Source organism: Miscanthus floridulus, chromosome 18 (genome assembly GCF_019320115.1).
Source record: "Miscanthus floridulus cultivar M001 chromosome 18, ASM1932011v1, whole genome shotgun sequence".
In the NCBI taxonomy this organism is placed as follows: domain Eukaryota; kingdom Viridiplantae; phylum Streptophyta; class Magnoliopsida; order Poales; family Poaceae; genus Miscanthus; species Miscanthus floridulus.
The window spans coordinates 16,156,892-16,228,802 of record NC_089597.1 but is presented as its reverse complement, the minus strand read 5'-3'; the positions used below and the strand labels follow the sequence as shown (position 1 = coordinate 16,228,802).

The 71,911-nt window shown below is 51.7% G+C and overlaps 1 protein-coding gene across 1 annotated transcript; it reads left to right on the top strand.

Moving 5' to 3' along the window:
* The first annotated feature begins 30,588 nt into the window (after positions 1–30,588).
* Positions 30,589–32,463, top strand: LOC136521482 (protein CANDIDATE G-PROTEIN COUPLED RECEPTOR 7-like). The gene has a single exon (XM_066515230.1). The coding sequence runs from the start codon at positions 30,831–30,833 to the stop codon at positions 32,217–32,219; it is 1,389 nt and encodes a 462-aa protein (XP_066371327.1). The 5' UTR covers positions 30,589–30,830; the 3' UTR covers positions 32,220–32,463.
* Positions 32,464–71,911: the final 39,448 nt, after the last annotated feature.

The window sequence follows — 71,911 nt, the reverse complement described above, 5'->3', positions numbered from 1 at the left end:
AGATCAAGTTAGAGCCATCTACACTTATGATTTCTACATCATCTACCCCAAATATGCATTTGAATCCAAGATCACACAATTGTACCACGGATAGCAAATTGAAGTTCAAGCTCTCTACTAGCAATATATTGGATATGCTCATGTCATTGGATATTGCAATCTTACTGTCGGATACCGTGAGAAGGGGTACCCTAAGCAAGAACCAAAAAATGACTGCTTAGACTTCATAAAAGTTGAAACAAGCTAAACACCACTGGCCTCGGCTGATTCTCCGACTCGCCCGAGGCCCCCTCACCGCTGACCTCAGGCGATCCCCCACCAAAGGCCTCGGCTGACCCCCTCTCATCGCAGGCCTCGGCCGGGCCGCCGAACCTCCGTCTCGCGCGAGGCGGGCTCGGCAGCACTCCGCTGCCTCTTCCTTCACCTGTCCCTCTGACAAAACATCGTGTTGCATTAACTCAGCCAACTGCTACCCCTGACATCGGCCGCATGCTCGGCACAGTACAGCGGAATGGCCAACGGGACAGGAGGTAGGACTGGGCAGGGGTTACCCGCCACTTTGCTAACCACTATGCACATGGTTGACGCCCATGCCTCACTGTGCTGCCAACTCCTGCTCCAAGAACAATGTAGCGTGGGGAGCCATGTCTGGGATACTGTGGCCTCAGAATCAGTACCCAGGACCAATAATTCCCTCCAAGGCCTCGGCAGTTTGCTTCAGGGGCTCGGCAGCCTGAGGATCCATGTCCGCCAAGCCCCCCACGATGGCTCGGCCTCGGCATCTGCAGAGCCACAGCTCCCTACGACATCATCGCATGATGACCAGCACGTCGCCCGCCATGTCCTGCATCAAGCTGTACTAGAGCCCCACAACGCACAAGATCAAGTATGACCGGCGCGTCACTTCTGCACGATAAGGACGGGGCCACTCCATCGACCATACCACAACAGTGGCCGGCTACAGGGCTCAGACACACCACCCCCATTTATAGAGCGCTATGTATGGACGTCCCTGGTTCTCCCTTAGAGTATAAAAGGGAGGGACCGGGGCCATTTCTAGAGGGAGGAGAAAAAAGGCGAACACACCGATAGAACTACACACTTCTACGCTGCTTGAGAACAACGCCTCAAGCAGCCCGCACCACCCTCGCTGAGACCTGGGGCTAGCTCCCTCTCTCACCTAGCTTGTAACCCATACTATGAGCACTCCGGTGCAAAGAACAGAAGATCGATCTCTCAGACTAGACGTAGGGCCTCGATTGCCTGAACTAGTATAAACCTTATGTCTCTTTGCATCACCATCCGGGATTAGGGGCACGCAGCATAAATTCACTCATTGGTTGAGGGACCCTCGGTTCCAAAACACCAACAGTTGGCGCGCCAGGTAGGGGACGCTGCATGTTAGCTTCATCGTCCCAGCAGGACCCGGATGGCAGACCCCATACGACCATTGCGTCTCGGCACCGTAGTTTGGTTTGGGAGCCTAGAGTTCATGTCTCTAGGGCATGAGTACAACATGGTGCTCCTCACCCCTCGAGCCCCACTGTTCGACAATGAAGTCATGCCCCGGCAGCCCAGGCGCAGGCGGCGCCCGGGCAGCCGCTCTCGCCGCGCTCGCTAGGCACGACGCGAGGAAGGCCACCCCGACGCTACGTGAACCCGGGGCGGCACGCCACTCCCCACCGATATCCTATGACCAGCTGTTGGTACGGGGTCCCTGGCTGGGGACCTGTCTGGCCTGAGCATGGACAAAGGAAAATCACCGGTGGCTCACGGCGATGCCCAGTCGTCTAGCTCCACTCCACCACTCCCTGAAGAGTCGACCCCGGCGGGGCAGAATATGGAGACGGCACCATCCCCATACCCCTTTAGGTTGAGGAATGCCGCCGCCTCTTATGCCTATGCCTACACTGCCGCTCACGAGCACCCCTCAGAATGCCGCCAGCGCTTCGCTCTCGACCTGAGCACCCACTCCGACTCCTCGGACGAGGACGAGGCATGGCCCGAGGTGGATTTCTCCGAACTCCACAACCCTGGGGCTTTGCGCCAATTCTTGGCCGCAAGCGACTACTGCCTCGGCTATTCCAACTCCGATGACGAAGGGACTTACGATCCATCTCGTGAGTGCTTCCACGTCGGGCTTGGGATGCCAAGGGCGGGCGAAGAAGACGAGAGGATAGGCAACCATTCCCTGCCCCAGGTAAGGGTGGGCGATGCCACACCTCCGCGTCTCGTAGCCCCGGCGGCACGAAACGAGAATCCCGTCTGCGGGGGGCATCGACGCCCAGACCTGGAGTAGCTCCGCGAGCTTCAAGCCAAGGTCGAACAAGACCGACTCCTTCCGCAACAGCTCTGGGACACTCTCGAGCAGGAGCAGCAAGGGCGCGGTGAGGGCGGAGGAGCCCGAGGGAGGGCCCACGACGTCCATCACCGCATCAACGACAACGAGGGGGGAGAGCCACCCCAATCTTTAATTGGGCTAGCCAGAATGTCGCAGCGGCTACGATGCTAGTCCGAGCAATGCCCGAGCCCTCCACCACCGAGGGGCGATGGGTCCGCGAAGAGCTCCGCGACCTCTTCGAGACCGCTGTGGTACAGTAGGCCAAAAGTTCCGCCTCCCGCCAGCGCGGAGGCACTTCGGAGCAACCCACGGCGCGACCTCACCGGGGCCAGGATGCCTCGGTCCGTCCCGAGCCCGCTCGCGCGCCGACGGCCAATGGGGCCCCCTCGGTGCGCGATCGACCTGGAGACCAGCACGAGGCACAAGGCGACCACGAAGTAGTTGGCAGGCGACGGCGCCGCGGCGATGGAGCCGCCCGGGGCTACCACCCACACCGAGGCGGTTGCTACGACAGTGAAGAGGACCGTAGTCCTTCTCCCAAGCCACCTGGCCCTTGGGTCTTTAGTAGAGCCATTCGCAACGCTCACTTCCCAGCCCGGTTCCGGCAACCTGCCAACCTCACAAAGTATAGCGGCGAGACGAACCCCGAGCTATGGCTAGCCGATTATCGCTTGGCTTGTCAGCTAGGCGGTGCGGAAGATGACCTGCTCATCATCCGCAACCTCCCTTTGTTCTTGTCAGACTCAGCGCGAGCCTGGCTCAAACACCTTCCTTCTGCACAGATCCACGACTGGCGCGACTTGGTGAGGGTCTTCGTCGGGAATTTCCAGGGCACCTATGTGCGCCCCGGGAACTCCTGGAACCTCAAAGGTTGCCGCCAGAAGCCGGACGAATCTCTTCGAGATTTCATCTGGCACTTCTCCAAGAAATGCACCGAGTTGCCCCGCGTCGGTGACTCGGAAATTGTCCAAGCATTCCTCTCTGGCACCTCCTGCCGAGACCTGGTCCGAGAATTGGGCCGGAATGTACCAACCACAGCAGCCGCACTCCTCGACATCGCCACCAACTTCGCCTCGGGCGAAGAGGCGGTTGGGGCCATCTTCCCCAACAACGACGCCAAGGGGAAGCAGAAGGACGAGGCCCCCGAGGCCTCACCCACCTGTGTCCCCAAGAGAAAGAAGAAGGGTCGCCCAGGGAAGCAGGAGGTCCTTGAGGCCATCCATGTTGCCACAGCAGATCGCAGGAATCCCCGAGGCCCTTGGGGCCCCGGGCTATTTGACGACATGCTGAAGAAGCCCTGTCCTTACCATCAAGGTCCGGTGAAGCATGCCCTCGAGGAGTGCACCATGCTCCGATGTTACTATGCCAGGCTTGGGCTCCCCGACGATGATGAGGCCAGGAAAAGGGGCGCCGACGAAAGGGACGGCGATAAAGATGATGGGTTCCCCGAGGTACGCAACGCCTTCATGATCTTTGGCGGACCCTCGGCATGCCTCACGGCGCGCTAGCGAAAGAGGGAACGCCGGGAGGTCTTCTCGGTCAAGGTGGCCACCCCCCGGTACCTCGATTGGTCTCGGGAGGCAATCACCTTTGATCGGGATGACCACCCTGATTATGTTCCAAACCCTAGGCAGTACCCGCTTGTCGTCGACCCGATCGTCGGCAACACCCGGCTCACCAAAGTGCTCATGGATGGAGGCAGTGGCCTCAACATCCTCTACATCAACACTCTGGAGCTCCTGGAGCTCGACCAGTCACGGCTCCGAGGTGGTTCCGCACCCTTCCATGGCGTCGTGCCAGGAAAGCGCACACGACCCCTTGGGCGCATCGACTTACCCGTCTGCTTTGGCACTCCCTCCAACTACCGCAAGGAGGTCCTCACCTTCGAGGTGGTTGGATTCAAGGGGGCTTACCACGCCATCTTGGGGCGCCCGTGCTATGCCAAGTTCATGGCGGTCCCCAACTACACCTACCTCAAGCTCAAGATGCCAGGCCCCAACGGCATCATCACCATCGAGTCCACGTACGAACATGCATACGACTGCGACGTCGAGTGCATCGAGTATGCCGAGGCCATCGTGGAGGCTGAGACCCTCATCGCCGATCTCGACCAGCTTGGTAGCGAGGTTCCCGATGCCAAGCGGCGCGCTGGGACCTTCGAGGCCGCGGAGGCCGTCAAGCTCGTCCCCGTCGATCCCGCCGTCCCCGACGGCCGAGGACTGAAGATCAGCGCCACCCTCGACAGCAAATAGGAGGCCGTGCTCGTTGACTTTCTCCGTGCGAACGTCGATATGTTCATGTGGAGTCCCTTGGACATGCCGGGCATACCAAGGGAGGTCGCCGAGCATGCCTTAGATATCTGGGCAGGCTCCAGGCTGGCAAAGCAGCGCCTGCGCCGATTTGACAAGGAGAAGCGCAGGGCCATCGGCGAAGAAGTGCAGAATCTCATGGCAGCCGGGTTCATCAAGGAAGTATTCCATCCAGAGTGGTTGGCTAACCCTGTATTAGTCAGGAAGAAAAGTGGCAAGTGGAGGATGTGCGTGGACTACACTGGTCTAAATAAAGCGTGCCCGAAAGTCCCATTCCCACTACCACGAATTGACCAAATCGTCGACTCCACTACAGGATGCGAAACCCTCTCCTTCCTTGATGCATATTCCGGTTACCACCAAATCAAGATGAAAGAGTTCGACCAGCTCGCAACTTCTTTCATCACTCCATTCGGCATGTACTGCTACATAACCATGTCGTTTGGCCTCAGAAACGCAGGGGCTACTTACCAACGGTGCATGATCCAAGTCTTTGGTGAACACATCGGGCGAACCGTCGAGGCCTACGTGGATGACATTGTAGTCAAGTCTAGGAAGGCCGGTGATCTTGTTGGTGACTTGGAGGTTGCCTTCACATGTCTCAGAGAGAAGGGCATCAAGCTCAACCCCGAGAAGTGTGTCTTCGGGGTTCCCCGAGGCATGCTCTTGGAATTCATAGTCTCGGAACGTGGAATCGAGGCCAACCCGGAGAAGGTCTCGGCCGTGACCAACATGGGCCTGATCCGAGACCTCAAAGGGGTGCAGAGGGTCATGGGATGCCTTGCGGCCCTAAGCCGCTTCATCTCGTGCCTCGGCGAAAAAGGCCTGCCCCTGTACCGCCTCTTGAGAAAGTCCGAGCGCTTTTCTTGGACCACCGAGGCCGAGGAAGCCCTTGCCAGGCTCAAAGCACTGCTCACCAACCCCCCTGTCCTGATTCCGCCCACCGAGGGTGAGCACCTCTTACTCTACGTCACCGCGACGACCCAAGTGGTCAGCGCGGCCGTAGTAGTCGAGAGGCAAGAGAAGGGACATGCTCTACCCGTCCAACGACCTGTTTACTTCATCAGCGAAGTGCTCTCCAAGACTAAGACACGTTACCCCCACATCCAGAAGCTGGTTTACATCGTAGTCTTGGCTCGACGCAAGCTGCGTCACTACTTCGAGTCCCACTCGGTGACTATGGTGTCGTCTTTTCCTCTGGGAGAGATAATCCAAAACCGGGAGGCCTCGGGTAGAATAGCCAAGTGGGCTGTCGAACTCATGGGGGAAACCTTGTCTTTTGCACCTCGGAAAGCGATCAAATCATAGGTCCTGTCCGACTTTGTAGCCGAATGGACCGACACATAGCTGCCACCCGTTCAGATCCAATCAGAATGCTGGACCATGTACTTCGATGGGTCTCTGATGAAGACTAGGGCTAGCGCGGGCCTGCTCCTGGTCTCGCCCCTTAGAGTACACATGCGCTACATGATCCGGCTTCACTTCGCCGCCTCCAACAATGTCGCCGAATACGAGGCCCTCGTCAACGGCCTGCAAATCGCCATCGAACTTGGAGTACGACGTCTCAACGTACGGGGTGATTCCCAGCTCATCGTCGATCAGGTGATGAAAGAGTCAAGCTGCCATGACCCCAAAATGAAGGCGTACTGCACGATAGTACGTTGCCTGGAGAACAAGTTTGACGGTCTCGAACTCAACCACGTTGCGCAAAAGTTCAACGAGGCCACGGACAAACTGGCAAAGATGGCGTCGGCACGGGCCCCGGTCCCCCCGAACATCTTCGCCAGAGACCTCCACAAGCCATCCGTCGACTACGCCTCAGCGACGGAAGAGGGCATATCGGCCAAGCCCAACACAGGGCCCGAGGCCCCCTCTACCACCGAGACCCCACTAGCCGAGCCCAAGGCCATGGCGATTGACGTAGAGCCTCCCAAGGCCGACCAAGGAATAGACTGGCGAGTCCCTTTCCTTGATCGCCTCATTCGAGGAGAGCTTCCTGTGGACAGAACCGAGGCCCGGCGGCTTGCGCGACGAGCCAAGACTTACGTCCTCTGCAACAGCGAGTTGTATAGGCATAGCCCAGCGGGTATTCTCCAACGATGCATCACCACTGAGGCCGGCCACTCCCTACTTTGGGACTTGCACGCAGGAGTCTGCGGGCACCACGCGGTGCCTCGAGCGCTCGTGGGTAACGCCTTCCGCCAAGGTTTCTATTGGCCAACGGCGGTGGCCGACGCCACGAAGCTAGTACGCTCCTACGAGGGATGCCAGTACTACGCTCGATAGACGCACCTCCCGGCCCAAGCCCTCCAAACCATCCCCATCACATGGCCATTCACTGTGTAGGGGCTAGACATGGTTGGGCCTCTGCAGAAGGCACCCAGGGGCTATACCCATCTGCTGGTATCCATCGACAAATTCTCCAAATGGATCGAGACTCGTCCGATCACTCAGATCAAATCCGAGCAAGCGGTGCTGTTCTTTACGGACATCATCCATAGGTTCGGGGTTCCTAACACCATCATCACTGACAATGGGACACAATTCACCGGTTGCAAGTTCCTAACGTTCTGCGACGACCACCACCACATCCAGGTGGCCTGGTCGGCCGTAGGACACCCAAGGATGAACGGCCAAGTAGAGCGTGCCAACGGCATGATCCTACAAGGCCTTAAGTCAAGAATATTCAACCAGTTGAAGAAGTTTGGCAAGAAATGGCTTGACGAACTCCTGTCAGTCATCTGGAGCCTACGAAACACCCCGAGCCGAGCCACGGGATTCACACCGTTCTTCCTAGTCTATGGAGCCGAGGCCATCCTCCCCACTGACTTAGAATACGGTTCCCCGAGGCTACAGGCGTACAACGAGCAAAGCAACCGCACCGCCCGTGAAGACGCCCTCGACCAACTGGAGGAAGCCCGAGACGTCGCGCTGCTACACTCAGCCAGATACCAGCAAGCCCTACGACGCTACCAAGCCCGACGCGTCCAAAGCCGAGACCTGAAGGTGGGCGACCTGGCGCTGAGACTGAGGTAGAGCAACAAGGGCCGCCACAAGCTGACCCCACCCTGGGAAGGGCCGTACATCGTCGCTCAAGTGCTGAAGCCCGGGACCTACAAGTTAGCCAACGAGAAGGGCAAAATCTTCACCAACGCTTGGAACATAGAACAGCTACATCGTTTTTACCCTTAAATTTCCAAACGTCGTTTACATTGTTTCTCAAAATACAATAAAGAAGCGTTCTTAGTTGTTATAATCTTTCGAGGAACCCCCTTATAGACAAGTCGATTGTATAGAACCTAAGGACAGTATGATCGTCTCAAAGGCGAAAAGGCCGGCCAAGCCGTGAGAACGGCCTACGCCTCCGGGCTACGGCAGCTCCCTCACCACCGTTTCACCCAAAGGACAACGTAGGCTCTGAGGAAGTTCTGTACAGAGAGCTTGTCTATCAATAGGGGCTCGACGTCACAATAGCGCTATAAGGGAGACTCGGCTCTGCCTCTGCAAAGCCGAGCCTCCCTCGGGGGCTAAAAAGGGGGAACCCCCTAAGTCCCGAACACCATTTGTTAATGGTCTTTCAAAAAAATTCTACGCCAAACTCTCTCGCGCTCCGATAGGACCTTCACAAGAAACCCAAAGACCAAAAGCTTGTCTCGAGGCCAAAGGGCCGGTCGAGTCGTGAGAACGGCCTACGCCTCTGGGCTACGACAGCTCCCTCACCACCCTTCGCCGAAGGACGGCTTAGGTTCTGAGGGATTTCTTTGTGGGTTCCCAAGATCGAGACAGAGGGCATAGGCTCGGAAGTAGAACAGAAAATGGTTAAAAGACCCACGTACGCAAATACTTTAAAGGCCTCAACGGCCACAAAAACGTCACGATATGGCAACTAACTCAATCCGGTTACATGGCCCCTTTTGGCCTAGGTCAAAGCTCAAGGATCGGCGGTCGGCGCGGGAGGGACCACCTCTTCTTCAAATAGACCAGCCAGCGCTGTGCCAGGTGCCTCGGTCGCCTCCAACAGCTTCACGACCTCTGCATCAGCTTCCTCGTCATCTTCTGGCAACACGTAGCCGTCGCTGACAGCCTCGAGGTTGATAGCATAGTGCGAGGAAACGACGGCCAGGGCGCGCTTGACGCCCGTGTGCAACGCCCCCCGGAGCCTCTCGTGGACGCGGCCGCTCAACGCAATCAGGCGGCTCCCAAGGGAGCTGGCCGATTGGACTCCCTCGACATCTAGGGCCTCGCAGGCGGTACGAACTGCACTGCGCAGCGCCTCGTGCTCCCGGACCTCAACATCCAGCGCCGCTTGCGCTGCGACGGAGGCCTCAGCCGCCTGGGAGGCCTCTTTCTCCAGATCTACGTCGCAACAAGGGGTCAGGAGTCAAATGCGAACTAGAACAAAAAGAACAAGGAGCACGGTTCGGCGGAACTTACCCTCGGCCTTGCTCTTCTAGTCTAAGGCCTCGACCCGAGAGGCCTCGGCCGCCTTGGTAGCCTCAGCCAAGGCGACTTTCGTTAGCTGATGCTCGCTCTGCTCCGCACCCAGCTGCCTGGCTATGGCCTTGGTAGAGGCCGTCGCTTCTTGGGCCTGAGACCTAGAGGCGTCTCGCTCCTCCTCCAGTTCCTTGATCTTCGCTACTAGAGGGGCAGACTGCTCTTTAGTCGTGGCCAACTCGGCCTGAATGTCAGCACAACGAAGGCGGAGATCCTCCACTTCCGCACTCCGTGCCGACAAAAGCCCCTGAGCATCGGCGAGCAGGCCCTTCTGTCGCCGGAGCTGGTCCCAGATATCCCTCTCCCTTCGTAGGAATACCGATTTCCCAAGGGATCGGGTCTCGAGCTCCTAAAGAGGCAAAACAAAAAACGCACGTCAAACATTGCGAGGGGGCTTAGAGAGAAAACAACGCGGCATGGGAGAGGAAAGTACTTACCTGGGTGACACCGGGCAAGTCCCCTCCCATAATAGTCATCGCTGTCTACAGCGACCGCACTGCCAGTTGGCGGTACTGCTCGAGGGTATCCCATCACCCCCCTCTGCGATATCTTTAAGGGCGAACATAGGCTCCCCCTCGGGATCAGCCCGGTTCCGCCAGAAAACACGCGGGAAGTTCCACCCACGGGGCTTGGGCTGTAGTCGGGCAAGGGCCGAACTCCCCTCGGCGGGATCTGGGACTGGCTGCTCCGCGGTACTGGCCGCCTCGACGTCCGCTGCCTCCTTCCCTTGGGAGGAATCATTAGATGAGATTGTCTGAACCAGGGGCGGCGCCAAAACTTGCTCCGTCTCCACCTCCATCGCCTCAGCCTCGATGGATCCAGGGGCTCTGGCCTCCACCATCTCTACCTCGGTGGCCCCGGCGTCCACCGCCCTGACTTCGAAGGTCTTGGGGGCTCTGGCCTCACCCTCAATGGCCTCGGCAATGGTGGACGCCCCAGCCTCCTTTGCCCCAAGACTCACGACATCACAAGGCATGGGCTCCTCCTCCTCCACTCGCTCTGCGGCCGCCTCGGCACCCTTTTCCTGGGCAGTCGCCTCCTCCGAAACAGCCCCGCCCGATGCCGCGCCACGCTGCACGCCAGCCTGCGCCTCCGCTGCCTGATGGGCAGAGGAGCTAACGTTCACCTTGAGCGCCTTACGGGGCGCCAAGGCAGGATCTTCCACTAGATGCTTCTGGCTGGAAGCAAAGACACTCCCAAGGTCAGCATGCGACCAAGGGGCAAACAAGAAGTACTACGGACTCCACCAGAAAAGACGCTTACCGCGAACGGGGATGCAGCCGCTTCGACACCGCCAGCCTCCTCTGCAATGGCGGCGGTGGTGGCAGCAGCACGGCCTCGGTGCCCACTAGTGCCAGCTGGCCTCCGCTGGACCCCGGCACCTCCTCGACTCTTCGCGGAGACAATGGGGTCGCCCCCACCGTCGCTCGCTCCACCTCCACCATCGAACCCATCGGGCTGATGGCACGCTCCTCCGACACCCGTGCCTCGGGCGTGTCGGCCTCGGCCCCGGAACGGGCCGCCACCGGCCCCGGGACACCTCCTCCTCCTAGGAGCGTCAGGCTCCTTGCCGGCGCCCCAGGCACCATCTCCCTAATGTCGGGGAGGTGTTCTAGGCAGGCCGTCCCCACCTCGCACCCGCCGCCGTCACCCGAAGAATCCGACACCGACGACGAGGGAGACGGCTCCAACGGGAGACCGTCGAGCTTCTGACGCCAGCGACGGGCATCCAGCTTTTCGCGTGCGAGGAGCTTCTTCGTGCGCTTTGCCTCCTTGGCATCTTTCTTCTTCTTCTCCTCGGCGCGCGCCCTGTTCATGGCTCGCCACCGGGCGTCCTCGGGAACGGGCGGCGGGGAGTCTCGCACATCTCTTATCCCCTGCGGGAACGACAAAGTAAGACAATAGACAAAAAAGGCGAAAAACAAGAAGGCCGCGAAAGCGTCGGCAACATCCAACTCACCAGTGAAATGTGCCCCCGCGATGGGCGCATCGGGAACGGCATCAAATCGTCGATCTTTGGCTTCCCGTTTACCGCCTCTCTCACCCGATGCAGGGTCTCATCGTCGGTAAGGGCAAAGGCGGACATCTTGATACTGGCAATCGGGTCGCTTGGGGTCATCTCGAACAGCCGCCGCCACCGGGCCATCAGCGGCAACACCCTCTGGCGGTGAAAGGCCGCCACGACCATGGCCGCCGAAAGGCCGCGGTCACGCAGCTTCCCCAAGGCCCGCAAGAGTGGCTCCAGCCTAGGCTGATCAACCTTGATAATGCCGTATCCCCATTTCTCTGGTTGACTCTCTACAACCCGCCCGGTATAAGGAGGAAGTCCTCCGTCATCATTGCGGAGGTAGAACCAGCCGTCGTACCAACGACGGTTGGACGATGACAGCTGGGCCAGGATGTAGAGGGACTGCCGATCTTGGCGCATGTGAAGGGTGCAGCCACCGGCCCTCTGCACCTTCTGAGCCCCCCTCGTTCCCCCCGGCTTGGTGGTGAACGTCGCTCGGAACAAGTGGAGCCACAACTCCTAGTGGGGAGCGATCCCCAAGTACCCCTCACAGACAGCGACGAAGATGGCCGCCTATGCGATGGAGTTGGGGCTAAAATTGTGAAGCTCCACGCCATAGTAGTGCGGGAGCGCCTGCATGAACTTATCCACCGGCGACCCGAGGCCTCGCTCGTGGAAGACGACGAAGCTCACCACGTAGCCGTCGTGCGGCCTCGGCTCCGACTCGTTCCCCGGAGCAATCCACTCCGGCTCGTCAGGGTCGGTGATCGGGCGAAGAAGACCGGCCTCCACGAGCGACTGCAGCTTCTCCTCGGTGACGTCAGACCGCTCCCAGGGATCCACCGGGAGGATGATGGGACCACTAGCCATTGCGCGGTGGAGGTCGCTGCTACGGCGGTAATCTCTCTCTCTCTTTCTTTCAGTCTCTCGCTCTCGCCCTTCTCCTCCTCGGTGCTCTACGCTCTCAGCAACGGCACAGAGGCAGCGAAAGTGAATGCGGAAAAGGTAAGAAGGGGGAGGGCGAGGCTCTTTGCGTATTTATGCAGGGACGAGACGAAACCACCGGGCGACAAAATCAGGGAAGTTTCCCCCAAAAAATCCAGCGCGGTTATCCAGATCCGGTCTTACCGCCCACGCGCCCACTCCCTCCTCATTAATCGCGCGTGCAGATACGTCCCGTCGACTGACGCCATGTTGCGTCCAACCACAGCAGCAGTAGGCACCGTTTCGCCTCCCCAAAAAAGCCGCCTCAAAAGACGCGCCTGCCGTTATTAGCCGTAGGGAGAGAAATAACCCCCCCTGATTCCTTTCAGGCAAAGGAACTGGGCACCGAGCCCGCTACAGTCCAGGGGTTCGAAGGCTGGGCCCTTAGGGGTTTCGACAGCCGCCCTAGGGCAATAGAGTCAGGGGCGACTACGGGCGAGCCTATATGAGGCCGAGGCCTAAGCAAGCGAAACGCTTGGGACGCCCTGTGTCGTGTCCGAGACCGGTAGGGAGGTCTTCGAATGGGATCCCACCGTAGGGAGGCACCGAGCCACCAAGGCCCAGCGAACAGCCTCGGCACCCACTAGAGAAACCCTCCGGTACTCTTGGAGCGCGTCTTTGGACCGCTAGCCGACCCCCAGCGAACGGGGTATGGGCCTCCACTCGGACTTACCCGATAACAGCTCACCGGAAATGCCATCGCTCGCGCCCACCGAGGGTAGCGCGGCACATTCCACCCTCCTTCCGAGCGAAAAGGAAGCACGAGGGTCGAATAAAAAGTCAGGAGAATCCCCGACGGCCCTCTTGCTCCACGCAGAGGCTAAGGGACTCTTCCTGCAAACCATTGCCGAGGCCCAGCGACTTGGGCTCGCACATGAGGGGGCTCGGCAAAAACAAACCCTCCTTCCGAGCGAAAAGGAAGCGTGAGGGTCGTTCAAAAAGCCAGAAGATCTCCTGACGGCCCTCTTGCTCCGTGCAGAGGCTAGGGAGCTCCTTCTGCAAAAGACACCGAGACCCCCGCGACCTAGGCTCGCACCCGAGGGGGGTTCGGCAGACAGACCCTCACACGCGAGGGGCGAACCAAAAGCCAGGGGGACCCTCTGACCGTTCTCTCGCTCCGTGCGAGAGACTCGGGGGCTCCTCCTGCAACTTTGTCGAGACCCAGCGGCTCAGGCTCGCACGCGAGTGGGCTCGGCAAACAGCCCCCTGTCCGAGCGAAAAGGACGTGCGGGGGACGGACAAAAAAGTCGGGAGGACCCCTGACCACCCTCTCGCTCCGTGTGGAGGCTCGGGGGCTCTTCCTACACCCAAGATAAAGACAAGTGACCCGAGCCCGTTACGGTCCAGGGGTTCGAAGGCTGGGCCCCCAGGGGTTTCGACAGCTGCCCCAGGGCAAAAGTGTCAGGGATGACTACGGGTGAGCCTGTACGAGCGCGCCCTGTGTCGTGTCTGAGACCGGCAGGGAGGTCTCCGAATGGGATCCCACCGTAGGGAGGCACCGAGCCACCGAGGCCTAGCGAACGGCCTCGGCACCCACTAGAGAAACCCGCCGATACTCTTGGAGCGCGTCTTCGGACCGCTAGCCGACCCCCAGCGAACGGGGTATGGGCCTCCACTCGGACTTACCCGATAACAGCTCACCAGAAATGCCGTCGCTCGCGCCCACCGAGAGTAGCATGGCATCTTCCACCCCTCCTTCCGAGTGAAAAGGAAGCACGAGGGTCATACAAAAAGCCGGGGGAACCCCTGACGGCCCTCTCGCTCCAGGCGGAGGCTAAGGGGCTCTTTCCGCAGCATCGTCGAGGCCCTGCGATCCGAACTCGCACCCACGGGCCTGGCAAACACAATGAAAACCCCTCACTCGAGAGAGAAAAAAAGCCCCTGAAGAAGTGAAATCACTCCTCTAGGGCCTCGGGGGCTACACCCGGCGGGTGCGCTCGCGTGCACCCACCAAAACCTCGAGTACAAAACACCATCCCAACAGGAACTATCAAGAGCCAATTCTCGTCAGAACCTCAGGGGGAGTGCCTCCACTCCCTCTAAGGCTCGGGGGCTACTGTCGGATACCGTGAGAAGGGGTACCCTAAGCAAGAACCAAAAAACGACTGCTTAGACTTCGTAAAAGTCAAAACCAGCTAAACACCGCTGGCCTCGGCCGATTCTCTGACTCGCCCGAGGCCCCCTCACCGCTGACCTCGGGCGATCCCCCACCAAAGGCCTTGGCCGACCCCCTCTCATCGCAGGCCTCGACCGGGCCGCCGACCCTCCGTCTCGCGCGAGGCGGGCTCGGCAGCACTCCGCTGCCTCTTCCTTCACCCGTCCCTCTGACAAAACGTTGTGTCGCATTAACTCAGCCAACTGCTGCCCCTGACATCGGCCGCATGCTTGGCACAGTACAGCGGAATGGCCAACGGGACAGGAGGCAGGACTAGGCAGGGGTTACCCGCCACTTTGCTAACCACTATGCACATGGTTGACACCCATGCCTCACTGTGCTGCCAACTCCTTCTCCGAGAAACAACGCAGCGTTGGGGAGCCATGTCTGGGATACTGTGGCCTTAGAATCAGTACCCAGGACCAATAATTCCCTCCAAGGCCTCGGCAGTTTGCTTTAGGGGCTCGGCAGCCTGAGGATCCATGTCCGCCGAGCCCCCCACGATGGCTCGGCATCTGCAGAGCCACAGCTCCCTACGACGTCATCGCATGATGACCAACACGTGCCCGCCATGTCCTGCATCAAGCTGTACTAGAGCCCCACGACGCACAAGATCAAGTATGACCGGCGCGTCACTTCTGCACGACAAGGACGGATCCACTCCATCGACCATACCACAACAGTGGCCGGCTACAGGGCTCGGACACACCACCCCCATTTATAGAGCGCTATGTATGGACGTCCCTGGTTCTCCCTTAGAGTATAAAAGGGAGGGACCAGGGCCATTTCTAGAGGGAGGAGAAAAAGACGAAACACACCGATAGAACTACACACTTCTACGCTGCTTGAGAACAACGCCTCAAGCAGCCCGCACCACCCTCGCCGAGACCTGGGGCTAGCTCCCTCTCTCACCTAGCTTGTAACCCCTACTATGAGCACTCCGGTGCAAGGAACAGAAGATTGATCTCTCAGACTGGACGTAGGGCCTCGATTGCCTGAACCAGTATAAACCTTGTGTCTCTTTGCATCACCATCCGGGATTAGGGGCATGCAGCACAAATTCACTCGTTGGTTGAGGGACCCCTGGTTCCAAAACACCGACACTTACCAAGCCCTTTGACCTTGCCTTTGCCATTGTCATCAAATGTGATACTGTCATAACCATCATTGCCGTTGGTGTTGATTGAGTTGAACATTCTTGCATCACCGGTCATGTGTTGAGTGCACCCACTATCAAGAACCCAATGCCTTCCTCCGGCTTTATAATTAACCTACAAAAGAAGATCAATTCTTTTTAGGTCCCCAAACTTGTTTGGGTCCTTGAAGGTTAGTCACTAGGCTCTTTGGTACCCAAATGGCTTTCTTCTTTGAGCCCATCCATAGTTTACCAATGAACTTAGCCTTTACACCATTTGTACCCTTAGTAAGCATATAGCATGAATCAAGCTTAATGGAGGATACATTAGCATTTTTGCTCTTATTTTTGCTTTCTTGCTCTTTGTGACCCACTTGCTTGCAACTAGTGCAAAACCGACCATTGTTCTTCACAAAACTAGTCTTGTGAGGAGCAAAGGCCGCTTTACCTTTCTTGGGGGTATAGCCCAATCCCTCTTTGTAGAGAGAAGCTTTTTAGCTACCCAAGCACATAAGTAAGCGGTCCTCACCATCATAAGCCTTAGCTAAGATGTGAGTGAGCTTAGTGACCTCCTTCTTGAGGTTCTCATTCTCAACCACTAGTGAGGTATCACAAGTGAGACCATCACTACTAGATGAGGTAGAAGTGGAAGTGCTACAAGAAGGGTTAGTAGGAGCAACAATGATAGGCATAGATAGTGATTCATCAATTATATCACAAGTTAAACCTACATTGCAAGTTTCAACATGCTTCTTTTTATTTTGCTCATCAAGCAAAGAGGAATGAGCCTTTTCAAGCTTTTTGTGAGCTTTGCCAAGCTTCTCATTGGTTTCCTCTAGCCTCTCATGAGATGCATTGAGCTCATCAAAGGCTTGCTTAAGGGCTTTTAGTTCCTTACGCAAGCTTTTACATTCCCTTCTCTTGATATCAAAGTGTTCTCTAGCATCTTCTAGCATATCAATTAATTCATCCTTAGTAGGTTCATCATCATCACTATCACCATCATTTTCATTTTCATGTTCATTATCATCAACATGTTCTTCATCACTTTTATCATCACAAGATTGTACCTTAATGGCCTTAGCAATGAAGCATGATGAAGATTCAAAGAGAGAAGGCTTCTTATTGATGGCAATGCTTGTAAGAACCTTCTTCTTGGTGGTCTTGTGATCATCACTATCATCATCATCATCACTTGAGGAAGCATCACTTTCCTAAGTGACTACATATGAACCACCCTTCTTCTTCTTGAAGGCCATCTTGTCCTTCTTCTCTTTCTTTTCCTTCTTGTCCTTCTTCTTGTTCTTCTTGTTGTCATCATTATTGTCACTATTATATGGGCATTGAGCAACAAGGTAATCTTTGCTTCCACACTTGAAGCACCTTCTTGACTCTTCTTTGTTCTTGGATGAAGACTTCTTTCTTCTAGCACGGTAGCACTTCTTCGCCATGAACTTGCCAAATCTCTTGACAAATAGAGCCATCTTCTCATCATCATCATCATCATCATCCCATGATTCATCTTCTTCACTTGATGTTTCTTGCTTTGCTTTGCCCTTGGATGATGTGGCTTTAAATGCCACACTCTTCTTCTTCTCATCCTTCTTCTCATCTTTCTTCTCCTTCTTTTCTTCCTTCTCATCATCATCTCTATAAGTATCATCGGTCATAATATCTCCCAAGATTTGGTTTGGTGTCATTGTGTTCAAACTGGTCCTCACTAGTAAGGTGACCAACATGCCAAATCTTGCGGACAAACATCTCAAGAACTTATTGGAGAAGTCCTTGTCCTCTATTTTCTCACCAAGTGCTTTGAGATCATTGACAATCACTTCCATCTGATGGAACATGTCCGGCACACTCTCATCTTCCTTCATCTTGAAGCTTGCAAATTTCTCTTTAAGAATATATGCCTTTGCACCCTTCACGGCTTGAGTGCCCTCAAATGATTCTTCCAATTTCTTTCAAGCTTCATGAGCCATCTCAATATTCTTTATTTGCTCAAATGTTTTCACATCAATTGCATCATGAATGGCACTTAGAGCAATGTCATTATTTTGGAGAAGTACTTCTTCGGCCACGGTGGGATTTTTTGGAGCCTCGATCTCAATTTTGGTTTCTACCACCTTCCACACCTCTCTATTTATTGACTTGATATGTGTGGTCATCTTTGACTTCCAATAAGAATAATTTGAGCCATTAAATTGGGGTGACTTCTTGGTGTTGTTGATTTGAGCCATTTTAACACCGAAGGTTGTTAAGCCTCAAATAACGGTGACCTCGGCTCCGATACCACTTGAAAGGTCCTAATGGCTAGAGGAGGGGTGAATAGTCTAATAAAAATTTCTACAACAACACTTAACAAAATGGTTAGAGAATTATGAGGCGAAGTAAGTGTTGCGCTAGCCTACTCAAAATGCAAGCCACCTACCATAATTCTAGTTTAGATAGTATCTATTCACACAATAGCTATGGCACTACCCTATGTTAATGTGCTCTCAAAGGCTAACTAAAGAGCCACACCAAGCAAGCAAGCAAGCAAGCTCTCACAACTAGCTACACTAAAGAGCTTGACAACTAGTTTGTGGTAAAGTAAAGAGAGTGATCAAGAAGGTTATACCGCCATGTAGATGAAGAAACTAATCAATCACAAGGACGAATAACAATGAAAACCAATCACCTTGGAATCAATGATGAACACAATGATTTTTTACCGAGGTTCACTTGCTTGCTGATAAGCTAGTCCTCGTTATGGCGATTCACTCACTTAAAGGTTCACGCACTAATTGGCTTCACACGCTAAACCCTCAATAGGGTGCCGTACAACCAACACAAGATGAGGATCACACAAGCCATGAGCAATCCACTAGAGTACCTTTAGACACTCCACCGAGGAAAGGTCAAGAACCCCTCACAATCACCATGATCAGAGTCGGAGACAATCACCACCCTCCGCTCAACGATCCTCGCTGCTCCAAGTCATCTAGGTGGCGGCTACCACTAAGAGTAACAAGCGAAATCCATAGCAAAACACGAACACCAAGTGCCTCTAGATGCAAACACTCAAGCAATGCACTTGGATTCACTCCTAATCTCACTATGATGATGAATCAATGATGGAGATGAGTGGAAGGGCTTTGGCTAAGCTCACAAGGTTGCTATGTCAATGAAAATAGCTAAAGGTTGTGAGCTACAGCTGGCCATAGGGCTTAAATAGAAGCCCCCATGAAATAGAGCCGTTATACCTCTTTACTGGGCATAACACAGGCTGACCGGACGCTCCGGTCCAACTGACTGGACGTAGCACCGGACGCACCGGTCATGAATACCGGATGCGTCCGGTAGCCCCAGACTACCACATGTCCAGTTCAAACCAACATAGCCATTGCTACTTAATCTACTGACGACCGGACGCTCACACCGGACGCTGAATCACAAATGACCAGACGCTAAGCCGTAGCGTCCGGTGAAGTACAGTAAGCATCCTTGCCCGACCGGACGCAGCCAGCGTCCGATCGACTGTCCTGCCATATATTACTTTTTCTGATTCACACCAGACGCGTCCAGTGTGGCGACTAGACGTGTCCAGTCGCTGAGTTCATCGCCAAATACCGGACGTGTCCGGTCACCATACCAGATATGTCCGGTCACTCTGTAACCAGCGTGACTAACTCCTCTTCGACTCTATCTTCTTCACCCTTACTCAAATGTGTCAACCACCAAGTGTATCACCTTGTGCACATGTGTTAGCATATTTTCACAAACATTTTCAAGGGTGTTAGCACTCCACTAGATCCTAAATGCATATGCAATGAGTTAGAGCATCTAGTGGCACTGTGATAACCACATTCCGATACGAGTTTCACCCCTTTTAATAGTACAGCTATCAAACCTAAATGTGATCACACTCTCTAAGTGTCTTGATCACCAAAACAAAATAGCTCCTATGGTTTATACCTTTGCCTTGAGCTTTTTGTTTTTCTCTTTCTTCTTTCCAAGTCTAAGCACTTGATCATCATTATGTTATGATCTTCATTTGCTTCACCACTTGGAATGTGCTACCTATCTCATGATCACTTGATAAACTAGGTTAGCACTTAGGGTTTTATCAATTCACTAAAACCAAACTAGAGCTTTCACTGATGTAACAAGATGTAATAAAATCAACTGCCATTGTGTTCAGGTTTGTATGTAAATCTAGAACATAGAAAAAAACTATCTGACCAAAAGGTTTAGTGTAGGCGTGATTTTATCATGACTGACGATGTGTTCTTTGAATCTGCACATAAGGCTTTACATGGCACTTATTTAGTAATCGATATTAAATCCACTAACAAATCAGTGCTCAAAGCGGATTGAGTAAATATAATTATGAATTGAAGCACTAGACCTAGTTTAAGAAATCATGGGCAGCAAAGTACATGAGAGAGATCAAAAGCACAACAAAATTAGAAGAGGAACAGGAAGCCGAGAGAGGCAGGCTCACCTCAAGATACTTCTAGATCAGGTGAAGACGAGTGCCATGTTCGCTTGGCTTATAAGCCGTACTTTTTCAGCCAATGAATAATATTTTTCTCTTATAACAAATCAGCCAACAGTACTTTCAGCCATGGCTTATTAGTCAAGCGAACAGGACAGAGGTCACCTCAAGATATCTTTGTCCAAGGCCACACGACGAGAAGCACCCTGACACCTCTAGAAAGCTAGACTACTAAAACCCTAGCATGAATCAAGATGGAAAATGCCAAAAGGGGAATGAGAAGGGGAAGTGAAGGTCGATGGGATCATGTTGAAGACCTAGTGAAATAGGGGAGCAAGAAGAGGCACACCTAGATCCATTGGAGAGATTGTGTGCAGCAGCAGCGAAGGCGATGGTGTCAGCTTTCTACGCATACGCAGGAGCTGAGAGCATAGTGCAAATCGGCTGAATGTACCCATACCAACCCGCATATGGAGTAGACCCAACCCACACCGACCTGCAAGCCAATAAAATATGTTCCCACCCATCCAAACTAACCACATTCGAACCCAACCCATAAAACCCACTTTGACCCGTCCCGTTAACAATCCTAAATGAACGAAATTGAATGGTAACTGCCTGAAGTCAGACAAATGTAACAAAGCAATAAAGTTAGAAAATGTGTAGCTTAGATAAGAAAACAAGAAGCAACAACATAAATTCAACTAAAATGTGAAGGAAATCACATGAAGTCAGTGTTATGTTCTTTTTTCTTTTGGGGAGTGTATGGGTGGGTGGGTAGTAGGGGGAGGCTCAGCTTTGCCTTTTCTCAATCATCTTATTGTATCCCCATCATCTCTTATCACCAGATAAACTTGTTCTAATAAGTGGAGCTGCCCTAAGAGAGGAAAGCCAGTATTTTAGTTTGGTATCCATAGCAGACTTGATTGCTCAAAGGCGCTTTTGTCATACATGGTTGGTGATCATTGCCTCGCATTGGAATTTTATTTCTTCATTATTGAGGAGCACTCAGGTAGGAACTTATGAGATGGAACTGACTTGGCATATTAGTCCTACTAACATTAACAAAGGTCTCAGGTTTAGATCCAGCAGCAAGGCAAGGCAAGAACAACCCTAAATCAGGGTAGTGCATCAACAGGACATGCAAAATAGCATGAAAGAACAGAGCACATGAGTGCAAAACAGAATAAAAGTTTAAAGCAATTCAAAGAGCAGATTAGCTGTCGCATTGGCTACAACAGCAGCAAAACCAACCTTCAAAAGTCACCATAGGAATTGTGTGTCTAGGGATGAAAATGGTATGGATATTTTCTGACCATATTCGAAATCGGATCCATATAGAGGGGTTGAGATCTGTCCGTATCCGAGTCTGGATATCCAACATCCGATACCGTATCCGTATCTGAATACTCAAATCGCATATTTATGATGTCGATATCCAATCGTATCCTATCCGACATAGTTGACACTATCTGTATTCGAATCTGAATCTAGATAGAAATATGAAAACAAATGTAATATCGGTGATATCTGTTCGTATCCGATCCGTTTTCATCCCTCACTACTTGGGGGGAGGGGGAGGAGGAGGGTATTCAGGTAGTGCGACTAGGAGAAAAAGGTCACTTGAGTGCCTCAGATTTAACCATTATCAGGATAGCAAGTGCAATTTATAGTGGAATCACAATGTAACATATCTCTCTCTCATGGCCACATAACTGGTTACTTGTTGCTACCACTGCTCCAAAAGAAATGTTTGTCCCGGTGCATAAATAGAATTGCATTCTTGTTAGGACGAAGATAGTAAGGTACAAGCCATCCTAGTTAAGCAACAAATAGAGACACAATCACACTATTTTTTGTATGGTATACCAGCTCAGGAGGTCTTTCATAAAAATAGGTGAAAAAATAAGCACAGCTCCTTCAGAGCACAGAAGCTCTCTAATGGAAATTTGAACCATCAAAGCCACTCAAGTAGTACAAAACAAAAAGGAAAGTCATAAAGCATCATAACATAAACCATAAAAAGGGCTCAACATCACCTTTGCTCAATCATGCAAACTGACTTCTCATTTCTCTTTCAACACAACTTACTCATCCAATGTAAGTAGAACTGCGCTAGTTGTCACATATCCAAATGACCCTCCTAGATGATTAAATATGCTTCAAGGGGGGAGAGGGTCACCTCTAATTAGATACCCATAGCTGCCTCGATCGCTCAATGGCATGCGATTCAGAAAAGGTGGAACATCATTGCCCTTCGTTAGCACTTCATTTGCAGGTTCAGACCCATTTTTCCATGTCCAACACGGTCACCCTAAGTAAAATTCACTTACAATGGCCTACACAAACCATTGAGAAGTAAAAAAACTCCATCGATAATGGCTCCAGCACATTCAGTGCAGAGCCTCTCTTAGGCCTTTCTCATGAAGGATGGAGAACACCAAATCTAGGAACAAGTCCTGATCGATCAGATTCTTTGTCAATATTTAGCTTTATGACGGTGATGTCCCTAACCAAGTGTGTGTCCCCATGGCAAGTCAACTTAGCTGGTAACACACCTTGCACTTCTGTGTAATTGTCGAAGATGGAATTGACTTGATTAGAGCAGGATTTGGAAGTGAAAATGGCACAAACATTGCCAGTTGTGTTGCTAATTCCTTGCTTAACAAGGTTATGTAAGTTGTAAGACCTAGCCTTCATAGCTAGTCAACGAGTCATTACCGTGCTGGAGATAAACCTTCCTACTGTGGGAACAAATCAATTGTCTCTCAACATTAAAAAGCTCCAAGGCTCCAGCTTTTGCAGCAAGTGATTATGTCACCGGCAGAGTACCCAGTTAAGACCTAGCGAAGGGACCAACAAGACCTAAGCACCTGGCATAGGGCGGCAGCGGCCGCCAAGTCATCGCCACGTGAGAGAGCGCAAGCGAGGAGAAGAGGAAGGGGAGAAGAAAAGGTAGGGGTGAAGGAGAGAAGATGGCAAAAAGTTAAATGTCCCAGAGGCAACTGCAGGGGAAGGCCAGCCCTATTCGTTTTGCTGAAAAGCCAGGCCGAAAAGTATTGTTCGTTGATTTGTTGTGAGAGAAAAACACTGTACCATGGCTGATAAGTTCAAGCGAACAGGGCATCAGGAGAAGTATTCATGTTCCATCCATCCATCAATGGCAAAGATATGTAGACAACCGCTACTCCCAATCAAAGCATATCCAATAGTTCCCAAAACCCACTCCCAATCTTGTTTTTTGGCAGGATTGAAAGAAAGTCCTCTCTAACAACTCATCCCAACTCCCAATGTTTTCGCACTTGGGAAAATTGATTGATACGCAAATGAACAACACATAGAACGCATAGAGAAGCTTTCACACACATGACAAAAAATGTATAGCCATGCTCATGTCAATGATTTAACATGTCTAACCTTTTGAATGATCAATCAAGATTCATCAAGGTCATGGCACACTATTAGGACCACTAACACCAATGCTGGCAGCCCAAAGGGACTTCTAAGTCAATGCCTCATGCCAAAGAAGTAAGGACACATTAAGGAACCACTTATAGGTATTGGTGGAAGAATTAAGGGCCTGTTTGGATCACTTCCTCTAAACTTTAGAGCTCTAAAGACTTTAGAGCACTTTAGCTCATTTTTGAGGTCAAAAGCTCTAATGTGAGGTGGGCTAAAGTTTAGAGCTAACTTTAGACCACCTATTTTGAGCTTTAGCTCTAAAGTTTAGAGGAGATGATCCAAACATGCCCTAAAGTAGTTAAATGAGAGTGTGGAAAAGAAATCATTATTTAGAAGAAAATGGGCAATTCACCCAATTAAGCTTGGGCATCCCAACCAAAAACACAAGGAATCTATGCACCAAGTCTACCCAAGTCAAGAATCATACATGACATCAAATCAAAGTTGACATATTGGTCCCATCTGTACCAAGATCCTGGTCCCAAGTTGATATCACTGAAAAAGGTAGGATATATGAATGAAATAGAATCACAAACAAAAGTATATGACGGAACAGAAAGAGTAATGTCACGTTGAATGGCTCAGATTTGTCCCAGTATCAACACAATACTCACAGAAGAAACATATACTCCCTCCATCCCTCTCTAAATGAACTTTTGAGTAGGACTGTTCATTTGGATATATACCACACCACCACCATACCAATTATAATAATTAGTTGCAAAATGGTTGCTTGTATATGGTACATGCCATCCTAGTTTAGCAGCATATTGAGCAAAATACCAAAAGTAACAATTTAGGATGCTAAAAAGTAATAGCTCTATGGGACTAGGGCATTTGACATCACAGCCGTTGAAGAACAGTTCCAAACAAGGAAGGAATATCAATAGACAAGTGACAACAAAATATCTAAAAACAAAGAAATGCATAGGAACTACCATAATGGATCAATGTTGCACCGTGCAAGGTATAATAGTTATGATGGCCCAAAGGAAGTAATTGAGAAAACATAATGCCCTCCTAAGTCCAAACTCACCCAGTTCCAAAAGTAGTGAGACATAACTCATGAAATTACTGCAATAAATTCCCTTTTCTTTGTGTGTACGTGTTGAGGGGGGCTCAGGTTTGCCTTTGCTCAATCATTTAACCATATCCCCATCATATCTTATCACCACATCAACATGTCCTGATATGATAAGTGGAGCTACCCTGATTATCACACATCAAGAGGGCATGACCATCCAAGGACAAAATCCACTATCATTAGAGCATAATTGAAAAGGTTTCCAAGAGAGGAAAGCGAGGATTCCAATTTGGTACCCATAGCAACCTTGATTGCTCAAAGGCGTTTTTGTCAGCCATGGTTGTTGATCATTGCCCCACACTTGAAATTTATTTCTTTGTTCTTGAGGGGCACTTAGGTAAGTGCCTATGAGATGAAAATGGCTTGGCATATTAGTCCCAATAATATTGACCCAGGTCGCAGGTTCAAACCCAGCAAGAAGGCAAGTGAAGAATAGCCTTACATCAGGGTAGAGGTGCACAACATCAATGGGACATGCAAAAGAGCACAAAATAACAAGCAGATAAGAACACAAAAAATATAAATACAAAACAGAATAAAAGTATGAACCAACTCAACAAGCAGATTAAACTGCCATGCGAGTAGTGTGGTGGTGGTGCACAGGGGCATTCATACAATGGTACTAGAAGAAAAATGAATTCACTTGAGTGGCTCAGATTTAACCATTATCAGCATACCAACTACAATTTATAGTGGAAACACAATGTAATCTCTCTCTCTCATCCCATAATTGGTTACTTGTTGCTACCATTTGCCCCAAAAGGAATGCTTGTCCAAATGCATAGACTGAATTGCATTCTTTTTGGGACAGAGGTAGTATTCAGTCTTTTTGGGATGGAGGTAGTAAGTTACAAGCCATCCTAGTTAAGCAACAAACAGAGACATGATCACATTCTTTTTTGGACGGAGGTATTAACTAGTATGCATGGTATTAGCCATCCTAGTTAAGCTGCAAACAGAAGGTACCAGCTCAGAAGATGGTAGAGTGCAGAAGCTCCCTAATGGAAATTTGAACCATCATAGCCACTCAGGAGTAGTACAAAACAAAAACAAAAACGAAAGCCATAAAGAATCATAACATAAACCATATAAAAAAGGGCTCAGCATCGCCTTTGCTCAATCACGCAAACCAGCTTCTCATTTCTCTTGCAGCACAACTTACTCATCCCAATATAAGTGGAACTGTGCTGGCTCTCAGATATCCAAATGACCATCCTAGGCATAGGCAGAACCACAAACAAAAAGGGATGATTAAAATAGGCTTCAAGAGTGAGGAGGGTGAGCTCTAATTAGATATTTGCAGCTGCCTCGATCGCTAAATGGCATACAATTCAGAAAAAGGCTGAACATCATCACCCCACGTCAGCACTCCAGTCATCGGTCTGAGTCCATTTCCATGTCCAGCATGGTTGGCATAAATATTATTTTCACTTGGGTACTTTGCCCAAGTCAGAAAACCAACTCTTTATATTTCAACAAGTGAATAACCAAATGATCAACCAAGCCCAAGCCATCAAGCTCGAGTTCTCCAACCGGTTCAAATTGCAACAGATCATCCATTGGATCAAATAGTTGGTTATATGAGGAGTGGTATGCAAACAAGATCAAGATTGGCATCATTTTAGCATCATGGGAAGGAGATCACCACTGTGGCGCATCAGGGCACCGCATGGGTAGTATCCATGATCCATCCATCCATCAGAAATGGCACAACAGAGCGCCGCAGCCAGCCAAACCCAACTCGAAAGCCACGTCAGGCGTCACCACATGGTTCCCAACCCCTGCTGCCACCGATGCCAGTTGCCAGGCAATGGAACAACGGCGAGGCGGTGCCGTAGTGGTGGCAGTGTGAAGTGACAACAGATTCAGAAATGGTCCGTGCGTAGCCTCGATTCGATCTAGGGTTTGGGTTTAGGGGGTGTGGAAATATACACAAATAAGTACTCCCTCTGTTCCAGAAAGAATGCAATCTAAGCATTCAGGTCAAAGGCATGACGACAATGGCGAGACGAGGCACACAAGGACGAGTAGGAGGAACAGAGCGTATCAAAACAAAATGTTCGCAATTAATTGAAGAAAAGCCCACCAATGGAAGCACAGATATCGCGTTGCCCGAGCACGGGCCCTGACCCCTGACCCTCGAACCCCGCCGCCGCAGCATCGTCGCAGCCCAAGGGCCTGCAATCTAACGCGGCATGGCGAAGAAGGGGGAGGGGTGGCTCGGGGGTCTGGATCTGAGTACGCCCACCGCTCAGAGCTGGCCCAGCGCCAACAGCAGCGCCCTTATCGCGCCACCGTTTTTGTTCCTATGAGCTGTGGGTTTCAGTGGTGTTGTCGCCGGAGCCGCGAGCAGGAGCTAGCGAGAGGAATGGCAGAATCTCCGAGCTAGCTGACGTGGCTTTTCATCCGATGTGGAGATGGAGATATTCTTGACTCTTTCTTTTGTTTCGAGTGACACAGATACCATGTGGCATCTGCAACAAGTCTTTCCTAGAGCAACTCGACCTCGATAAAATTGGCTCTCTATAGTTAGCTAAGTAGAATATCTCCAAGAGTTTGTTTTTTAAGTTTTCTCTCTACGTTTGAAAAGTTATTTAAGTGTAAAAATAATTTTCTACATTTTTATATCCTCCAACAGATTTTGTCATACACACTCTAAAGAGCCATTCTCACACCGCATCTTTGGCTAACGAGAAATCTTATAGAGAACATCCATATTTAAAGATCTGATTAAAAAATATTGGATGATATTTTTTCATCAAAACCTTTATTCCTATAAATTAGAAAAAATATAAAAAATCTCTTGGAATTGCTTTTAGATTCTCAAAATGCTTATCCCCTACAATAGACCCACTATAATTCTGGCTCTTCGTATATTTATAGGGTTGTTCTGACTCAATAAACTTTGAAAGAAAAAAGAAGGTTGAAATCTATTTGCAAATACGTCTTTCTTCTTTGTTGGGTTGATGGCAATGGCTAGCCGTTGGGGTGCTCGGCATGCCGTTTGCCGCTATGAGTCAGTGACAACAATGGCAAAGCGAAACAACATAGTGGCACAACAAGCATTTGCGGCACAACCTTCGCACTCAGAACTCAGACGCTACGCCGGCAGTGCGACTGTATGATTGACTGCCCTCGAGGAATGGGATACCCTTGCAGGGGAGGGGATTTGGTCGCACGCAGAAACACTCGCGGGTCCAAGGTTGGTGAGCAACATCGTCTCTGGAAATATACCGACCGATTTTTACGGGATGGAGTTGAGGGAAAAAAAATGAAGAACAAGAAATATAAGTTGTTGGACGCGATTTGATGCCCAAAATCGCAAAACGGATGTCAATAGTGAGGATGTAGACTCTCTAAATCCTTATTTAGAGAGCCATTTTAATAAAAATTATTCTCTATATTTTTCTATATTCCAACATTTCTCTATGTATCTTGTGCCTATTTAGCTAGCAAAAAATAGGAATTTCTGATGACAATAGTTGCTGGAGTGCCTTTTTCCACCATAATCTCTATCCTATCAACATGAAAAGGATATTAAAAAACTCTTAAGTTACTCCTAACCATTAGCGATGTCTAAAAGGAGTTGTAGAACAGACCTTGAAATAGGGAAGACAGATAGAGTTAATCAAGTTGTTTAATTAACTTGCTAACCGGTAGCCTGTAAACTTGCTAGAACAGACCTAGAATGAGGGAAGGTAGATAGAGTTAGCCCTTGTTTAGTTGGAGAAATTTGGATTTTGGGGCTATTGTAGCATGTTCGTTTTTATTTGGCAAATAGTATTCAAACATGGACTAATTAGGCTCAAAACGTTTGTCTCGCAATTTTCTACCAAACTGTGCAATTAGTTTTTCTTTTCGTCTACATTTAATGCTCTGTGCATGGGCCGCAAATATTCGATGTGACAGGTACTGTAGCATTTTTTTGAAAATTAAGGTGGAACTAAACAAGGGCTTATTCAAGTTGTTGAATCAACTTGCTAATCGGTAGCCTATATAAACTAATCGGTTTGCTTCGAGAAGGAGACTGAAGCACCACTTCCAACAAACCTCTTCATATATAATCTTTTGTAGACCATGTTGATCATGGATCTCAAAGGACGCCGTGCCAAGACCGACAATATGAAACGTCAACCACCATTTTCCATCCATGGGGAAAAATAGAGACAAGACAAAACTACCAGTACTATTTGGCCATTTCTTCCGTGAGCACATATAATATTTGGGGGAAAAGTTGTCTTTGCAGTTGAACTAACTTTATCTATCATAGTAGTTGTAGAAGGAAAATAAAACTATAAGTACCTGGCTAAATTTCAGACCATTTTAGTTTTTAAGGCTAAAAAAAGGTCTAAACTCTAAAACGCTAAGTTAGCAACCTCACAAAAACTCTAGGCCACACAAATGAGCAACTCTAGACCACACGAGTGAACTAAAGGGGTTTAAAATTTTAGTCCTTAACTTTAGCTCACTATAAGCCCTAGCGGACACATGGTCCATGCTATTTATACACCGCACACGCACGTCTTTTTCATCAAGTACCCTCATTTCACGTCTGGCTTCGACAGCGAAATGATGCTTACGCCCCATAGTTGCTGACGGTAGTCCCAACGATCTTCCTCAACTATGCATAAGTGACCCACCTCTGTCGGCTCCGACAACGAAATGTCGCCTCCTCTGCCGTCAGCTCTGATCATAGCATCCATCTTCTCCCTCTCAAGCCAATGCCTTCGTCGTTGGCACCGCTCAACCGGTCTCTCCCATCGCCAACGGACGGCGTTGCGATAACCCGCGCGCTCCATGGATGTCTCGATCGCTACCACTGTTGGTTCGTCGGTCTTCGCCCCCTTTTACAATTGGAGAACACATCATCAACCCAAAACCCTAACCACTAGCATTGCTTGGGGTTATTAGACTTCACTAAATCTACTCAATCCGCACCTTAAGATCGCTGGATTTGCTCGGTTACAACAATAGAGTTGGGAGAAAAAAAGAGCGAATGAGAGGGAGCTAGGAAGGCTAAGGCCTTGTTTAGATGCAAAAAATTTTGCAAAATGGCTACTGTAGCGTTTTCGTTGTTATTTGGCAAATAGTGTCCAATCATAGTCTAATTAGGCTTAAAAGATTCGTCTCGTAGATTTCGTCTAAACTGTGTAATTAGTTTTATTTTTATTTATATTTAATGCTTCATGCATGCGTCCAAAAATTCGATGTGACGAAAAATGTGAAAAATTTTGCAATTTTTTTTGCAAACTAAACTGGACCTAAGAAGACAGGACGAGCGGCTGCGTGCATTAAGATACCGAACCTCGAGATAATGACATAACGGGCTCATGTGTATATGGTGTTTAAGTAGATTTTTTAAAAGAGTGTTATTGAAAGCCATATGTTCTAATCCCTCGTTCCAAAACAAGTGTCATTTTTATTTATCAAGAAGTTAAATATTTTAACCTTGACCAATTATATATAAGAAGATACTAATATTTATGATGCATAATTAGTAACATTAGATGAATTGTGGAATATATTTTTTATAATAAATTTATTTGAAGATATAAATTTTGTTATATTTTTTTATAAATATAGTTGAAGTTGAGAAAGTTTGATCAGCACGCATCAGGGATGGAGTGGGTAGATAATCAGGCAGTGTTCGGCTGCACCTTAAGCCGGTTTGTTCGGCTTATTTTTCAGCTGAAACAGTATTTTTCTCTCACAACATTCCAGCATAAATAGTGTTTTTCAACATGAACAATAAATAATTCAGCTCAGCCGAACCGTAAACGCATCAGGGATGGAGTGAGTAGATAATCAGCCTGTTCGGCTGAGCTTATACGATCGTATACAATCGTGGATTATAAGCTGAAACAATATTTTTTTCTCACACCAAACCAATTAAACCAGCCAGCAATAAATAATGAACAGGCTGAATACCAAACAAATTGGACGAAACTCGTGAGAACCGTGAGAACGAGTTGTTGGGCAATTTGCAGCGGTATTTTTCTACGGATCATTGTGTAATCGTGTTCATTTTCTGAGCAAGCTAAACTAAGCATAATTATTTTCTCTTTTTTCTATATTTTATATTCTAAAAAAAACGTCACGAAATGTAAGGGAGACGTACAAGGCACGACTGCACGAGCCACGAGGCGCGAAGTGCTGCGTCGCCGCGCGTTGTCGCCACTCGGCAGGCGGAGCGGACTGCGGACCCGGAGTTGTCAACCCAGCAGCGCGTCCGTTGCCTTTACCGACCCACCACGCCATCCCCTCCCCACGCGCCGCTCGCTCGCTCACCCTCCAAATCCCAAATCCCACCACCGGCCACCGCACCACCGCCGCCTATCGCCCCAACCCCCGGCCCCCCAGATCGCGGCGGCACCCATAATGGCTGCCTCGCCGTTGCCGCGCGCCGCGGCGCTCCGGAGGCCCTCCCTGACCGCCCTCCTCTTCCTCGTCGCCGCGATGGTGTCGGTTCCGCCCGTGGCGGCCGAGATCCGGGAGACCGGGATCCGGGCCGACCCGCGCAGCATCATCCCGCTGGACGAGTTCGGCTTCTCCCACTCGGGCGTGCTGGAGCTCAACGTCTCCGGCATCGCCTTCGACCCGCAGGCCTCCGCGGAGCTGGACCTCTCCCAGCTCGGCTTCTTCCTCTCCACGCTCGACGCCTGGGTCCACGTCCTCCGCCAGCTCCAGGACCTCGACGTCACCTGCGCGCTCCAGTCCGAGCTCGTCAAGCTCGCCTTCTCCTTCGACCGCCTCCGCCCGCCCTCCAACCCCGCCGGCGTCGAGGTCGCCCGCTCCTCCTCCTTCTCCACCGCCTTCCGCGTCAACGAGCCTGGCCAGTACACGCTCGTCTTCGCCAACTGCCTCGGCGGCGGCCTCAAGGTCGACATGGACGTCCGCTCCGCCATGTACAACGTCGACCCGGCCACCGGGGAGCGCCAGTACCTCTCCGCGGGGGCCTCCGCGCTGCCCTCCTTCTACTTCCTCTTCTGCCTCGCCTACGCCGGCCTCGCCGCCGCCTGGGTCGCCATCCTCCTCCGCAAGCGGGTCGCCGTCTTCCGGATCCACTACTTCATGCTCGCCGTGCTCGTCCTCAAGGCGCTCAACCTCCTCGCCGAGGCCGAGGACAAGTCATGCATCGAGCGCACCGGCACTGCCCACGGATGGGACGTGCTCTTCTACATCTTCAGCTTCCTCAAGGGGATCTCGCTCTTCACGCTCATAGTGCTCATTGGCACCGGCTGGTCCTTCCTCAAGCCCTACCTGGCCGACCGAGAGAAGAAGGTGCTTATGGTGGTTATCCCCCTGCAGGTCGTAGCTAACATCGCGCAGGTGGTGATTGACGAATCTGGACCCTATGCTCGGGACTGGGTCACCTGGAAGCAGATTTTCTTGCTGGTCGATGTGGTCTGCTGCTGTGCCGTGCTCTTCCCGATTGTGTGGTCCATTAAGAACCTCCGGGAGGCTGCTCGCTCGGACGGGAAGGCTGCCGTGAACCTCATGAAGCTCACCCTGTTCCGCCAGTACTATGTGGTCGTCATCTGCTACATTTACTTCACGCGTGTCGTGGTGTATGCGCTACAGACCATCACCTCGTACCGGTACCTGTGGACTAGCGTCGTGGCCGGGGAGCTCGCGACGCTCGCGTTCTATGTCTTTACTGGGTACAAGTTCCGGCCTGAGGTGCATAACCCATACTTTGCCATTGATGATGAGGAAGAGGAGGCTGCAGCTGAGGCGCTAAAGTTGGATGATGAATTTGAGCTATGAGGGGTTAGGGATTGGCATCTCCTCCGTGCCAATGGTGATATTGGTGTTGTATGTCCCACCACAGGACAAGTGGCATAGACTGATATCTTTAGTCCATATCCTTTTGTTTCTTCTTTTGAGTTGGCTACATTTTGTCTTACTGTAATTGGGTATTGACAACAACCCTGTGTGTGTTAAGCAATGCAGCTTGGCTTTGCCTTAAACTTTATACACAATCATTGAGATGAGCTGTTTCAATTCTAGATGTTCAGTTTGTTTTCATTGTTAAAAGTGACCTTATGATACTGAATGTACTTCTGAGTTCTGACTTGCTCAAGATCATCTGTATACTTTCACTATGCTCTTATGCTATAGGAACACCTACTTTTTAAGAGGCAGAAAACATGCTGACTTAATATTCAAGTGTGATGTTTCCTATGTTTGCTACTTCACTCTGGAAAACAAATACTCTGTTGCCACAAAATCACCTAGAGGGAGTTGCAGATGCTGTTTAAGCTGTGTAATTTGCATTAGGGCCTGTTGGAACAATGGGGTTTGCTCTACAAACTTCTAGGATTTACAAGGATTTGGACTTTGGATCTAATTCCCCAATTCCAAACAGAACCTTAGTGTCATGTCACCTAGTCACATGTCTCTTGTTGTGTCCCCTTCTTGTTGCATATGTATGGAATATTATGATGGATGTTTCACATTAAAGGCCGACTTGTGTACTTTGGTGTTGTGAATTGTAATGGTGCTTAATTTATGCAGAGTACGCGACTATGCTATTAAAAGGGGTACCCAGTGCAGAGAGCTCCCGCTCTGTGCGGGGTCTGGGGAAGGGTGTCAGTGGCAAGCCTTACCCTCGCTTGTGCAATGCGAGGAGACCGCGACTCGAACCCGGGACCTTCCGGTCATAGGCGGTAAGACTACCGCTTGCACCAGGCCGACTATGCTATTGTCCTCAAGAAACCTGCCCACTTTCGTCATTTTATATAATTTTATTACATATCTAGGACTGCGATGAGGTCATATCAGAAGTTCAGAGTTTTGACTTGGGCTGAGATATTAGGACATTCCAATTTTTTAGAAACAGGTCCAGGTCCCAGTTTTCTCTTTAGCCTTGTACTAAACACTTATGGTAATTTTGAAATTAGCTGGTACCACTATTTTATTATTATTCCATTTCATTTATTGCTGACTTGAAGTTGATCTGGGCTTTGTATAAAAGTATCTCATATTGTACATCTGATGGGAATTGAATGTTCAAAATCCTTCTCTTCTTGACCCTGTGACCCTGGAATTCTCCTTCATCCTTCTATTAGTCGCCTGGTATCTCTTCAATACCTGATCATTTGACTGGGTGCCTCTTTTACATTGTCTGAGACTGTAAGTCACTACTCTACTCACTTTGTAGTTTGAAGATTCCGTTGAAGTATTGCATATTAGAAGAAAGAGCCCAGTTGCATTAATGTTTGAACTAGGATGTGTTTTCAAATTTTACAACTGTTGAGAGGAGGGAGGGAGAATCAGGAGCACACTTGACAATGGTAGTTTGTTACTAGCAGGGGCGAATCTAGGCCAGATGATCATCGGGGTCTTGTTTGAAAATAGGTGGGGTCATTAGGAACTATTAGCACTATATGCACTAATTTCCCATTGGAATCCTAAAAATCTGTCAGGTTTGACTGACCCCGGTGACAACTGTAGCTCTACCCTGGTTACTAGAACAATGTTCCATGTTGTTTGTCAAGGGCTTCAAGCCCTAGGGTAGCCGGCCCTCGACTACGGAGATCGTAGTCGCGGTCCGTCTAGGGCGAGGTTTTGCCCCTCAGCGACCTAGGCTTGAGAATCGAGAGATAGGAGATGGATTGGTTGATAATTCTTTTCCTCCCCCCAAAGTGCCGGTTACAGGAGGATATATAATCCTTGATGGAATAAAAATAGCAACTAATCCCTCCTTAATCATAGGGATACTAACAACTGTTGCCTAAACTAGCCACTCGATGGCTCAGCCGCCTCCTGGGCCGCGTCCGCGGCGCGCTGGGCGCGCTCTGCCGCGCGTCTGATGTCGCGGGTCCGGCGCCGCCTAGTGTAGGTCCGGCCGTACATGACATCTCTCCCCTCCTCCTGTACCAGCTCGTCCTCGAGCTAGAACGTTGGGAAGCGCGCGCAGAAGGAGTCCCGGTCCTCCCAGGTAGCTGATGACGCCGGCTCGCCCTTCCAGCAGACGAGGACCTGACGCACGCCGCGAGCAAAGCGAGTGCGGGCGACGCTGTCCGGCTCAGGGACTGTGGCGCCATTGTGGATGACCGGGAGTGGCGGGGGAACCGCTGGAGGGGAACCCTCCCATTTCTTCAGTAGCCCGACGTGGAAGATGTCGTGTAGCTGAGCTCGGGGCGGTAGTGCGACACAGACGGCGACGGCGTTGATGATCTCTGTGACCTGGTAGGGGCCGAAGAAACGAGGCTTCAGCTTCCCGGTGGCCGCATCTGGGAGGGAGGCGATGGGGTGGTGACGGAGGCGCAGCAGCACCCAATTGCCCACGGCATAGGCCACCGCGCGATGCTGCTTGTCGTAGTGCCGCTTCTGGACCGCCTGCGCTTGTTCCAGCCGAAAGCGCACGTCGTGGTGGAACCCCTCGCGCTCTGCCATGGTCTTGGCGACCGCAGCAACTCGCGTCTCCCCAGGCTCATAAGAGCGGATGGTCGGAGGATCGCGGCCATAGACGATGCGGAAGGGTGTGTCGCGGAGCGACGTCTGGTACGCCGTGTTGTAGACGAACTCCGCCCACGGAAGCCACCTGAGCCATTGGCGGGGACGATCGCCGGTGAAGCAGCGTAGGTACATGATGATGACACGGTTGGCCGCCTCGGATTGGCCATCCGACTGCGGGTGGAAAGTCGTCGTCATGTGCAGGTTGACCCCCATGAGCCGCATCAACTCGCGCCAAAACGCGGAGGTGAAGATGGGGTCCCGATCGGACACCATGGACTACGGCATCCCGTGGAGGCGGACGATGTCGGAGAAGAAGGCCTGAGCGACGGCCTCTGCAGTGTATGGATGAGCCAGTGGAATAAAATGACAATATTTGCTGAATCGATCCACCACGGTGAGGATGACGGATTTGCCCCGGACTTTGGGCAAAGCTTCCACGAAGTCTAGCCCAATGTCGGACCACACCGCCGTCGGTACGGGCAGCGGCAAGAGGAGTTCGGCGGGGTGGAGGTGCTCCGACTTGTACCGCTGACAAGTGGCGCAGGCACGGATGAAGTCCTGAACGTGCTGGCGCATGCTGGGGAAGTGGAAATCGTGGCGGAGTCGATGGAGCGTGCGCTGGACGCCTCGTGTCCGTCCTCATGGACCGCAGCGACGATCTCCAGGAGCAGTGGCGACGACGGGGCGATGTAGAGGCGGCCGTCGTAGGTCACAAGGCCGTCGTGGACGGCCCAGGGCGCCGCGCGGGTGCCTGCGACAATCTCGTCCCGTAGGGCAACGAGGGCAGGGTCCCCGGCCTGTGCTTGACGCAGGCGGGCGATGAAGTCAAAGCGTGGCGCCGATAGTGCCAGTACTGTGCCTGTGCTGTCCTCGGTGTCGCGGCGAGACAGAGCATCGGCGACCGTGTTCTGGGCGCCCGGCTTGTACTCGACGACGAAGTCAAACCCCAGGAGCTTCCCGACCCAGTGATGCTGTGGGATCGTGGCAAGCCGCTGGTCCGGGAAGTACTTCAAGCTGTAGTGATCGGTCCGCACCGTGAAGCGACGTCCCCAGAGGTAAGGGCGCCAATGGCGGATGGCGTGGACGAGACCGATGAGCTCCCGTTCATAGGCAGCGAGGGAGCGGTGGCGAGGAGCAACCGGTCGGCTGAAGTAGGCGATGGGGTGCTTCTCCTGGATGAGCACCGCCCCGAAGTCGTGGGTCGACGCGTCGCACTCAACGACGAACGGCGGCCTCCTCGGACCAGACGAAGCCCTCCTTCTTCAGGAATGCCGTAAGAGGTGCCGCGATCGTGCCGTAGTTGTGGACGAACTTGCGGTAGTAGCCCGCAAGGCCCAGGAAGCCGCGCACCGCACGCGCCGAGCGGGGCTGGGGCCAGTCATGGACCGCCTGCACCTTAGCAGGATCCATGGCGATGCCGGCGTCGGAGATGATGTGGCCGAGGTAGGCGATGGAGGTGACGCCGAACGCGCACTTTGAGCGCTTGACGACGAGGCTGTGGTGGCGCATGACGGAGAGGACGGCTCGGAGGTGGCGAAGGTGATCCGCCCATGATGCACTGTAGATTAGAATGTCGTCAAAAAAGACGAGAACGAACCGGCGGAGGAAGGCGCGCAGAACGTCGTTCACCAGCGCCTGGAAGGTTGTCGGGGCGTTGCAAAGCCCAAATGGCATCACCAGGAACTCGTACAGCCCGTCGTGTGTACGGAAAGCCGTCTTGGCGATGTCCTCGGCCGCCATCCAGACTTGGTGATAGCCGGAGCGAAGGTCGAGCTTGGTGAAGAACTTGGCGCCGCGCAGTTCGTCGAGCAGCTCATCGACCACCGGGATCGGGAAGGCGTCCTTGACCGTGATGGCGTTTAGGGCGCGGTAGTCGACGCAGAAGCGCCATGAGCCATCTGCCTTCTTGACGAGGAGGACCGGGGACGAGAATGCCGACGAGCTCCGCCGAATGAGCCCTTGCTGCAGCATGGCAGCACACTGCCACTCCAGCTCGTCCTTGTGCGTGGCCGGGTAGCGGTAGGGGCGCACGGCCACCGGCTGCGACCCTGGCTGGAGGACGATGTGGTGATCGCGGCTCCGAGGAGGAGGCAGGTCACTCAGCTCGGCGAAGAGGTCGGAAAAGCCCTCGAGCAGCTCGTCCAGCAGCGACGTCGTGGCCGTGGTCACGTGGGCACTGGCCGCGTGCGGCCCTGCCAGCCCGCGCCAGCGCAGCTTGCTGCCCTCGAGCTGGAAAGAGACGGTGCGGGTGCTGAAATCCCAGACAATGGGTCCCAGCATCGCCAGCCACTGAGTCCCCAAGACCATGTCGAAGCCGGCGAGGGGCATGACGTAGAGGTCGGTGTGGAACGGCGTGCCGTGGATGGAGAACGCCGTGTCACGGGCGACGCCCACGCACGAGACGCGCTCACCGTTCGCCACCGTGGCGGTGAGGCGTGGTCGGAGCTGCAGGGGAAGGCCCGTGAGCTGCGCCGCGTCTTCCGAGATGAAGTTGTGTGTGGACCCCGAGTTCAGAAGCGCGACGAGGCGAGTAGTTCCCAGCTGGACGTGGACCTGCATGGTGTCGCTGAGGCGGACACCGGCGATAGCCTGGAGGGAGAAAGCGGGTGTCTCCTCAACGCCCGTGTCCTCGGTGGCCTCTGTGTCGTCGTCCTCCACCGTGCCATCCAGGAAGAAGAGCCGCTTGCAGACCCGGTTATGACCCCGGGTGAACTTTTCGTCGCAGTTGTAGCAGAGGCCGAGGCGGCGACGTTCCTCTTGTTCCGCTGACGTGAGCCTCTTGATCGGTGGGCGGCCCTCGATGGCAGCTGGCATGGGGGCGGCCCCCTTGTTGGCCGGCGGCGCTGGTAGGAGCAGCCGTGGCGCCGGAGCCGGGAGCAGGGGCCGGGCGCCTGCGCGACCCGCGGCGGCTGGGACCACCGTGTACTGCTCCCGCAGTTCCAGCTGACGGTCCAGGCTCATTGCGGCCGCCAGGGACTGCGGGTTGTGCACTTGCACGTCGAGGCTGAGCGGGGGCAGCAGGCCGCCGGTGAAGAGCTGGACGCGCTGCGCCTCGTCGAGGGGGCCGGCCCGAGGAAGAAGCGCCTGGAACCGGTCCTGGTAGTCGGCGACGGTGGTGGTGCGGCGGCAGTCGGCGAGCTCAAAGAGGGGCGCCGATCGTAGGGGCGGCCCGTAGCGGAGATTGATGAGCTCCTTGAAACGGCGCCACGATGGAGTACCCTCGTCCGTTTGGACTTGGATGTACCACATCTGAGCCCCGTCCTCCAGGTTGTAGGAGGCCATCCAGACTTTCTCCTCCTCCATGATTCGTTGTTGATGGAAATACGATTCGCAACGGTTAAGGAAGATCAGCGGATCGGACTTGCCATCGTACCTCGGGAAATCCAGCTTCTGGAATTTCGGGGGCTGATCGAGGGGGGGGGGGGGGGGGGGTCGCCCTCGGCTTGCTTGGAGCCCGAGGATGACGAGCGATCGGTGGAGAGGGCCATGATCGCCTGCGCGTTGGCCTCTATGGTGGCCTGCAGGCTCTGGACTGCCTTCGCGAGTGACTCAACGGTGGTCTTAAGATCGTCGCCCATGCTGCTGGCGCAGGAGGACGCGGGCGACTGCTGCTGGAGCGGCGGCGCGGCGGCTGGAGGTGGGGTGGGTGGGTCGGCGGCTGTTGGTGGGGGTGGCGAGCTGGCGCGGGAAGAAGAGGATCGCCGGGATCGTGATATCAGGTTGTCAAGGGCTTCAAGCCCTAGGGTAGCCGGCCCTCGACTACGGAGATCGTAGTCGCGGTCCGTCTTCTAGGGCGAGGTTTTGCCCCTCAGCGAGGCTTGAGAATCGAGAGATAGGAGATGGATTGGTTGATAATTCTTTTCCTCCCCCCAAAGTGCCGGTTACAGGAGGATATATAATCCTTGATGGAATAAAAATAGCAACTAATCCCTCCTTAATCATAGGGATACTAACAACTGTTGCCTAAACTAGCCACTCGATGGCTCAGCCGCCTCCTGGGCCGCGTCCGCGGCGCGCTGGGCGCGCTCTGCCGCGCGTCTGATGTCGCGGGTCTGGCGCCGCCTAGTGTAGGTCCGGCCGTACATGACATGTTTCAATTAGTTTATCTTGGTTTACATAATATACAAGGTAGCTCTTCTCATCGCCAAATATGCCATTAAGTTCTGTCAGCTGCCAGCTTACAGCTTCAGAATTCTGGAATGATTACTGAGAACCTTTGAACATCTTCCTAATTTGGTCCTTTATTTTGGATTGGATTTAATTGATAGGTCGCTTCAGTTTTTTTTTTTTTTTTTTTACCAGCAACACTTCATTTTGTTGACTTTCTTTTTTGTATCTGCAAGACCATTTTAGAAGTTTTGCCCTTAAGTATTCATTTGGAAACAAAACTTGGTAGTTACTATTTGGATTTATGAGCTTTTTATCTCCCATTGGTGAAACTGGATTTAGTATTTAACTTGGTGTGGATTGCCAGTAAGTTCATTCCTGCACAGATTCAATGGGCTTATCCACTGGTAGTGCCGTTGGCCTGGCCCAGGCTTGCTTGGGCTCTTGGAAGCTTAATGTTATATCGGACATTAAACCTGTACTGAAGCCTGATTGATAAGATGTTAAGTCACTGCTTTTAGTTACACTAAGTGAACATGGAAGCTTGTATTTTTCTTTTTAATGTGTTCCAGTTCCGTATTGCTTAGTTAGTTGCTGTTTGTGAGCATAATGACCGTAATAGACATCTGCAGCTGTGAGTGCTAATGTTAAAATATTTAATGCTAGCTGGTATTGCTTTGGATGTACAAAAGATGACATAGAAACAAGTGAAGTCAGAGTCATAGAGGTCAACTGAATCGTTCTACGATTCATATTCTATCGTGCAAATTGGAATGCAGAGTTTTCTATTTCAAATGGCCAACAGACAGCTGTTGTAGTAACTCCTCAGGATAGGGAGAAACAGTGTAACTATGACCTGAAAGGGCTCTGGTTTTGAGCCATGGCAATCACCATGGAGATGCAAAGCTTGCTTGTCCATCTCTTCTTGCAGTCAAGTTTGATCACTTCATGGTAAGTTCATTGGGTAAGCACTGTGGTTACTTTATAATGAAACTTGGTGCTTGGTTACAGTGACTGCCATGGTTATAAAGTATTTACATCGATTTCTTCCCTGTAATTTGTAAAAGCAAGTGTGTCTCTATCATGCCTGTTGGCACGAACCTTCCTGAACCTTGATTATAATAAAAGTTCGTTATGGCGTGTAAACAGGTTATAACGGTGGAAGCACTGAGTTTTGATCACTAGCATTGTGGAGCAACTTTGCAAATGGATGGAGCCATGCATGCTAAAAGGACATCCTCTGTCACAGTTTGCCTAGTAAATGATTTCTTTCTTGGTGTTGACATCAAGTCACAAGGGATGTCACTCACTCCCATCCAGGTTAGTGCCTTGAGTTTATTTGGTGTTGAAAATTTGCATGCTTCCTTATCGTGGAGAGCCATGCTGCTAAAATAAACTGAGTTTGTTATTGCTGTGCGGTTGGTTTTGTGGGTGCTCTTCTAGCCGGCTAGCCCCTACATGTTGGCTTGGCCATATATGTGTAACAGGGACAATTGTTAATCCTTGTATGGGTTACTCCTTTACCTTTTCTTTCCCCTGTTGTGCTACTGCTTGGACAGGACAGGATCGCATGCATCTTGGTTCATGAATGGCTCTGGTGACGGGTCGTAATCCGATTCCCAGATTGTGCTGTCTTGATCTGCACTTGTTGGCCGGGCATGCCTGCCTGTTTCCCCATCCTATGCATAGTGCATCTGCACTGGGAGTGGGAGTTGGTCTGAGCCCTGGGCTGCAAGTTGGATGATCTTGAGAGTCTGCACGTAGGCTTCTTCTGATGGAAGCGGCCACTTCGCCTGCTCTGGGTCCCACGCTCGGTAGTGAGCGGCTACACATGCCAAAAGGAGAACTGGAGAAGCCATGCAGTGGGAGCTGTCCGCTTCATGGGAAGAAAGGAAAAGGTGACGCCCATGTTATGACCCTGTAGCTACATTCTTGTAAAGTGCGCTACAGTGCCCCCAGAATCTGATATCTGAAATTCTGAATCCTCGGGCGCTGTCAGCTGCAGCAACTGTAGATTAGCATGCGAGTGTCCGAGTCACTTCAGCATTCAGAAAAGCGAGCTAAGTTTGTTATCAAGGTGGCGTGTGAGAAATTGCTGCAGATCAGTCTCCCTGTGTGGCGTGCCTTTGGCTTTGCTTCTCTGCCAAGCCACATGGTTGTAGAGCTCCAAGACTTAATGCTGTACAGTGTATTGCAGTTAATGAAGGCGCTTAATCCATTGAGCGCAGGCTTTGCATGGAGACACGGCAGTTCAATTGCTACGCCATGAACTGTAACAGGTAACAGCAGGCTACACGTGTTCAGGAGATATACCCAGGCTGCACCTGAAGCTTCAGGTTCAGGCATTGCCTAGATCTGGGGCGACCACTACTGATGACTAGATGGACACCGTTGTGATGGCCCATTATCGTGTAGAGCTAGTATGGAGTATTTGGTATGGTGGCCGTTCGGTGAGATGGGGTTGGAAAGGAAGAAAAGGCACTTGGATATTGGTCAGGCAGGACCAAGGAACGAAGGCTGAGGCTGGTGATCTTTGCCTCTTCGTATATTCAGACAAAGGTACCGAAACTTGTCTTGGTGCTGTTACTTGTTACTGCAGCTGAGCCCCATCTTGAACACATTTTTTTTTCTCTCCCAAGCTCGCAGGAACTGACTTGTTTCCTGTGAACTTTCCCTATAAATTGTACAACTAACTTGTTTCCTGTGAACTTTCCCTGTAAATTGTACAGTTGCAGTGTGTGGGTGTCAAGTGCCGGGCTGAAGCAGCAGGGCAGGGTTGGGAATCAGGTTCGTTCGTTCTGGCACCTTTTTTTCACTTTGGGCGGCATGAAAACAGAAAAAAGAGACCCAAGCACACTACACTAGCGACCCACGCCAAAGCACGGATCAGCAATCATTCCAGGAATATAATGCGAGATCTCGTCCGCTAATGTTCTTGTCCACGACCTACTACCTAGCGGCAGTACTAGTAAGCTGGCGCGTGCGACGCCGCTGGTGCGAGCTCCCGTGGCAACTGCCATGGAGGCAACGGCAGCGCGGCGTCGACGCATGGCGCCGGGTGCTCGCCGCCGTGATGATTGCATGTCGAGAATCCGAGCCCCTTTTCGGCCATGGCCATGCACGAGTTGGGCCGTTAGCGCGCATGGTCGACCAGGTAGGCCACGCACCCGCGCGCATGATGTCATCCTGATGCCAAAGCTTTGTCATAACTCGGAAAGATTATTTACTCTAGTCTAATTAAATAAACTCCCACGGATTAAGCGAACGGATTTAGCTTGTTCGCTTGCTCGTAAACGATCGTAAATTTTCAGCCAGGAACAGTGTTTTTCTCTCACACCAAACCAGCCAACAGTAAATAATCCACGATTGTTTACGGCCTCCCGAACAGGCTGTTGCGTGTTGTTGCTCGTGCGCTTTTGGGGATTTGGGAATGCCTTTGTGTTTTGGCAGAATTAGGGTCTGTTTAGTTCTTAAAAATTTTTGCGCAGTACCCATTACATCGAATCTTGCGGCACATGCATGGAGTACTAAATATAGACGAAAAAAAAACTAATTGCACAGTTGGGTGAGAAATCGCGAGACGAAACTTTCGAACCTAATTAGTCCATAATTAGACACTAATTGCTAAATACAAACGAAACTGCTACAGTATCCAAAACCTAAAAATTTTTGCATCTAAATGCGCCCTTATTAAAATGCTAGTCAAAATGGCAGGTCCAGAAGCAGGGGAATGACACGGTAATCATCGTGGCCATGGAAGATGGAACTGTTCTGAGGGGACACTGATCCATCCATCTTGACTTGGGAACTTGCTGAAAGTACTATTGATCTGATAATCACAAAAAGAAAGTACTATTGATCTGAAACTAAACTATGCGGCTACTCAAATGAAGTGCCCCACAGAATGAGCGGTCTCAACTCTCAAGTGAGCTAATTTGTAAAGGGAGACCAATTACGAATGAGAGCTCGTGCGCATACTGAAAATTGGCACGGTTCTGGAGTACTACTACTTGAGCAGTCAGCCACTTTTCAGCTGGTACCTAATTTTAATTACTCCAATGCACAAAAATCGTCCAATGGAAATCAAGTAGTATAAGACTCGTTGATCGTGTCCGATCTCTGATGGAGTAGCTGAGATCTTTCATGCCCATGTAAAAGTAAATTTCCACGGCTTTGGACAGACAGAGTGTATCAGGGTGTCTAGTGGCGGATGCAGAACATGATTGAAGAAGAGTTGGTCTCTTCCTCCTCTCTTTCTATTTTTCTTCTTTCCTCCACCTCTTCTCTTCCTCACCCTTCACATATTTTTATTGATGCACCAGCTATAGGGGGAGGGCTGGAGCCCCTATAGATCCGCCCCTCGGGGTGCCCCCATCTCCCTTGTAATCTATGATGCCCCTGAAGACCGGAGAACCTGAGTACGTTAGTGAGCGAGTGAGTGAGGCCAGGGCCAGCAGAGCTTTCTTTCTGAAAACGAAAAAGGCAAACCGCCCCTGCCCCCTTTCCTTTGCAATCTAGTAAACTAATCACTGCAGCAGAGTACATGATCATCATCATCATGCATCTAAAGCTACTAGTGAAGTGAACCTACAAACAAAGGTCGTCGTAGAAAAAGGAGAGGGCAGGGAGGGAGGGTAGCGCATCAGTTAATTGCGAACGAAGCAAAGCAAAGCAAGCGTCTGTGTAACCATAACACGACACTAAAGAATACGTCTCTTTCCCGAGCCATTATACGCTAGTGTTAGCTCGTGCAAAGTCAAGATCATCAGAGCTCTCGATATCCCCCTCTCCCACTGCCACTGCCACTGGACCGCTGATTCGGTTATCCAGAAGCACGCTCCCTCCAGTGAACAAAAAGGAACCAAACACACGCACACACTGGTTTTGCTTTCAGCTCAAAAAGAAAAGCATAGGCAGTAGCAGCAGCAGCAACACCTGTAGCAGCGAAGTAGTACGTCGCCGTTGCTTGGCTGCCGACCTGTGGCGTACGCCTTTCAACACGTATCCGGCGTCCAGAGATGGATGGATGCATCTATCAGTGACTGACGGACGGCCCTCTGGGTCACTAACGTTGGTGTCAGATTATTCCCTACGTTAATCCCGAACGACGACGACCCCACCCGCCGAGAGAACGAATTCGCGGACGGGGAGAAGGAGGACAGGTGGCGCGGCGCGGCCGCCAGAAGTAGCCATGCACCTCGCCGCCCCTCTGCTTTTTTTGCCCTGCTGTCACGACGGATGATCGGATCGTCCACCACCCTGCACGATCGGTGATCGCCTCTCACGCACCAGTCGTCGTACGTGCAGTGCAGCTAGGGGACCGACCGGGGTTACTGTGCCTGGGCGTCTCGTGGAGCAACGGAATTCGCCTGCTTGGCACCGGGCCGTCGAAAGCATGCATGACTAACCAATCTCGACGTGGAAATGCCACTCAAGATTACTTCCTCCTTCCAAAATAACCGTACATTTTCTTATTGAGGTGTCAAACCTTTTTAAAATTTTGCTAAATATATAAAAACATTAATATATGGTGTACAATAAGTACATTATTAGGTTCACCAATAGTATATTTTTATAATAAACATATATGGAAATACAAATATTGATATTTTAATATACAGTCATATATTTAGAAAGAAAAAGTTGGACCTCTTGAGAAACATGACCATATTTACTCGCTACAGGAATATCGATCTGAGAACGGGCTTGCTGGTTCTTGGAAGTCCGGCCCTAGGCCCGCGTCCGGACGCAGCTCCCGTGCCCCAGTGCCCGCATCGCATCCAATGCGCTCCATCCCGTTCCTAACCAGCGCCAGCGTCCGAAACCATAGCCCACACTGTAAGAAAAATGGACCCTAGGTCCATTTACTTTGGAATTTAGTGTTTGATGACCAACACAACCAAGTTGAACTAATGAATTTGCAAATGATTATTTTTGTAGTTCAGTAGGGTGCAAGACGTGACTTGGACAAATGCGACGTGGTGATCCGATGATCAACACCATAAGCAAGACCTTAGAAGCACAAGAGAAGACCTAAGATATCAAGCAAAGTCCAAGCACGAAGATAGGAACAAAGCCGCATGCAAGATCGCGAAGAAACGAGCTCACAGAGTTGACCGGACGCTGGAGGAAAGTGACCGGACGCTCCGATCAAGAGGCTCGGCAACAGAAGACGTCAGCAGCAGCGACCGGACGCTGAGTACTGAAATCGACCAGACGCACCGATGGCACTGTTCATCAGTCTAGCAACACAATTCAGCATTGACCGGACGTTGGCGGCAAACCGACCAGACGCAGGGCAGCAGCGTCCGATCGAGTACAGAGAGGTTCCAAAGCGACGAAAATACGACCGGACGCGTCTGGTGGCATGTGACCGGACGCTGGCAGCGTCCGGTCAGGACGTGATCAGCGTCCGGTTAGTAGCAAAAAAGCAGGATTTCATCCCCAACGGCTACTTTCTCAGTGTGGCTTATAAATAGACCCCCCAACCGACCATTTGAGCAGAGTGGAGCTAAGGAAACATATCAAGGGTGTTGATACGCCATTTTGGTGATCTCCACTTGCATAGTACTTAGTGATTCATTAGGTGATTGGCGTAGGTGTTTTACGAAGTTCTTAGGTTGATTAGACCACCGCTTATGTGCTTGCTCTAGGTTTAGGTCTAGTGTTTAGTGAGGTTTGCATACCTCTTACCACTCGGCGCTTGCGTGCACCATTGTTGTACATCAGAGGGGCTTATAGTCTTGCGAGATCACACCAACCGCGGTTATGGTGTGGCCGCCACCGTGTACCTGAAGGAACAAGGTCCGTGGCGTTTTGGCCGAAAGCTTGATAGTGAAGACGGTGGGGAGCATCCGGGAGAGGCTTGCCGGAAGACACGTCGGAGACCCACTTGCACGTGGAGAAGGCCCAAGGCTATCCACTGAGTTACCCGACCGGGAGCTTGGCCCTTACGAGGGATTTCTTGTGAGGGGCTCCAACAAGGACTAGGGGGAAGCTTGCGTGCTTCTTGATACCTTGGTAAAAATACCGGAGTCGTTGATGGAAGTTTGCATATCTCTACCTTGCTCTTTAGCTTTCGCATTTACATTGATTGTATTACTTCTTTTGCGGTAGAGATAGCAACACACTAGCAAAACTGTAGTTGCACATTTAGATAGTTTATCTTTTGCATAGGTTTTGCTAAGGTTAGAAAAAGTGGCCATAGTTTAGAGTTAAAATTTTAAGTTGCCTAATTCACCCCTCCTTTTAGACGTCATGGTCCCCCTACAAGTGGTATCAGAGCCGGTTGGCTCAATTTAGACCTTTGGCTTAACCGTCGTTGAGCCAATGCTATTTAGAGTGGTTGGGATGGATACCTCTAGGCCTCCGCACTTTGACGGCACTAACTTTCCCTATTATAAAGCTAGAATGCCTTGCTACCTTGAGGCGTTTGATTTTGGTGTTTGGAGAGTCATGCGTGATGGGATGAAACCCATTAAGAATCCCGATAAACCCACAAAGAGTGAAGAAAAGGTAATTCATTTCAATGCTAGAGCTAAAAATTGCTTGTTTGAATCATTTAGTATGGATCTGTTTAACCAAGTGTTTACTTTAAATATGGCACATGAAATTTAGTTAAAACTTCAAGAGCTCCATGATGGCACATCTATTGTTCATGAGCAAAAACATTGTCTAGCTAAACAAAATTATGATTCCTTTACAATGAATGATGATGAGCTTGTTCGTGATATGTATTCTTGTTTGAATCTAATTATCGATGAGCTCCATTCAATAGGATTAACAAAGCTAGATGATGCAGACATCGTGAGGAAGATCATCTCCGTGCTACCACAAAAGAAATATACAAGCATCATCACCATCCTTCACAACATGGAAGACTTGAGCACCATAACCCCGGGTATAGTCATTGGCAAGATAGTGGCATTTAAAATGTCACGCAAGATGGGTCAAGAAGAAGCCTCTTCATCAAGCAAAGGCAAAGCTCTCGCATGTAGCGAGAAAAAGAAGATGAAGGGCAAGTAAGTTGAGACAAGCTCAAGCTCAAGATCCTCAAGTGAAGATGAAGAAGAAGATGAGGATGATGACGACGACGATGATGAAGATTCAAGTGAAGATGATGAATCTTCCTCATCCACCTCCGACCTTGATGAAGAATCAATCAAACTAATCAACTAGGTGGCGAAGATGATCCAAAGGCTCGATGTCAAGGGTGTGCCCATCCAAATCTAAGATCTCATTTTCACAAATCAAAAAAATGAGCAAAGAAAGAGAGGATGCTATGGATGCGGCGAGTTGGGGCACTTTGTGGAAGTTTGTCTTATGGCACGAGGTAACGAAAGCTCATCCTCTAGTGAGAGTGATAGTGATGATAAAATGCCTTCTTATGATAAAATTGTGCAACAAAATCTTAATTATGCTAAAGTTTGCACTAGCCAACAAAAGAAGCTCGAAAAATTAAAAATAAAGCTAGATAGTTCACAAGAAGCATACAAAACTTTGCTTGAACAATATGAGAACTTTGCTAATCTCAATGTTGAACTATCTACTAAAATTGGGCAACTTGATGCTAGTGCAACAACAAATGCTTGCACAATCAATGATGAGCAACTTGTAAAGAAAAATAAAAAAATAACAGAAAAGTTAACTAGCTCACAAGATGCTTATAAAAGTTTGCTTGCTAAAATGGAAACCATGTGCAAACATTGTGATGAGCTAACTAATAAAGTTGCTAATCTTGAAGCTATTAGTACAACCCCCACCAAGACATCTAAAAAGAAAAATTCTATCTTTGACATGTTGAAAAAGGATGCCTCTACTTCTTGTAATGATTTATGTTTAGACTCATCTTTGTGCAACCAAGTTTGTGTTGAGAAAGTTATTATAGATACATGCACACAAGAGGTTGCAAAAGCGAATGAGCAACTCAAGCAAGAAGTAGCTCGCCTCACCAAGGACTTGACTCAAGTGAAAGGCAAGGCGAAGCAAGCCCAACTTCATCAAGATAACACTGTCAAGGGAGTAAAGAAGCTTGATGAAGGATAAATCGTGGTTTGCTACGTGTGCCACAAGGAAGGTCACAAGTCCTATGAGTGCAAGGTGAAGAATGGGGGAGGGGCAAAGAAGAAAGAGAAGAAGCAAACAAGCAAGCTCTCCAACACCTACACCAACAAGGTGGATAAAAAGGCCACCACGCCGTATTTGTTAAAGAAGAAGAAAAATGATAAGGTGGTGGCCATCAAGGTAAACAAGCAAGCCAACAATTGGGTCAAACGCTTTTGGGTGCCAAAGGAAATCATTTCCAACAAGAAAAGCACCAAAAAGTTTTGGATCCCGAAAGGGAAGTGAGAAGTCCAATGGACTTCGGGGAATTTGGAGACTTAGCAAAATATGGATATATTTCATGGGGTGCATCATGATTGACAAAATCATTGTCAAGTGGGTTAGTGAATACTATGGACCCAAATTCCCCTTCCCATGTTATGTAACTAGATTCAATTTCCTTCAAGTAGTATCAATTTATGTTTCCTACAAGTAGTATTTCTTATAAATCGATATCTTTAAGCATCTAGTTACTTATCATGCCTATGTTTGCATTTGCATGCTTATATGTTTTGTCATGCATACACTAGGTATATCTTATGGTAGGCTTGCTTGGTCATATTCTTATTTCTTGGAGCAATCCTATATGGTTTAAAATTGTTCAGAAGCACGACACATAGCTTGTCTTTCGATTGTTCATTTAATATGTGCCAAAGTCCAAATTGTAGATAATCTCTCCCGAATATCGCCTTCGAAAATGACTTTCACACTCATGTAATGTCATCTTTCAAGTGGTATTTTTTATTCTAAAATCAATGTGCATATTTCCGACAAGTATTCCATACTTGTGTGCACAAATTTAGGGGAAGGTTACTCTACAAGTTGGATGCTTTGAGACTAACATCTTTTCAAGCTTATCATGTGTGTAGTAGTCTCATTATAAGGAAAATGGAGTCCCCGGAGTTAAGCATCATACTTCAAATATCCACCACATATTGCAAGTGGTAGAAATCAAATTGGTTTTCACATGTGGTATTTCTAAACCGATATCATCATGTTGATTTCATTTTGATATTTATATGCTTTCTCCATGCATTATATAGATTAAATTCCCTTGAGCAATAATTTGCCAATTATGCATATGCTTTGTCTTCTACCTAATGTATGCATATATTTAGGGGGAGCTTAATCAATATAATGTGAGAGTCAAATTTTGTGATCTATTTCACTCTACACACAAAGGATCATAAAGTTTGACCCTCCCTTGTGCTACTAATATCTTCCTTTTCGGTATTTGATTCCAAAGGGGGATAATTTAGAGGACCAAAAGCAAGCATTAATTTATAGGACCAAAAGCTAGATCATTTACAAGTGGTAATGGTCTACAAGTGGTGTCTACAAGTGGTAATGGTTCGAGAAAGGAAGGATAGTGGATTATGGATTAGCCTATGTAACGTGGAAAATTTGTAGAAAGCAAGGCTTAAATCCATAATGCCACATAGGGACGTTGAAAGCTCTAGCTTGGTTTTGGTTAATTGATGAAACCCTAAGTGCTAACGTAGTTTATCAAAGTGATTATGAGATAGGTAGCACTGCTCCAAGTGATGAAGCAATGGTGAAGATCATGACGATGGTGATGGCATGGTGATAATCAAATGCTTGAACTTGAAAAGAAGAAAGAGAAAAACAAAAGGCTCAAAGGAAAGGTATAAATAGTAGGAGCCATTTTGTTTCGGTGATCAAGACACTTAGCGAGTGTGATCACATTTAGGTTAGATAGCTGTACTATTAAGAGGGGTGAAACTCATATTGAAATGCAGTTATCAAAATGCCACTAGATGCTCTAACTTATTGCATATGCATTTAGGATCTAGTGGAGTGCTAACACCCTTGAAAATGCTTGTGAAAATATGCTAACACATGTGCACAAGGTGATACACTTGGTGGTTGGCACATTTGAGCAAGGGTTAGAAACTTCACCGGCAGAGTGTCTGCCCGTAGAGTGCGAACAGTCCAACGGTGCCACCAGCGCTCTATACAGAAAAGACAGGGCTTCATAGAGTGATCGGACGCTGGTGGCGCTGTGACCGGATGCTAGGGTCTTGAGTCTGGTCAGTAGCAGCAGTGAGCACACGTCTCGGTCTTGTGACCGGACGCTAGCACAAACAGTGACCGGACGCTGGCAGGGTGCGTCCGGTCAGTGCTGACGTACGCTGATGTGAGGCGCACTGAGGAAACGTTGAATGACCGGACGCTGGGTGAGTCTAGTCGAGCATGACCGGACGCGTCCGGTCGTGAAATTTTGCGTTTGGAACCTTACTGGAAACGACCGAACATTGAGGTCTTGCGTCCGGTCACTTTCTAACTGACGCGTCCGTTCATTACTTGACCGTTGAGATCGGGTGATCGGCGTTTGAAGCCGATGACACATGGCAAGCATTGAGTGACCAGACGCTGGGGTCCTGCGTCCAGTCGAACTGACTAGAGTGTCCGGTCGAACTGACCGGAGCGTCCGGTCACCCCGTGTTGTGCCCAGTGAAGGGGTACAATGGCTCTATTTCGTGGAGACTTCTATTTAAGCCACATGGCTGGCTCAAGCTCACTCTCTTGGTCATTTTGCATTGACATAGCAACCTTGTGAGCTTAGCCAAAGCCCTCCCACTCATCTCCATCATTGTTTCATCATCATTGTGAGATTGGGAGAGAATACAAGCGCATTGCTTGAGTGATTGCATCTAGTGGCACTTGGCATTCGTGTTTCGCTGCGGGATTCACTTGTTACTCTTGGTGGTTGCCGCCACCTAGTCAGCTTGGAGCAGCAAGGATCGTTGAGCGGAGGTTGGTGATTATCTTCGGCTCCGATCGTCGTGATTGTGAGGGGTCTTGTGCCTTCCCCGGCGGAGAGCCGAAAGGTAACTCTAGTGGATTACTCGTGTTATTGAGTTATCTCACTAGTGGGTAGGTACTTGCGGTGTCCAATTGTGTGGACGAGGTTCGTGCAACACCTCTTAGCCGTTGAACCACCAAGTGTTGGTCGACACAACGGGGACTAGCGTGCCGGCAAGCACGTGAACTTCGGGAGAAAAATTAGTTGTCTCTTGCCCTTTGGTATTCTCCCAGTGTTTGATTTAGTATTTATCTTGTGATTGGTTCACTCCTCTACATGGCGGTATAATCACCCTACTCACTCATTTATATTCTTGCAAACTAGTTGTGGTAAGCTCTTTAGTGTAATTAGAATTGAGAGCTTGCTTTGTTATTTTAAGTTCATCTAGTGGAGCTCTTTAGAGTAGCAAGATTGAGAGCTCTTAGTGAGTAGTAACATTGCAAGTTATGTGCCTAGTAATCATTGCAACTAGAATTGTTGGATAGGTGGCTTGCAACCCTTGTAGAGCTAGAGCAAGTTTGTGTTTCACTATTTGTCATACCAATCAAATTGCTCTAGTTGATTTGTAGATTTTTAAATAGGCTATTCACCCCCCCTCTAGCCATATTAGGACCTTTTAGACGTTTGCAAGGGCAAGATAAGTTTTTAATTCGGTATTCTTTAGTTTTACAAGTAGTATCTTTTAGCATCATATAATCTTGCCCCTCGCACTGCATCCTAGTAAGTAGGTAGTTCTGAAATTTCAAAATTCTATTATTTGCTTGCTTTGGTCGTGTTGTCATCAATCACCAAAAAGAGGGAGATTGTAAGGAAAATGGACCCTAGGCCTATTTACTTTGGATTTTGGTGTTTGATGACCAACACAACCAAGTTGGACTAATGAATTTGCAAGTGATTATTTTTGTAGTTCAATAGGGTGAAAGACGTGACTTGGACAAAGGCAACGTGGTGATCCGATGATCAACACCATAAGCAAGACCTTAGGAGCACAAGAGAAGACCCAAGATATCAAGCAAAGTCCAAGCACGAAGATAGGAACAAAGCCACACGCAAGATCGCGAAGAAACGAGCTCACAGAGTTGACCGGACGTTGGAGGAAAGTGACCGGACGCTCCGATCAAGAGGCTCGGCAATAGGAGGCGTCAGCAACAGCGACCGGATGCTGAGTACTGAAATCGACCGGACGCACCGATGGCATTGTTCATCAGTCTGGCAACACAATTCAACATTGACCGGACGCTGGCGGCAAACCGACCGGACACAGGGCAACAGCGTCCGATCGAGTACAGAGAGGTTCCAGAGCGGCGAAAATGCGATCGGATGTGTTCGGTGGCATGTGACCGGACGCTGGCAGCGTATGATCAGTTGATCGCAGCTCTAACGGTCGGGACGACCGGACGCGTCCGGTCAGGACATGATCAGCGTCCGGTCAGTAGCAGAAAAGCGGAATTTCATCCTCAGTGGCTACTTTCTCAGTGGGGCTTATAAATTGACCCCCAACCGGCCATTTGAGCATAGTGGAGCTAAGGAAACATATCAAGGGTGTTGATACACCATTTTAGTGATCTCCACTTGCATAGTACTTAGTGTTCATTAGGTGATTGGCGTATGTGCTTTGCGAAGTGCTTAGGTTGATTAGACCACCGCATATGCACTTGCTCTAGGTTTAGGCCTAGTGTTTAGTGAGGTTTGTATATCTCTTACCACTCGGTGCTTGCGTGCACCATTGTTGTACATTGAAGGGGCTTGTAGTCTTGCGAGATCACACCAACCGCGGTTGTAATGTGGCCGCCACCGTGTACCAGAGGGAACAAGGCCCGCGGCGTTTTGGCCGAAAGCTTGATAGTGAAGACGGCGGGGAGCATCTAGGAGAGCTTGCCGAAAGGCACGTCGGAGACCCACTTGCGCGTGGGGAAGGCCCGAGGCTATCCACGGAGTTACCCGACCGGGAGCTTGGCCCTTGCGAGGGATTCCTTACGAGGGGCTCCAACGAGGACTAGGGGGAAGCTTGCGTGCTTCTCAATACCTCGGTAAAAATACCGGAGTCGTCGACGGGAGTTTGCATATCTCTACCTTGCTCTTTAGCTTCCGCATTTACATTGATTTTATTACTTCTTTTGCGGTAGAGATAGCAACACACTAACAAAACCGTAGTTGCACATTTAGATAGTTTATATTTTGCATAGGTTTTGCTAAGGTTAAAAAAAGTGGCCATAGTTTAGAGTTAAAATTTTAAGTTGCCTAATTCACCCCTCCTCTTAGGCGTCATGGTCCCCTACACACACCCATCTAGCATTCGCGCGGTAGTACCGTGCCCCACGCCCACACGGTAGAACTAGGACCTGTGCCTACCTGTAGATGCGCGCTGCGGAGGCATCTGCAGACCTCAGGGGCCAGCATGTGAACGACAAAAAGCGGCGCACAAGCAGCAACAGGTGGACGGCGACATGCAACACCCGATCTACTTTTAAAAGATCCATATGAAACATTTGCAACATAAATATAAAAACAGATGAAACACTTGAAACATGCACTTGAAACATGCGCGTGTAGCCATTGCAACATGTGCAACACGAAGATTTACTTTTGAAACATTCGGATAAACACATATGCAACATAAGTCTGAAACAGATGAAACACTTGAACACATGTGCTCGAAACATGTGTGTGAAACCATTGCAACATGTGCAGCACCAATATCTACTTTAGAAACAACCAGATGAAACATTTGAAACAAACATCTGAAACACCTGAAACACTTGAAACATAGACTTGCAACATGCGTATATTGCCTATGCAACATCCCAGATCAAATTTTACAACATTTAGATGATACACTTGGAACATAAATCTGAAACGCCTAAAACACTTGAAAACGCAGCGTTCGCCCCGTGCGGCTATGGCCTACCTGATGGGGAACTATGGTGGCGTAGCCTCCCCTTCCTGCCGATGGCGTGAGGTGGATGGGAGTGTAAGCGCAGGTGCAGGCATAGGCCTCCCCAGGCGTAGGTGCAGGCCTCCCTTTCCGCGACAGGCGAAGTGGATGGGGGCGCGCCGTGGGCACGCGAAGTAGCGCGGGGAGGGGCCGACCATGCGGGAGAGACACCGGAGTAGGCGCTTCATGACGGGAAGCGAGCGGGGAAGAGTGAGCGCCCTGCTGCAGGACCTTGCGATGGCAGGGTCGTCCAGAGGTGCGGTGCGGTGCCTGGAGCGGATATGAACGAGTGGATGAGAGGACAAAATTGGGCAAGAGGATTTTTTATGAGAAACTCCTGAGCGGATGGGAGAGGATAGTTAGGCTGGTATCACGGCCCACAAAGGGGCATTGTTGTAGCAAGTTCCTTGTCTAGGTAAGCTCTGTCCCACATGTGGCGTTGCATCCTTACAGGCAGCATCACCGGTGTATACAATACAAAGCCATTTTGTCCGTCGCCGTGGATCGCAGCCGGCTGGCACGTAGGCCGTCGTCGTTGCTACCTCCAGGTCGACGGGCGATCGGCGCAATCTGCCATGCAGGGACGCGGCATGATTGCGCCGGAGAAAAATTAGTGGCAGTTGGGGACCGGATCGTCGACCGGATGGGTAATTAGCGAGAGCTAATGCCACTATAATGACGCTCTAGAATGAATCAGCGAATAAGATCGCCGCCACGCACGCACGCCCCCCCGGCAGGCCTCCACTACTCCAAAAGCGGGAAGCGCAGAATCGCGACGGCCGCGCAGAGGTGCTGCTGTGACAATTCAGTTTTAACGGTGCGCGCACTACACTCGCCAGCAGAGCAGATCGATCGGAGACTCGGTTACGTACCAAAAAAACCAAAGCTCCATGCCTTCCTGCCTCGCCCGGCCGGCGTCTAGAACGAAACGAACCAAGGGCGCGGCCACCGCAAAAACCGTGGTACGTACGTCACGGCGCACGATCACGGCCGGCGGCGACCACCGCGCGTACGGTCGCGCGGCCGGGTACGTGCCTACGTAGACATGGCGACGACGATGGCGAAATATTCCTTCGCATGCGTCGGGGCCGGGGCCGGCTGACGCGGCGCTGGCCTGCCGGGGACAGACATACAGTGACGGCGAAAAAACTCACGTTTGGTCGCTAGCAGCCGGGCCGGGCCACACGGTGCGTGGCGAATCTGCCGGACCCAGAGGGGCCGGGCCAGGGGCGAGAGCCGGTGAGCGTCGACGACGTGCCGCCGTCCCTGTGGCGCCGTGACGTTACTGACGTGCTTGCTGCTTTCAGATGCTGCGTTGGTGTCTGGGATCCAGCTAGCGCCTGGCGGGGCAGCCCGGCCGGGCCTACTGGCCACTGCATATTGCCCCTAGCTACTACCGTCGGTAACCGGCCGGCCGGAAGCCTCCTCCACTCGTCCTTCACCAACTGTTTCGCCGGACGGCTGCAGCAATCTTTAGCCAATTTGCAAACGATTCACACCAAACTTTTGTTTTGGTTTCTCTCTCGCCCCCTTTTTTGTTTCCTTTTTCGATGGGACAGCGCACACTACTAGTACTATATTGCCTCCAGTTTCCTGCTAAGCAACTTGTTACTCGGTGTGGCGGCAGCGTGTTATTGATCGGGGATCCTGCAAATTGGGGGTAGCAGTAGTATATTATTACATGTATTGCAACTAGGGCTAGCTGCTTTTTCCTTTGAAATTTTGAGCCCAAGACTTCTTTTTCGAGGGTATTACATATAATACTACCTTAGGTTCTCAAGCACCTAAACGTTGTACATACGGAGATTCAAAGAGCTCATGTTATTCTCCTGTCTAAGCTCTTTACTCATTGCTGCTTGTTAGGGAACTCACGATGCAGAAACTACCCATAGTTTCGATAGCTTCAAAAATCCATGATAAGAAACCATTATCCAGTGGCAGACCTGGTACACAAGGAGCGGGGGGCACGTGCCCCACTCAAATTCTAGGCGCATAAAGAAAATATGTCTGCAATCCTTCAGGTGAAGCACTCTTAGCTGGGTGAAGTTGCCTAGTTGGTCGAGGAGGAGCTCGTTCCCATGCAGTTGGAACATGCTAAGTGATCGAACATGTAGCAGGCTGTTCATCCCTCGTTCACCTCGAACTGCTGCCATCCCTTTCTTGTGTAGATAGTCTCCTTGTCCTCCACTAATATGCATATTGGTTCTGCTGTCCATGGCGCTCTCATGGATGGAGAGGCGACCGACTCTTTCATACGACATACCATTTTACCATTCTCCTAGCAGGCTCACAAAATTATACTCCAACGACTTTGACACCGTCACCTCGAGAAGCATATCATGCAGCTGACAACACTCCAATTTCCCATCACCTGACAACACTCCAACTTCCCATCATACTCAAAAGGATTTCCGTTGTCACGCCAGTTTATTCGTCCCTGCATAGAGAAGATCATGTTTCTACTCAACATCTCGTCGAAGTAGGATTCGGCAAGCTCCAGAATGGTCTGCCCCTGTTTCTTGGCGACCAATATATCCTTCGACGATTCATCTGTCCTTCCTGATCGCATGGTGCTAAGGTACATCATGAAAGACTTAAGCTCATGAGGTAGGTGGTTGTAGCTAAGCGTAAGTACACAAGGAGCGGGGGCAGGTTTCAAAAAAAAATATGTCTTCTTTCATGCAACTGTAGAGGTCCATGAGTAAAAGGTCACCGCTCAATTTTTTGTATCGGGAGTGTCTTAGGCTGTGTAAACGGTAAACCAAAGGCAACCATGTCGTTTACGTTCTGAACAACCTATTAAATGGCTTCACTGTTTAAACAGAAAACGGGAAGAGAAGTTCTGGCAGGCTCTAGCTTCTCTAAAAATGGCTCTGGCTCTGGCTCCTCTGGAGGAGCAGCTTCTCTGAAGGAGCTGAAGCCGTTCTGAAAAACATTTGGTAAAACGGCTCCTTCGCACTAGACGACGTGAACTCATAACAAGGAGCCGCGCGAAGCTTGTTTTTTTAGGCTTCTCCTGCGCAGGAAAAAAATGGCTCCGCCTCTTGACCGGCTCCCCATGCGGAACCCTTTCCAAAACAGGCGTTTGGCACCGCTCCTATAGGAGCCGAAGCTAAAGACCCTGCAGGAGCCCTGCCAAAGAGGCTCTAAATAGAATAGAGGTAGCTAGAGATGATTAGACGGATTAGACATCCATTTAATTCACCGTTTAGTCATTAGAAGGATCTCCACCACCATCAGCCTGTTCGTTTGGATGTGGCTTGCCGTAAACGATCGTAAATTTCAACAGTATTTTTCTCTCACACAAATCAGCCAGCAGTACTTCTTCACAAACCAGCAACGATATGAACCAACCAACCGAACAGGCTGCATATTAGCACCCAACTAATTAACACAACAAAATATACGGTGCATGGAGGGATTTAGTTTCCTTCCTCAAATTCTTTTATCTGCTAGAATACTGTCGGTGTTTCGGATCGGGGGTCCTCAACCAACCAGTGAATTTGTTCTGCGTGCTCTCGATTTCGGATGGTGATGCAAAGAGACACAAGGTTTATACTGGTTCAGGCAATCGAGGCCCTACGTCCAGTCTGAGAGGTCGATCTTGTATTCCTTGCACCGAAGTGCTCGTAGTAGGGGGTTACAAGCTAAGGGAGAGAGGGAGCTGGTCTCAGGTCTCGGCAGGGTGTCGTGCGGGCCGCTTAAGGCGTTGCTCTCAGGCGGTAGGGATGTGCGCGTGTATGTGTGTGTTACAAGGTGTTCTCCTCTTGCTCTAAATGGCCCAAGTCCTCTCCTTTTATAGCCTGAAGGGAGGACAAGGACGGTACATGAGCTAACTATACGGTGTTGTGTGAACAGAGGTGGCGTGTCCGGGCCCTGTAGTCTGTTCCTATGGCGGCGTGGTCGTGGGAGTGGTCCGTCCTTGGAGCACTGGAGCGGTATGGTTGTCGGAGTGGTCCATCCTTGGAGCACTGGAGCGGCGTGGTCATCGGAGTGGTCCGTCCTTGGAGCACTGGAGCGGCGTGGTCGTCCCATCAGATTCTGTGCGTCGTGGGAACCCCGGGACTTCCTCAGAGTGGGTGCGGTGGTGAACGTGCAAGCCACTGTGGACGGACCGTGCGTGAGGCCGAGGCTTGGTTGGTGCCGAGGCTGCACCGCGGTGGAGGGGTCTCGGCAGGTGCGAACCCCAAGAATGCCAAGACCTTGGTGTACAGTGCAGAGGCCTCGAGCGAGCGGTTGATCGTGGGCACAGCGTTAGGACACAGTGGCCGGTAATCCCCGCCGTACCCTGTCCCAGCTGGTATGGCGCCGATCGTGGACACAGTGTTAGGACACAGTGGCCGGTAATCCCCGCCGTGCCCTGTCCTGGCCGGTATGGCGCTGATGCGACCTCGGGTCGCGTCAGCCATTCTGTGGCATTGAGCCGTCGTCCGGCTGAGATTGCGGGAGTGGTTGAAGCATTAATGAGACATGACGCGTTGTCTGGAGGGTCGGTCGAGGCGGGGGGTGATGGGCTGCTGACGACCCGGCCTCGAGTGATACGGAGAATGAGGCCTCGCGCGAGACGGAGAATGAGGCCTCGCGCGAGACGGAGATCGGGCTCCTTGCCGAGGCCTCGCGCGAGACGCCTCACGCGATATGGAGAATGACCCCCTGCCGAGGCCTTCCGTGGAGAGCCTTGATCGAGGCAGAGACGACGCTCCCTGCCGAGGCCTTCCCTGGGGAGCCTCGCGCGAGGCGGAGTTCATGTCAGGATGCCGAGACCTCCTGCTCGAGGCTCAAAGCGAGGAGGAGGACCCAGTGGGCCCAGTCATGGCAGGTGAGGGGCCCATGGCTTACCTTCTAGCTGTATTTATTTTTTAGATGGGACTTTAGTGACCCATTTAATGTTTGCTTGGGGTACCTCGTTCTAAGGTACCCGATAGTAGCCCCCGAGCCTCGGGGGGAGTGCGTGCACTCTCCCTGAGGGTTTGCCGTGGCTGGGTTTATACTTGCTCCGTAGGAACTAAGGTTTGTTTTTTGAGGTTCCGGTGGGTGCGCACGAGCGCACCCACCGGGTGTAGCCCCCGAGCCCCTGGAGGAGTGAAGTTACTCCTCCAGGAGCTTTTTCCATTTTCACGTTTGAGCGAGTAGTTCTTATTGCATTTGCCGAGCCCATAAGTGCAAGTTCGGGTTGCGGGGGTCTCGGCGAGGCTGCAGGAAAAAGCCTTCTAGCCTCCGCACGGAGCGAGAGGTTCGCCAGGGCCCCCCCTGACTTTGGGTATGACCCTCACGCTTCCTTTCGCTCGGAAGGAGGGGTGGAATGTGCCAGGCTACCCTCGATGGGCGCGAGCGTGGACACTTCCGGTGAGCTGTTATCGGGTAGTCCGAGTAGAGGCCCGAGCCCTGTTCACTAGGGGACGGCTAGCGGTCCAAAGACATACTCCAATAGTACCAGAGGGTTTCTCTAGTGGGTGTCGAGGCCATTCGTTGGGCCTTGGTGGCTCGATGCCTCCCTACGGTGGGATCCCATTCGGATACTTCCCTGCCGGTCTCGGACACGACTTAGGACGCCCCGAGCGACTGTTCGCTTGGGCCTAGGCCATTCATAGGCTCGCCCCGAAGTCGTCCCTGACTCTGTTGCCCTGGGGCGGCTGTCAAAACCTCTTGGAGGCCCAGCCTTCGAACCCCTGGACCGTAACGGGCTCGGTGCCCTTTATCTTGTTTTGTAATGAAACCTCTAGCGTGGCCTTGATCCGTTTGTCTTGGTCTTTTGGTGCAAGAGGAGCCCCCGAGCCTCCGCCTGGAGCAAGAGGGCGGTCGGGGGTCCCCTGACTTTTTCATTCGCCCCTCACATATCCTTTTCGTTCGGACGGAGGGTTTGTTTGCCGAGCCCATTCTGGCCTCGACAAGGTTGCAGGAAGAGCCCCTAGCCTCTGCGCAGAGCGAGAGGGCCGTCGGGAGTTCCCCTGACTTTTTATACGCCCCTCACATATCCTTTTCGTTCAGATGGAGGGTTTGTTTGCCGAGCCCATTCTGGCCTCGGCAAGGTTGCAGGAAGAGCCCCTAGCCTCTGCGCAGAGCGAGAGGGCCATCGAGAGTTCCCCTAACTTATTATACGCCCCTCGCGCATGAGGGTTTGTTTGCCGAGGCCCCTTTTGGGCACGGGCCTGAGTTGTGGGGTCTCGGCGTGTTTGCAGGAAGAGCCCCCTAGCCTCTGCACAAGGTGAGAGGGCCGTTAGGAACTCCCCTGTCTTTTTGTACGACCCTCACGCTTCCTTTTCGCTTGGGAGGAGGGTTTGTTTTGCTGAGCCCCTTTGAGTGCGAGCTGGGGTCGCTGGGTCTCGGCAAGGTTGCAGGAAGAGCTCCCTAGCCTCTGCATAAAACGAGAAGGCCGTCGAGGGTTCCCCTGACTTTTTGTGCGACCCTCACGCTTCCTTTTCGCTCGGAAGGAGGGGTGGAATGTGCCTCGCTACCCTCGATGGGCACGAGCGGGGGCGCTTCCGGTGAGCTGTTATCGGGTAGTTCGTGTGGAGGCCCGTACCCCGTTCGCTAGGGGATGGCTAGCGGTCCAGAGACACACTCCAAGAGTACCAGAGGATGTCTCTAGTGGGTGCCGAGGCCATTCGCTGGGCCTCGGTGGCTTGGTGCCTCCCTACGGTGGGATCCCATTCGGAGACTTTCCTCCGGTCCCGGACACAACTTTGGGCGTCCCAAGCGTTTCGCTTGCTTGGGCCTCGGCCCCGTATGGGCTCGCCCACGGTCGTCCCTAACTCGGTTACCCTGGGGTGGCTGTCGAAACCCTTTGGGGCCCAGCCTTCGAACCCCTGGATCGTAATAGGTTCAGAGCCTGGTTCCTTCATACGAAAGGAATAGGCCGCAGGGAATATCTTCCCTATTGGCTTGGTACGGGCGGCGTGCCTTTTGAGGTAGTTTCATGGGGAGTCGAAACGACACCTGCTACTGTAGTGGCCGAGCATGGCGTGGTGGATGGGACGTAACTGTCCTCGTATTTAATGCGGGAGACGTGGGCGCGTGGGCCGGCGAAACCAGCTCGTGGTTAACCGCGCCAGATCGGGGGGAAAACCTCCCCGATTTCGTCGCCCATTCGTTTCGCCTCCTCCCTGCATAAATACCCGAAGACTCTCGCCCCTCCTCGTCTTACCTTGCCTGTATTAGCACTGCCCCCATCGAGCCGTCGCTAGAGGAGTAGGTGCCGAGAAGAGGAGGAGGAAGAGCGAGCCTAGGGAGAAAGCGAGAAAAAAGCGAGAGCGTGGGAGGGAGAGAAAAAACTCACCGCCGCACCTGATTCCTCCATCACACCCATGGCCGGCAACATCGTCGTTGTCGAGGCGGACCCCTGGGATCCGTCGGACATCACCGAGGAGATGCTCCAGTCGCTTGTCGACGATGGGCTCCTCCACCCGGTGACAGACTCCACTAGGCCGGAGTGGATTGCTCCATACGGCGAGCCGGAGCCGAGGCCTCGCGATGGCTATGTCGTAAGCTTCGTCTCCTTCCACGAGCGTGGCCTCGGCGTCCCGGCGAACTGGTTCATGCGGGCGCTCCCGCACTACTATGGTGTGGAGCTCCACAATTTTAATCCTAGCTCCATCGCTCAGGTGGCTATCTTTGTGGCTATCATGAGTAAAAGACTTCTGCCATTCCAAATTATATGCTGTTTTGACTTTTTTGGTTAATCTATTTTATTATGTACGTAGACATATCATTATATCTAGATGCATAGTAAAATAGATGTACCAAAAAAGTCAAAACGACTTATAATTTGAAACGGATGGAGTACAAACAAATAAGATCAGTTGTGACACATAACCATGTGAGCCATGTGGCACCAATAAAATCAAGAGGATAGAGTGAGGATTACATGAGCTCGATTGGAAGTGCGTGATCCTTGGAGTTGGATGCCAACCTGGGCCGCGTTTAGTTCGCTGCCGAATCGGCATTCTGCACAGTGTGATGTGACGGCAAACACTGTAGCAATTTCGTTTGTATTTGTGAATTATTGTCCAAACAATGACTAATTAGGCTCAAAAGATTCGTCTCGCAAAGTTCAACCAAACTGTGCAATTAGTTTTTGATTTCATCTACATTTAGTACTCCATACATGTACCGCAAGTTTGATGTGACGAAGAATCTTCTTTTTGCATAATGCCAAAGTTAAGTTTGAGGAACTAAACAAGGCCCTGAATTGAAACCGGGTTATACAATCTGTGGTTCAATCCGTGAGTGACCAGAGGTTGAGGACGTTGTCTAGGTTGCTAGGCAAGAGAGACAAGCAGATCCATCATGTGAGGGTGCAAAGGCCATCACATCCATCATGTCATCCGTAACTTCGCTTGGAGCCTGCAGAGAGGTGGGAGCCTCGCAGGAGTGTACGCATAGATTTTTATGGCGACGCAGGCGCACGACACAGATGGGGATGGGGATGGGGATGGGGTGTGGGCGCCATAGGGACGAAGCCGCCCCTCTCGGCGTGCATCGTTTCTCGGCGCTTTGAGAACCGTGAGACACCATTTCTAAAGAAGACGTCCTTTCCTTATTTTCCTCCCCCTCTCTCTCTCTCCAATAAATCTTTTGACACGTCAGCAAATTGCTTACTTGGCAAGCTAATTAATACACATAAAAACTATGCTAGTTCTGAGATATGCCATTACAATTCTTGAACTTCTGAGATATGCCATTACGTATAGGTTGAGGTAGAAGCTGACGTGAGTGGAGAAAGAGAAGCAACGAGGTATTTTGGACCATACGGAAATACGCTGCCTTTTAGTGACTTGCACATGGGCTCAATGCCATCGAATACGTAGAAAATGACACGATTCAAACTGAAGAAGAATTATAATAACAAGTTTCTAAATAGGCGAATAGTAATGACATATCTCAGAAGTCCCAGAATTGTAATGGCGTGCATAAAAAAAAACCTTTTTGTATCGGGAGTGTCTTAGGCTGTGTAAACGGTAAACCAAAGGCAACCATGTCGTTTACGTTCTGAACAACCTATTAAATGGCTTCACTGTTTAAACAGAAAACGGGAAGAGAAGTTCTGGCAGGCTCTAGCTTCTCTAAAAATGGCTCTGGCTCTGGCTCCTCTGGAGGAGCAGCTTCTCTGAAGGAGCTGAAGCCGTTCTGAAAAACATTTGGTAAAACGGCTCCTTCGCACTAGACGACGTGAACTCATAACAAGGAGCCGCGCGAAGCTTGTTTTTTTAGGCTTCTCCTGCGCAGGAAAAAAATGGCTCCGCCTCTTGACCGGCTCCCCATGCGGAACCCTTTCCAAAACAGGCGTTTGGCACCGCTCCTATAGGAGCCGAAGCTAAAGACCCTGCAGGAGCCCTGCCAAAGAGGCTCTAAATAGAATAGAGGTAGCTAGAGATGATTAGACGGATTAGACATCCATTTAATTCACCGTTTAGTCATTAGAAGGATCTCCACCACCATCAGCCTGTTCGTTTGGATGTGGCTTGCCGTAAACGATCGTAAATTTCAACAGTATTTTTCTCTCACACAAATCAGCCAGCAGTACTTCTTCACAAACCAGCAACGATATGAACCAACCAACCGAACAGGCTGCATATTAGCACCCAACTAATTAACACAACAAAATATACGGTGCATGGAGGGATTTAGTTTCCTTCCTCAAATTCTTTTATCTGCTAGAATACTGTCGGTGTTTCGGATCGGGGGTCCTCAACCAACCAGTGAATTTGTTCTGCGTGCTCTCGATTTCGGATGGTGATGCAAAGAGACACAAGGTTTATACTGGTTCAGGCAATCGAGGCCCTACGTCCAGTCTGAGAGGTCGATCTTGTATTCCTTGCACCGAAGTGCTCGTAGTAGGGGGTTACAAGCTAAGGGAGAGAGGGAGCTGGTCTCAGGTCTCGGCAGGGTGTCGTGCGGGCCGCTTAAGGCGTTGCTCTCAGGCGGTAGGGATGTGCGCGTGTATGTGTGTGTTACAAGGTGTTCTCCTCTTGCTCTAAATGGCCCAAGTCCTCTCCTTTTATAGCCTGAAGGGAGGACAAGGACGGTACATGAGCTAACTATACGGTGTTGTGTGAACAGAGGTGGCGTGTCCGGGCCCTGTAGTCTGTTCCTATGGCGGCGTGGTCGTGGGAGTGGTCCGTCCTTGGAGCACTGGAGCGGTATGGTTGTCGGAGTGGTCCATCCTTGGAGCACTGGAGCGGCGTGGTCATCGGAGTGGTCCGTCCTTGGAGCACTGGAGCGGCGTGGTCGTCCCATCAGATTCTGTGCGTCGTGGGAACCCCGGGACTTCCTCAGAGTGGGTGCGGTGGTGAACGTGCAAGCCACTGTGGACGGACCGTGCGTGAGGCCGAGGCTTGGTTGGTGCCGAGGCTGCACCGCGGTGGAGGGGTCTCGGCAGGTGCGAACCCCAAGAATGCCAAGACCTTGGTGTACAGTGCAGAGGCCTCGAGCGAGCGGTTGATCGTGGGCACAGCGTTAGGACACAGTGGCCGGTAATCCCCGCCGTACCCTGTCCCAGCTGGTATGGCGCCGATCGTGGACACAGTGTTAGGACACAGTGGCCGGTAATCCCCGCCGTGCCCTGTCCTGGCCGGTATGGCGCTGATGCGACCTCGGGTCGCGTCAGCCATTCTGTGGCATTGAGCCGTCGTCCGGCTGAGATTGCGGGAGTGGTTGAAGCATTAATGAGACATGACGCGTTGTCTGGAGGGTCGGTCGAGGCGGGGGGTGATGGGCTGCTGACGACCCGGCCTCGAGTGATACGGAGAATGAGGCCTCGCGCGAGACGGAGAATGAGGCCTCGCGCGAGACGGAGATCGGGCTCCTTGCCGAGGCCTCGCGCGAGACGCCTCACGCGATATGGAGAATGACCCCCTGCCGAGGCCTTCCGTGGAGAGCCTTGATCGAGGCAGAGACGACGCTCCCTGCCGAGGCCTTCCCTGGGGAGCCTCGCGCGAGGCGGAGTTCATGTCAGGATGCCGAGACCTCCTGCTCGAGGCTCAAAGCGAGGAGGAGGACCCAGTGGGCCCAGTCATGGCAGGTGAGGGGCCCATGGCTTACCTTCTAGCTGTATTTATTTTTTAGATGGGACTTTAGTGACCCATTTAATGTTTGCTTGGGGTACCTCGTTCTAAGGTACCCGATAGTAGCCCCCGAGCCTCGGGGGGAGTGCGTGCACTCTCCCTGAGGGTTTGCCGTGGCTGGGTTTATACTTGCTCCGTAGGAACTAAGGTTTGTTTTTTGAGGTTCCGGTGGGTGCGCACGAGCGCACCCACCGGGTGTAGCCCCCGAGCCCCTGGAGGAGTGAAGTTACTCCTCCAGGAGCTTTTTCCATTTTCACGTTTGAGCGAGTAGTTCTTATTGCATTTGCCGAGCCCATAAGTGCAAGTTCGGGTTGCGGGGGTCTCGGCGAGGCTGCAGGAAAAAGCCTTCTAGCCTCCGCACGGAGCGAGAGGTTCGCCAGGGCCCCCCCTGACTTTGGGTATGACCCTCACGCTTCCTTTCGCTCGGAAGGAGGGGTGGAATGTGCCAGGCTACCCTCGATGGGCGCGAGCGTGGACACTTCCGGTGAGCTGTTATCGGGTAGTCCGAGTAGAGGCCCGAGCCCTGTTCACTAGGGGACGGCTAGCGGTCCAAAGACATACTCCAATAGTACCAGAGGGTTTCTCTAGTGGGTGTCGAGGCCATTCGTTGGGCCTTGGTGGCTCGATGCCTCCCTACGGTGGGATCCCATTCGGATACTTCCCTGCCGGTCTCGGACACGACTTAGGACGCCCCGAGCGACTGTTCGCTTGGGCCTAGGCCATTCATAGGCTCGCCCCGAAGTCGTCCCTGACTCTGTTGCCCTGGGGCGGCTGTCAAAACCTCTTGGAGGCCCAGCCTTCGAACCCCTGGACCGTAACGGGCTCGGTGCCCTTTATCTTGTTTTGTAATGAAACCTCTAGCGTGGCCTTGATCCGTTTGTCTTGGTCTTTTGGTGCAAGAGGAGCCCCCGAGCCTCCGCCTGGAGCAAGAGGGCGGTCGGGGGTCCCCTGACTTTTTCATTCGCCCCTCACATATCCTTTTCGTTCGGACGGAGGGTTTGTTTGCCGAGCCCATTCTGGCCTCGACAAGGTTGCAGGAAGAGCCCCTAGCCTCTGCGCAGAGCGAGAGGGCCGTCGGGAGTTCCCCTGACTTTTTATACGCCCCTCACATATCCTTTTCGTTCAGATGGAGGGTTTGTTTGCCGAGCCCATTCTGGCCTCGGCAAGGTTGCAGGAAGAGCCCCTAGCCTCTGCGCAGAGCGAGAGGGCCATCGAGAGTTCCCCTAACTTATTATACGCCCCTCGCGCATGAGGGTTTGTTTGCCGAGGCCCCTTTTGGGCACGGGCCTGAGTTGTGGGGTCTCGGCGTGTTTGCAGGAAGAGCCCCCTAGCCTCTGCACAAGGTGAGAGGGCCGTTAGGAACTCCCCTGTCTTTTTGTACGACCCTCACGCTTCCTTTTCGCTTGGGAGGAGGGTTTGTTTTGCTGAGCCCCTTTGAGTGCGAGCTGGGGTCGCTGGGTCTCGGCAAGGTTGCAGGAAGAGCTCCCTAGCCTCTGCATAAAACGAGAAGGCCGTCGAGGGTTCCCCTGACTTTTTGTGCGACCCTCACGCTTCCTTTTCGCTCGGAAGGAGGGGTGGAATGTGCCTCGCTACCCTCGATGGGCACGAGCGGGGGCGCTTCCGGTGAGCTGTTATCGGGTAGTTCGTGTGGAGGCCCGTACCCCGTTCGCTAGGGGATGGCTAGCGGTCCAGAGACACACTCCAAGAGTACCAGAGGATGTCTCTAGTGGGTGCCGAGGCCATTCGCTGGGCCTCGGTGGCTTGGTGCCTCCCTACGGTGGGATCCCATTCGGAGACTTTCCTCCGGTCCCGGACACAACTTTGGGCGTCCCAAGCGTTTCGCTTGCTTGGGCCTCGGCCCCGTATGGGCTCGCCCACGGTCGTCCCTAACTCGGTTACCCTGGGGTGGCTGTCGAAACCCTTTGGGGCCCAGCCTTCGAACCCCTGGATCGTAATAGGTTCAGAGCCTGGTTCCTTCATACGAAAGGAATAGGCCGCAGGGAATATCTTCCCTATTGGCTTGGTACGGGCGGCGTGCCTTTTGAGGTAGTTTCATGGGGAGTCGAAACGACACCTGCTACTGTAGTGGCCGAGCATGGCGTGGTGGATGGGACGTAACTGTCCTCGTATTTAATGCGGGAGACGTGGGCGCGTGGGCCGGCGAAACCAGCTCGTGGTTAACCGCGCCAGATCGGGGGGAAAACCTCCCCGATTTCGTCGCCCATTCGTTTCGCCTCCTCCCTGCATAAATACCCGAAGACTCTCGCCCCTCCTCGTCTTACCTTGCCTGTATTAGCACTGCCCCCATCGAGCCGTCGCTAGAGGAGTAGGTGCCGAGAAGAGGAGGAGGAAGAGCGAGCCTAGGGAGAAAGCGAGAAAAAAGCGAGAGCGTGGGAGGGAGAGAAAAAACTCACCGCCGCACCTGATTCCTCCATCACACCCATGGCCGGCAACATCGTCGTTGTCGAGGCGGACCCCTGGGATCCGTCGGACATCACCGAGGAGATGCTCCAGTCGCTTGTCGACGATGGGCTCCTCCACCCGGTGACAGACTCCACTAGGCCGGAGTGGATTGCTCCATACGGCGAGCCGGAGCCGAGGCCTCGCGATGGCTATGTCGTAAGCTTCGTCTCCTTCCACGAGCGTGGCCTCGGCGTCCCGGCGAACTGGTTCATGCGGGCGCTCCCGCACTACTATGGTGTGGAGCTCCACAATTTTAATCCTAGCTCCATCGCTCAGGTGGCTATCTTTGTTGCCGTCTGCAAGGGGTATTTAGGGATCGCCCCCCATTGGGAGTTGTGGCTCCATCTGTTCTGGGCAGGGCATACTACAAAGCCGATGGGCACGTCGGGTAAGAGGAAGGCGGCGAGGACCGGAGGCTACACTCTCCAAGTGCGTCAGGACCGCCTGCACCTCTATATCCCGGCCCAACTCGCGTCCTCCAACCGCCGGTAGTACACGAGTTGGTTTTACCTCCGCAACGACGACAGAGGGCTTCCCCCCTACACCGGGTGGATTGTGGGGAGTTGCCTAGAGAAGTGGAAGTGGGGTGTCCCGAAGGTCGACCAGCCCAAGCTGGAGCCGCTCCTGGAGGGGCTGGCGAGGCTACGGGGCCATGGCCTCACCATGGCTGTGGTTGTGGCCGCGTTCCTCCGCCGGAGGGTGCTGCCGCTGATGGCTCGGCAGTGGTGGCTATTCGAGATGAAGCCAGGTGAGCCCATTGAGGGCACCCGGATGTCCTCCTTCGCCCTTTCCGTGGTGGAGATTCTTCGTCGGGTGGGGGAGACGGTAGAGGCGAAGCTGAGGGGCGGCAACTTGACCCCTATCGCGATGCGGCCATTGCGGGGGTTCCTTTCGCTGGTAAGTCGTACGCCGCTATAGCCTCTGAACCTCCTCATTCTCCCCTTACCCCTTGTTCCCTCATGTGCGTTTGTTGTTCCTTCAGGGGATGAGGGACGTGCGCTCCTCTCCACCACCTGTTCCCGAGGATGCGGGGCGGCGGGCGATCAACCACGCTCATGCCGATGTGCATAAGAGGTGAAAGGACGCCAAGGCGGCGAAGCACACGAAGCACATCCTCACGTGCGAGGAGCTGGATAAGCGCCGCCGTCAACAACGGAAGGATGGTCTCCCATTGGAGGAGTCCCTGTCGACATCGTTGTCGACGGAGGCCTCGGACGGGAACGACAAGGGTGAGGGAGGGCGAGGTCCCTTGGACCACCTTCCTGACGTCATGGAGGTGGCACCCGGGGTGTCGGCAAGTAGCCCGGCACCCCCAGGAAGGGGAGGAGAAGCAGACCCGGGGCCGGCGGTTGCCCGCTTTGGGGCCGAGGCCGACACGCCTGAGGCACGGGCGTTAGGCAAACGCGCCATCAGCCCGGTAGGCTCGGCGGCTATGGTGGAGCAGGTGGCGGTGGAGGCGACGTCACCGCCCCTACAGAGGACCGAAGGGGCGCCGGGGTCCGCTGAAAACCGACCGGCACCGATGGATACAGAGGTGACGCCTCTGTCGCCGCCTCCGCCACTACTGATGAGGTTTGCCGTGGTGAAGCGGGGGCCACCCCGTTCAAGGCAAGTGTATTCTTGGCAGGGTCATGGTGTCTTCCGTTCGCTTTTTTGGTCTCGCGCTGACCCTATAGGTTAATTTTCCTTAGTCAGAAGCGGCCTGCGGATGACCTTCCCTTGGCGCCCCTTAAGGCGCTTAAGGCGAGCCCTGGCTCCTCCACCCACTGGGTGGCAGAGGCGCAAGCCGCCATCCATCGTGGCGCGGCGTCGGTGAGGGTCGACCTGAAAGAACCGGCCGCCCAAGGAGGGGCTGCCGAGGTGGCCCCTACACCGACGAGAGAGGGATCGCTCCCATCCCGCGGGGGCAAGGCTCACGAGTCGGATGGGGCCGGCGTGCCCTTGGTTGCCGAGCCCCCCGGGGTCTCCGAGGCTGAGGCGACGGAGGCCATGGCGCCCACGACCGCCGAGACCGCAGTGGCCGCGGTTGGTGTCTCTGCGTCTGCCGAGGCCACGATGGTGGAGGCTGAAGCCCCTAAGACCGTCGAGGCCGTAATTGCAGAGGCCGGAGCCCCCGAGGTCACCAAGGCCGTTGTGATGGTGGCGAGGCCGTCTATCCAGGAGGCGGAGATGCAGGCGGCAGAGGCCTCGGTGGTGCCCTTGGTTCAGGGCCCGCCGTCATTGCGAGAGAGCGCCCGGGAGGCGGAGGTCTATCCAATCTCCTCCGATGATACTTCCTGGGCGTGGGAGGTGGTCGACGCCAAGGAGACCGATGCCGTGGAGCAGCCGGCACCGCTCTTGGACAAGGGAAACTCGGCCCTCGTGCAGGTGCGACCCGAGCCTCGCGGGTGGGATCACCCGCGGGTACTGTGGCGGAGCCGGGACGACCCTGAGGGGGAGCCTCTGTTCGCCCTTGAGGACGTGGCCGAGGGCGAGCGCTGGAACACCTTCGAGCAGTACCGCCAGCTGGCAGAGCGGTCGCTACGGACGACGCTGTCTGTGGTGGCCGACGAACTGCCTGGAGTCGCCCAGGTTCATGTTTTCCTTTCTCGCGCGATGTTTCTTTTCCTAGTTTTGTTGCGACCAATGACCCTCATTCTGCTTCCCCAGGAGCTCGAGACCCGGTCGCTTGGGAAGTCGGTCTTTCTCCGGTGGGAGGGGCGTCTGGGACTAGCTTCAGCGGCAGAGGGGCCTTCTTGCCGACGCTAACGAGCTTCTATCGGCACGAAGCGCGGAGGTGGAGGACCTTCGCCTTCGTTGTGCCGACACGAAGGTCGAGGCAGCTACAGCCCAGACACAGCTCGCCCCCTTGGCGGCGTGGGTCAAGGAGCTAGAGGAGGAGCTTACCCGCGCGGTCAGCGATCGGGATGCCTTCAGGTCCTGGGCCAAAGAAGCGACGGCCTCGGGCAAGGCCCTCGCCGGGCAGCTGGGGGCAGAGGAGAGTGCGCACTGGCTGACCAAAGGCGCTCTGAACGAGACCCTTGCTGCGGTTGAGGCCTCGCAAATCGAGGCTGTGGTTTTGAAGGGGACGATCGAGGGTGAGTTCCAGTCCCCTTGTTTTGTTTCCTTTTCCTTATGTTTGCTCCCTGACTTTCTTGTATGACGCAGAGCTGGGAAGTGAAGCTTCCAGGGCGGCCGAGGCCTCTAGGTTCGAGGCCCAGTGGCTGAAGGAGAAGGCCGAGGCCTGTCAAGTCGAGACCCGTCGCTGGGAGCAGAAGGCCAAGGGTGAGTTTCGTGGGCTTCCGTCCCTAACTTAGTGTTGATGCAAAAGTGGAACTGCAAACACAAAGGGCTAATACCCGAATCGATATCCAAAGCGTGCCAGTCGATTTGACCTGTTAATCGACAAGGATGAAGATACGAGCACTTTGGTCCTAACAACAGTGATACGCCCGGAAGTCACGGCCAAGAGGTACTCTTGCGGAACTCGAGAATCGCCGAAGGTCGCACTGAAGCGATGCAACTCGCTGAATCAATGAGAACTCGTAAAAAGGAAAAATATGCAAATTGACGAAGTCGCCGAAAAGTAAGTAGATGCAAATAGGAGTAAAAATTGATTTTGATATTGATTGATATATATTACATTGCCCCTCAATCTATATTTATACCTTGATCTAAAGAGACATAACCAAATACGACTAGGACACCAAGTCCATATCTAAGGAAACACGTGACTCTTACATGAATCATACTCTAACAAATATAGAAAAGGAAATCAACTCCTATCTATTTCCCTGTCCGCCTCAATTACGATGGAATTCTCACCGACTTTCCATCGGCATACTTCCTGTTTCATCGGTAGTAGTTTTCAAGCCTTCCTTCATTGGCATCGACAATAACATCTCCAACCTTATCGGCAACGCCCGAGTCTAAATCAACCTTTCCATCGATCACCACCATTCATCGGCAACCATCTTTACAAGCTGATTTTCATCGACTGTCAGCGTATACAGTAACTTTCCTCCTGCCGATTAGCCCACTCTGATCATTTTGACACGTGCAAAAAACGGTGTCAACATATGCCCCCAATTTTGGAGTATAAAACCATTAATGCTCCGAAATTTACTCCAGATAACGTTTGCCTTCGCCCAATTACCGTAACTCATCCTCCAAGCCAAAACTTGATCTGTTATCAAATCTAATCAAATCTAGTCCTGATTCACGCACCTCAGTAAATATCGCACAATTTCCAACCACTCTTGCCCTGATTATGGTTAAGATACCGAAACAATAATCCATCAGCAAGATCCTAACATAATAATGCCGCCATTTTCAGAATTAAAATATCCTGTACCAAGATCTCTTCCAAGTCATGATTACTTGCCATCAAATCATCTGTACAATCCCTTGATTATCGTGCAAATAGTTACCATATCCATCTGAACCACCTTGACCCACATGCGCGCGGCATAGAGATAAGTCCAAAATACCCCTACTCCAAGCGGCTTATAAATAGATG

Excerpts from the sequence above, each read along its gene's own strand:
- LOC136521482 (XM_066515230.1), top strand. The coding sequence starts at position 30,831 with ATGGCTGCCTCGCCGTTGCCGCGCGCCGCGGCGCTCCGGAGGCCCTCC.